Source organism: Eublepharis macularius, chromosome 15 (assembly GCF_028583425.1).
Source record: "Eublepharis macularius isolate TG4126 chromosome 15, MPM_Emac_v1.0, whole genome shotgun sequence".
Taxonomy (NCBI): domain Eukaryota; kingdom Metazoa; phylum Chordata; class Lepidosauria; order Squamata; family Eublepharidae; genus Eublepharis; species Eublepharis macularius.
Window position 1 is genome coordinate 23,606,195 of NC_072804.1, and position 58,307 is coordinate 23,664,501.

The 58,307-nt window shown below is 46.7% G+C and overlaps 1 protein-coding gene across 1 annotated transcript; it reads right to left on the reverse strand.

Annotated features, from left to right (window-relative positions):
• Window positions 1–15,743: 15,743 nt before the first annotated feature.
• Window positions 15,744–54,925, reverse strand: HTRA3 (HtrA serine peptidase 3). Its single transcript, XM_054999263.1, has 9 exons — window positions 54,495–54,925; window positions 38,952–39,051; window positions 36,331–36,553; window positions 35,107–35,301; window positions 33,127–33,159; window positions 29,139–29,253; window positions 25,908–25,956; window positions 22,179–22,274; window positions 15,744–17,946 (listed from the first exon to the last, which is right to left on the reverse strand). The coding sequence occupies exons 1-9, from the start codon at window positions 54,892–54,894 to the stop codon at window positions 17,781–17,783; spliced, it is 1,377 nt and encodes a 458-aa protein (XP_054855238.1). The 5' UTR covers window positions 54,895–54,925; the 3' UTR covers window positions 15,744–17,780.
• Between the last annotated feature and the right edge of the window lie 3,382 nt (window positions 54,926–58,307).

The window sequence follows — 58,307 nt, forward strand, 5'->3', positions numbered from 1 at the left end:
TGTACATCTAACAGAGTATCGGGTCACACACATGCGGTCCATCCAGCATGTATCGTGTAGTTAAGCCCTGAGTTCTCATCTCGAAGCAGTCTGACCAGGGCTTTTTTTCAGGGGGAACACGGGGGAACGGAGTTCCGGAACCTCTAGAAAATGGTCACATGGCTGGTGGCCCCGCCCCCTGATCTCCAGACAGAGGGGAGTTGAGATTGCCCTCCGTGCCGCTCGGCAGCATGGAGGGCAATCTAAACTCCCCTCTGTCTGGAGATCGGGGCAGGGCCACCAGCCATGTGACCATTTTCTCTGAGGGCAACCCACTGAGTTCCACCACCTCTTTCCCCAGAAAAAAAGCCCCGAGTCTGACAAGCAAGAGGGGGAGCACAAGGTCTCCTCTTCACAAGCAAGCAGTTTGCTTGTTTTCCTTCAGCCTGTCAATGACAGACAATGCCCCCAAACCTCCAATTTTCCCTGCCTACCCCTCTAAGGGGCCTCTTTCCTCCACCTTTTATGCTGATCAGAGTCCTGTGATACATCTTGAGGAAAGAGCGGCTTGGCCAAGGTTTTCTTGATATTGCCGGAGCCCCAGGAAATCAGTGGGCATGCACTGCTCTCAAACTTCCCTCAAGTCTTGCCCCACTTCTCAGTTCCCCTTTAAAAGCCAGTCTTTTTCTGGATATGCAGGAGGCGTATCAGTCCTTATATTTGGGCTGCCTGGTTTTCCTGCCTCCTCGTGGCATGAGGCCAGCCTCTGTACTATTCGAATGAATTATTGTGTGTTCTGACAGCTTCTCACATATAGAAGCCAAGTTGTATCTTCCTTCTCCCCTGTTCATTTAAAGGCTCTGCATTTGATTTTCTCTACTGTCGTAGGGTATGAAACTTTTCCATGAATTTATTCAGTGGTACAAATTTTCCTTGGGATGTTTGCTTATAATTCAGGCCCCAAATAGCAGTCGAATGCCTCATCATTCTTTATAAAGAACAAAGCAAAAATAATTTTCCATTCTGTCCTGTGCACAAGTAACCAAAAAACCACTGTACCCTCACCCTCCTACTAAGTTCAAAATATTCTGATGCAAACTGATGTCAGGTTTAAAATGGCAAAGAGAGGAAGAGAGAAAGAGGAAAGATGAGGGGAGAAGGTTTCCCTTGGGCAGAAATGATCCTGGAATTTTCCACCACTTTGGCCCCTCCTCCCTCTTATAAAAATCTCAGGTTAGGACTGCGGTCGAAAGGACGCCCAGAGCTACGCGCTGTTCTTGCATATGAGGTTCATAAGTAACCTTATTGTTAGCCTATTGTACCACCTCTATCAAAAAAACAAAACAAAAAGGAGCGTAATTCAGCAGGAAAAGGATGGCAGAAACAAATGTAATTTAAAAGACCAATATGGAGTTCATTGAGGCCTTTAGAGCAATATTAGAAGGGGGAGAAGGAACTTATTCTGAGTAAATACTAGCACAAATATCACATTTCCTAACACCCATCAGAACTATTCCAATTTGGAGCAGGAGCTACGTTACATTAGGAGTGTAAATATGAGTAAATGGGGAAGAAGACAGGAGAGGTATCCTAACTAGCAGAGAGAAGCAAAATGCCAGCTCTCTGGGTGGTACAATGTGGGTTGGAAAATAGGGGGAGAGGGATAAGTTAGGGAGCAAAAAGATTCTGGGGAGAAACCAGGAGGAGGAGGAAGAGATCGAGTACATTGGGAGCCTGTTGCATGTAGAGATTGTGAGGATTTTTTAAAAAACAAATGTCTGTGTTATGATGGCACCTTAATGTTCTGGAAACCAATTGTTTCGGTCAAATCTGTGGACACAGATGGGGTCTGTGAACTAAGTAAGGCTGACGATCTGTGCTGGCTTCAGATGCCTCCCTCTATGGAATGCTTGAGGCGAGTCACAATGTCCTGGAAGGTTCTAGAAGTTGCCATGGGGAAGGCAGTTGGAGCGCTATCTCTGGAAGTCTTCAGCAATGGCGCAGGTAGTAAGAGGTCTGGAGAGTAAAGGGAGACAAAAATGTGAGCTTGGGGTGTGACTGGAAAGAAAGACTTTAAAGCAGGGAAATGTGTGGAACGTGTGGAAGTGTGGATTTCTCTGAGTCTCTCTACATGTTACTAAGGACCTAGGGACACTCAAGTGGAGGATTGTATGTTTAGTCCATAATACACGTACAGGCTGTTGTTGCTCAATGCACGTGAATGCCAATTTAACGGAAGCTCTCTTTCTGTGACTGCATCTGCAAGTGATTCCGGAGGGCAAAGCGCCAATTCAACTGTTTTTGCTGTGAGAACAACTACTGTAGGCACCTCTGAATTGCCAATTTGCATTTCAAGATGTCAGAAAGTGTCAAGATCTGCATTTCAATGAATGGATGTGGGGAAACTGGGATACTTTTAGCAGTTCAGGAGGAAATGATAGCAAACTCATGATGTGCAGTAAATTGTGTGATTGGGTGCAAGGAAAGTTGGAAGGGGGAGAGGTGAGATGAGGTTCACTTAAGCGTCTCTAGGTACTTAGTAATGTGTAGAGACTCTTAGTATCCCTTCCAATAGAGGTGGCTGTGCAATTCCAAGCCTTGTTTAAGAAACCTTTTAAGTAGGCTCATTTGCCCTTCATATATGGAGGGAAGGGTTGCGAGCTTACTCTGTGAAGGATAAACTGCAAAGCAATGCCTAACTGTTTGCTATTTTTCTATGAAAAGAAGCCTTAGAAATTTGCTTTACTGAACAGAGAGGTAATGTGCACAGCTCACAAAACCCTTTGCCTCTGGCCATTTTTTCCTCTCCAAGGGTCCCATCAATCCACACAGGACATATATGTGATGTTGCAACATAGCATGACTCAGTTCTATGTTCTCCTGTTCAATGGGTGCAGACCAACAATTCCCCACCTTCTACATGTAAATGGGAGGACAGGTGAATGGATTCTCCCTTTTCATTAGGTTTTGCCAGTATCCACAACTAACTTTACTTAATTCATTGACAGCTTGCATTGCTCTCCAATGGGGACCCAAGGCAGCTTTCGTCATTCTCCTCTCCTCTCCTCCATTTTACCCCTCACAACAACTCTGTCAGGAAACTCAAGCTGAGGGAGTGTGACTGGCCCAAGATTACACAGCGGGCTTCCATGGCAGAGTGGGGGTGTGAAACTGGATCTGCTAGAAGGTAGAACAAACAAGAGTCGGCTAACTAAGACTAGACCCTTTAGAAGTTTACATGATAAAGAAAATCTATTGACAAAAAATTTGCAATTATAACTCCATTCATAATTACCAAAAAAAATCACTTTTTGGCAACACCATTGAGTATCTGGATGAATGAGAGAGAGAATATTGATTTGGAGGATTAATTTGGTGGTCTCCAGCTAGTGGGTGTGATAGGACCGTGACAATCTGTGTCTTGCATGTTTTTGTACCATGGTGGCCCCAGGAACTGCCAGATGCGACTCTTTTCAGTGGAAACTCTGGACATGGATGTGGTTTCACTTGCAGTCTGGAAATTCTATGTACAGACTGTGAAGGTTTTTTTAAAAAAACAAGCTTCTGTATTATAATGACACCTTAATGTTCTAGAAGCCAATTGTTTTGGTCAAATCTGTGGACACAGATGGGGGTCTGTGAACTGAGTCAGGCCGATGATCTGTGCTGGCTTCAGATGCCTCCCTCTATGGAATGCTTGAGGCGAGTCACAATGTCCAGGAAGGTTCTAGAAGTTGCCTTGGGGATGGCAGTTGGAGCGCTATCTCCGGTAGTCTTCAGCGATAGCACAGGTAGTAAGAGATCTACAGAGTAAAGGGAGACAAAAAATGTGGGCTTAGGTTGTGAGTGGAAAGAAAGAAAGACTTTAAAGCAGGGAGATCAGAAGTGTGGCATGGGGACCACTGTGGGCACCAAAGATCTTTCCAGTTGGACCCATTTCCCCTCCTTTCTGGGCTTTCCCCTCAACCTGAGGGTCAGCACCTGACTTACCTCCACAAGGCGCCCCCCATTTCCCCACTGCCTGATGACTTTGGGGCAGCTGTGGAGAAAACATGAGGCAGAGCCAGTCCCCACCCTGACTGAACCCACCACATCAGTCCCTCAGTAGAGAATGTTTGGATGATGGTGAAAGGAAAGAGAAGGAGGAGGCATCAGGATGAAGGGAAAGATGAGGAGCCAAAGCCAGAGAGGAGAAGAAGGGAACAGAAAGGGCGGAAGTGGAGTCATGATGGGGGAAACAAAGTCTCCAGTGCTGATGGAGAAGGGTAATGGGATTTCACTTCTCGCTCAAGTCCTTGGAGGTCACCTCTTACATCTCCTAAAGAGCAAGAAGTAACTCATGAACATCTCAACATCCTGGGCCTCCAGACCCAGCACAACCCAGACCTACGGTTACAAAATATGGGTTGGGAAATTCCTGGAGACTTAGAGATGGAGCGTCAGGAAGGCAGAGTTTGGGGACGAGAGGGACCTCAGCAGACATATGATGCCATAGTGCGCACCCTCCTGTGCATTTGTTCTCTCTGGGGAAACTGCAGATCACTTGTAATTCCAGGAGATGTCCAGGCCTAACCTGGAGGTTGTCAATTGGGAGCAGAAACAAGCTAGCAACCCATGAAAATGTTATAGGAGGAACAGAAGATGATCCTCATATCCTGCCCCTATTGAAAGAGAACCATGCTCTGGACCGGATGTCATTCCTGGACACTCTAAAATCCAGTCTCCTCCAGAGATGGTTACAATATCCCAAAGTGGGTATCTCTAAGGAAAGGTTTGGTCATTCACTGGAACCATCAGGTTTGACTCTGTAGAGAGATGGATTTCAGATGCCTCCCTCAATGGAATGCTTGAGGTGAGTCACAATGTCCAGGAAGGTTCTAGAAGTTGCCATAGGGATGGCAGTTGGAGAGCTATCTGCGGCAGTCTTCAGCGATGGCCCAGGTAGTAACAGGTCTGGCGAGTAAAGGAAGACAAAAATTGTGGGGTTGGGTTGCGAGTGGAAAGAAAGACTTTAAAGCAGGGAGATCAGAAGTGTGACATGGGGGGGTCACCATGGGCACCAAATCTTTCCAGTTGGACCCATTCCTCCTCCTTCCTGGGCTTGCACCTCAGGCTGAGAGTCAGCATCTGATTTAGCTTCAAAAGGTGCCTCCATTTCCCCACTGCCTGATGAGTTTGGGGCAGCTGTGGAGAAAACATGCGGCAGAGCTTGTCCCCACCCTTGCTGAACTCACCACATCTGTCCCTCATTAGAAAATGTTTGGATGATGGTGAAATGAAATAGGAGCAGAAGCAATCAAGAGGAAGGGAAAGATGGAGCCAAAGCAGAGAGAGGAAGAAAGGAGCAGAAAGGGGGAAAGTGGAGCCATGATGGGGGAAACCGAGATGGACCAGAAGAGCAACGCTGATGGAGAAGGGTGATGGGATTTCACTTCTCTCTCAAGTCTTTGAGGCCCCCTCTTGTATCTCCTAAAGAGCAAGAGGTAACTCTTGAACATGCCAAAACACGGGGCTCCAGATCCAGCACAACCCAGACTTAATGGTACCAAATACAGGTTGGGAAATTCCTGGAGACTTGGGGATGGGGCCTGAAGAAGGCAGGGTTTGGGGAGGAGAAGGACCTCAGCAGGCATGTGATGGCATAGTGTGCACCCTCTTGTGCAGCCATTTTCTTCAGGGAATCTGAGGCTCTGTACTTGGCAGATCAGTTGTAATTCCCGGAGATCTCCAGACCTTACCTGGAGGTTGGCAATTGGGAACAGAAACAGGCTAGCAGCCCATGAACATGTTATAGGGGAAGTAGAAGGTGATGCTCACATCCTGCCCCTAAAACAAGACAGAGCCATGCTTCAGTGTGGCACAGCAGAGTTCGGCGATGGCGCAGGTAGTAAGAGTTGTAGACAAAAAATAGAGGCAAAAAATCTGGGCTTGGGTTCTGAGTGGAAAGAAAGAAAGACTTTAAAGCATGGAGGTCAAAAATGTGGCAATGGAGCCACCGTGGGCCTCAAAACCCTTTCCGGTTGGACCCATTCCCCCTTCTTCTTGGCTTTCATCTCAGCCTGAGAGATAGCACCTGACTTATCTTCACAGGAAGCCTCCATTTCTAAAGGCCATTTCCCAGGGGCTCATGACTGGCAAAAGCCCACCAAACCATCACCATTTACGTTTGGTATGGAAGAAGCCATCCTTCAATAGAACAGGGAACTGAACTTCTCTGTCTAGCCACCTTACACGCACACAGAAACAAAAGAACTGACCTTCTCCTTTATTGCATTCTAGATTGCCCCGATCGTTTTCTGGGGTCCAGATCTGGGAATTATGTCCCTGTGTTCCTGCAACTGACGGGCATCCAAATGTGTGTTTGGAGGAACACACTAAGAAATGATTTGGTGCTTTCAGCCAGGGTGGGGACCAGCTCTTCCCAGCGTTCCTCCACAGCTGCCCCAAAGTCATCTGGCTTGGATCAGGACAGCAGTGGAGAATATTCCCCAACTACTCCAAATGACTATTCTGAATATGATATTGACTCCTGGTCTGAAATTTTGCAGGGGGGAGAAGATGATGCTATGTCTATGGTGGAGAGTTCGGAGAAGATTTTCTAGGAAGAGGATCGTGGCAGAAGGTTTGTGTGGAGGATGCTCTCTGGGGACAGTCTCCTGCCTGCTCTCAGAGCCCTAAAGACCTGCTCTTTTGGGGGGTTTATCCTGGACTACTGGGCCCCAGTTAGGTCTGATGCAGCATGACTCTTCTTCTGAGGCCTGGATCATGGACTCCAAATAAGGGTTTCATAGAAGCAGTGTGGTCTTCTTTCCAGCCCAGAGTGCTGCAGCCTTGGCTTGTATACCCCTCCCATTCCGCTGCCTGTGCAACCACAGGCTGCTGGCTGAAGGAGGGAATCTGGCCTCCCATCACCCATGAAATGGCCTCACTGCCACTCCTCCAACTTTTGCAAAAGGGTCCTGATCCTCTGCAACATGGAAGGTGGCTGAAGCTCTTCCACCCCTTTTCCCACTGAGCCTTCGATCCAAAGGTTGTGCCTGAGATGAGTCCGTAGTGAGTGATGGACCCTTTCTATGAGCTCTGTAGTTTCCTCTCACATATCCTCTCATACTCCCTTCCTCTTCTTTGCTAACAACAACAGCAACAACAACATTTGATTTATATACTGCCCTTCAGGACAACTTAATGCCACACTCAGAGTGGTTTACAAAGTGTGTTATTACAGTCCTCACAACAATCACGCTGTGAGGTCGATGAGGCTGAGAAAGCTCTGAGAGAGCTGCGATTGACCCAAGGTCACCCAGCTGGCTTCATGTGGAGGAGTGGGGAATCAAACCCGGTTCTCCAGATTAGAGTCCTGCCGCTCTCAACCACTGTCCCAAACTGGCTGTACTCACAGAGAGTACACACAGCCCTTTAAAATAATCTTCCACTTGTGCTACCATTTCAGATTGATAGTGCTTTTCTTCTACAGAACTAAAATGCTGGTTGATTTAAGCACTGTACTGTTAAAAGCAATGCCAAACCACCTTTTGCCCAAACTGAATATAAAAGCAGAAGAGACAATTTACATTCTTTCCTATGACAATCTTTCATTATGATAAAAGAAGAGAGAATTTTATATTGCTAGTTGTTTAGGCAGAAAAGGAAATTCAAATCTCCTTTTGCTTGGCATTCCTTTGAGATTCTCCCTCATGCAGCTCAACTCTGGTAGCGCTTCAGTTGCCAGTTTGACCCAACTAGTTGAGGCTCTAACCTCTTGTTAAACTAGTTAGGAGATCTCAGAGAAGAAAGGTATGCTTCATAAAAAAGGAAATGAAAAGTGATCCAGAGGAAATGAAAATGCCAGGAGGCTGATGAAAGGAAAACATCAAGGGGAGAAGGAGCTAACGGATTTTAGTATCTGATAGAAAAGGGCTGCCCCTGATCCAAAGGTCTTATGGAACAGGTCCAGCCCTGCCCGGACAACACTTGGAGGGCTTAATTCAGTTTCAATATAGGCAACAAGAGAAGCAAGAGCAGCCAGTGGGGTGGGGGGATTGGCACCCAAGTGAAGAGATTCTGATCTCTGTCCCCTTGGCCGCTCCCTCCGACACTCACCATGGCTGTCCAGGTTCTTGGCCCCACAAGGCCTGTACTTTGCCCTGGTGCTCACTCTTTGTTTTGCTATTTGTCACCCACAGCAAACCAAGACCAGCAGAAGGACAAGATGAGGGGGAAGAGAAGAAGCCAAAGGTGGACGCTGGCCATAATGCGGGTAACTGAGGGCATTTTCCAGCCATGGTTTGCCATTTCTGCAAACTTGGGGGAAGAATTAAATTGGGGGGAAATCTGAATTAGCTAACAAAAAATAGGTATCCTCCCCGCCTCTAGAAGAAAATTTTATGCACGCACACAGCTCAGGAGCTATATTAGGTTACTGTAGGAACCCAAAATGGTGACAGAACGGGCTAGAGCGGAAGGGGATAATAGAACAGTTACTGGAGTCATGTGGGAAAGATCCAGCAGAAGGAAGGGAAAGAAGGGAACCAGAGCCAGAGGGAGGAAGAAGAGGACAGGAAGGGCAAACTTGGAGCCAGTTGTGGGGAAGCAAGAGACAGAGAAGAGGGCCAGGAGAGATTGGGGGCATGGGATTTCCCCTGTCTCCCATGTCCTCACAGATTCCTCATGGAATCTCCTAAAGAGTCAGAGGTAATCCTGGAAACTCCAAAAAACTTGGGGCTCCAGACCTTGCACAACCCAGGCCTGTGCCTCCATGAAGGAATGCCTGGGAGGAGTGGATTCAGTTTCAAAACAGGCAATGATAGAAGCAAGAGTCCACGTGAGTAGCCAGTGGGGAGAAGGTTAGCCCCCAGTCAAGGGTTGCTGATCTCTCTCCCCTTTGCAGCTTCCTCCAATGCCCACTAGGACTGTCCATGCTCCTGGCCCCACTATGCCTGCATTTTGCCCTCGCAGACACTATATTGTTATTTCTTACCTGCAGCCAACCAGGAGTCAGCAGTGGTGGCAGGAGTGGAAGACGAGGAGGAGAACAACTAAATGGACATGAAGAATATGGTTGCGGTGGCCAAGGACTCCATCTCACAAACAACTGCCTTTTTCCTGCAGAACGTTTTCAGAAAGATCTTAAACGACATGGATTTCCCAGCTAGCTCTGTCTCCATGACCATACAAGACCTCCTGGAATCCATCTTGGAGAGCCCTTTAGACAGGCTCCCGGCAGGTTGAGTTGAAAGCTGTGCTTTCTCGATGCTCTGTCGTTTTCTGGACAATACTTTGATCGAAAAAGTGCTACATATTGTGCATTCTGAAGCTTGGAAGACCTACGAAGCCCAGTGCAAGAAAGCCTTCCCTGGAGGATACTCAGACCTGCGCACAGTAGTGTTGGGATGAACATGCCACTATGGATCCAGACTCCTGGAGACCTGTCAGCCCCCGGATGTTTGATTTGTTGAAGAATCAACCTGCCAAAGAGATTTTTCAGCTGCTTTGTGCCAAACGTACCTGTCCCACTTCGAATTGTGTGCCTGGACGAAATCTGCTGTTGCACAGCTGAAGAGGAACCATGGGGAAACTTCACCTCACAAAAGACATCCCAGATCAATGTGATCTCTTATTCAGAGATGAAGGTCCTTCAATATGTTAAAGAGATCGTCAGGAATGTCCTGAGCTATACTGAGACACACATGAGGCAAGAAGAATTCCTGACAAGTACAGAACGCTCCAGCAGCCTTCTTCTCCAACAGGATCTCTTGAACCGATTCAGTACAGGAAGAAAAAAGGGGGTTTCTCCCTCCACAGCATGAGCTGGAACTTCCTCCTCTGTCACAGGAGCAAGCAGTCTCAGAGGAGGCTCAAGGCCAAGCCAGATCTTTTGCTGTGCAATCCCAGGAGACAAGCAGGGCCTCTTCCACAGAAGCCCTGGAGTCATGCCTGGAGAAAGGAGAAATGGATCTAAACCCTCCCTTGAGAAAGACCTGGATCATTATGGAAGACTATTTAAAGGGGGAGGAATACTCTCAGGTCACCAAACTCGTACGGAGTCTCTTGCATACCATGTTGGAATGTATTTCTGCCATCTGATTCGAACAGTCTTGCACGGGGCGTGGTCAACAGGACAGCCAGACTACCGTCTCTGAGTGGGAAGTCAATAATTTCACACATGACCTAGTGAAAGACATGTTCCGGAACATTGCCTGTGCTGCTCAAGCTGATGTGGAGAGCCCCAGAAGAAGGGAGTTGACAGTGCATTTGTTAGAACCAGAGATCTTCTCGGCACCAGGAACCTCCCATGGGGGACGTCATCTAAGCCCAAGCACTCAGACCGAAAATCTTAGCCTCCAGTCCAGCTTGCCTCACCATCTGGTACAAACATCCTTAACAAAGCTGGAAGGTTTTGTTATATCCAGAAAAGAAGATCAGTTCCATTTAGAAGTGAAGAACCTCAAACCTTCAATGGTTTCAGACTGTTCCTCTCCCGTTCCAACTTCATCCTGTCATTCCAACAACTTTCTGGACAGGCTGCCATTGGGTGTAGAGCATCTATATGTGGAAGACGTGGCCCTGTCCATTCTGGATGGAATCTAACAGCTCTTCAGTGAGGTAATGGAGGAGAGTGCCATTCCCCCCATTCCCCCCATTCTCTTTTTTGAAAACGAGATTGTCAATAGGCTTTATGCTTCTTTCAGTTCCTTCGAGGACCAGCCTGGAAGGCAGCATCGCCGCACACAAGAGTGCTGTCACAAACCCACATCTCGATCCTGGGCTGACCTTCCCCTACCCTGAGGTAAAACTTCTCCTTTCTAAGCCTATGAAGCTGTTTGCTGGGCTAGGAAGCCTTTAGTAGCGTGGTTGATGTTAAGCTTCAACTTTATTTCTTGTCCCACCCTTCAGTAATATATAAGTAGTATCATTACCCAGCCAAGTCCAAGTAGGGGAAAGATCAGGGGCTTGCCCTTCCCATAAACAGAAACTGGCACACAAGGCTTGGGGAGATTTAAAGTGTAACTGAAAGTTAATTTACAAGTAGATAATGTAAAGGCAGGTAGGCAGGTGTTTGAACTGAAGTAATGGAAAGGTTTTTGTACAGAAACTGGTGTGAGGCACAAAACGCTTGGTATGATTCTAAACTGCTTGCTTCTTTGAGAGATGTTGATGTTATTAGACGTAAAGATGTTAAAGTGAGTTCTTTCAGAGGTTGGCACTGCTTCACAAATGATCCACTTTTAACACACAGACACGCACGACTTCCCCTCCTCTCCAGACCTTAGGGTACTCCACTGAATCAAACCCTCACAAGATACTGGGCCAGCATTATAGTTATGAGCTATAACCCTTTTCCTGGTGCCAAAGGGGGGACTCCTTTCTACTCACGTCTTTGGCCCACTATAATTCCCAGATCTCTTGAGTATACACAGGCGTTAGTGCTGTTTTTCCCACTTTAGTCCAAGGACTAAAAGTGCTTCAGGAATGTACTGATTTCGCTTTTAAGGAAACTCCTTTCCTTCCTCACACAGAGGACTCTCTGGCTGACCCTCTCTGGTCAGAAGCCAGACTCCAACTCCCGTCACTCGTCAGTTTACTCCATCAACCCCCAGCATTCTATCACCAACTGCCATTTCAGGCTAGCCAAAAGGGGGCGGGGAACCATGTCAATCATCCTCTTTACTGTCTGGCAATCTCAGCATTTGAAGCTGAGTCCGTCACAAGTGCCTATTAGAAAAAACTTCTCAGGAGAAAGGACCCTGGAAAGCCTTTTCTTTCTTCAGGAACGAGGTCAAAGTAAGCACCTATTTTCCCCAAAGGAACTACTGGTATCCTGCCATCATGGCTTGAAGAGAACTCTCAATGTTATGGAAATGAAGGCTGTGTGTTGATAATGTCACAGACCCAAAGGCTGTCCATTCATGTTGAGAATGTCACAGAGCTGAAGGCTGTCTTTCTATGGGCCAAGCTACAAGTGATGAATGACACTCGAACGGCAAGTGAACAGACTCACATGTATTCCTCCCTGTTCACTTGCCCTCCACTCGAACTTGCCGTTCAAGTGTCATTCGTCACTTGTAGCTTGACCCTATGTTGAGAAGCTGTGCATGCAGAGAACTCATGACGATCTTTGGTCCTTAGAGTTGGAATATGGCTGTGAAAGGCTGGGGTTTAGCTCTCCCTCTGCATTCCACATCTCTGTGACCTTTCCCATCTTCTCTCTGGTGAGGGCTGGAGCCACAAGTTGCAGCCTACGGCCATTTTGCAGAGAGGAAATAGCTGACAGGAAAAAAAGGCATGGATAGGATAGCAAATGTGGCAGAGTCTGCAAAGGGCCTGCCAAGCACAAGAAATCATCAGACAAAGGCAGCCAATCGGAGCCGCCAATGCAGAGACAGCCTCCTGATGCCAAAGAGTTCCTGCTGACATGTGGAGCAGCAGAATGCCGGCAGGGCTGATGGAAGAAGTCTCCATCCATTGCAGAAGGACTAATGGGGTGAGCAGCAGGACTGGGGAGGGAGGAACCCCCACGGAGTGCTCTGCCATATGCATTTGCCTGGAGCTGAATTGTTGCTAGGCAAGGGGAATGCAGAGCCTGGGACAGCCAGAAGGGAACATCCAACTGCACCTTTACCCAAGAGCTCACTGGAGAAAGGCAGCCCTCTGGCAAACGGGAAGCACAATTTCAATTTCCAGTGGGGGCTTGTTGGCCAAAAGGTAACACTTTGCTTCTCTCTCAAAGCAAGAGCATCAGGCTTCAAAGAACAGAAGACAGAGAAGAAGCAATAAATATAGACAAACATGGCCCAGGGAAGAAACTCAAGAGTGACTGGAGGTCAAGCAGGACTGTCTTCCTTTTCTCCCTATGTGGAGATTGACCTTGGGAGACTTGGATACTCTGACCTGATGGCTTTCCACAGTGCCACCCTTTTCCCTACAGGCACCCCTTGCCAGCTCCAGATAGCAGGTGATGGTGGCAGGAACCCTGCGGGTGCCCATAGTACAAATATTTTGTGGTTCAGGGATCAAAGGGAAGCCTGGGCAGGAAGTACTTCTTGTGGAAAAAAAAGGGAATGCAGAGTTTTCACTTTGAACTGTCAACCTCCAGGTGGTGGCTGGAGATCTCCTGGAATTACAGCTGATCTCCAGGCCCCAGAGATCACTTCTATAGAGAAAATGGCGGCTTTGGAGGATGGATTGTATGGCATAGTAACCTGCTGAGCTCCAGCCTCTCCTCTAACCCCAGCCTCTTCACACTTCTCCCCAAATCCCCAGGAATTTTACAAAGTGAAACTGACCACCCTATTGCCAGCTCTCAGTAAGGAATTACTTTTGATTCCACGACATTCTCAACATAGAGGGATGGCCTTCAGCTCCATGACGTTGTCAATATAGATGGAGAGCCTTCAGCTCCATGATGTTCTCAACATAGACAGACAGCCGTCAGCTCCATGGCATTCTTAATATAAACGGACAGCCTTTGGCTCCATGACATTCTCAACATGGACTGACAGACTTCGGCTCCATGACATTTTCAACATAGATGGACAGCCTTACTTTTCATAACACTGAGAGCTCTCTTCAAGCCATAATGGCAAGATACCAGTTCCAGTTCCAGTAACCTTTACTGGCATAATAAAAGCATAGAGAAAGCAATGGCAAAGGCAATACAGTACAATTTGCCAATTTGTCAAAATGAAGGCAAAATAAATTACAGGTGGTTGTAACTCTACTAATAAAAATGAAGAACAACAATAAACCCTTCCACCAGGAACCTGACAATAATCACAGGTATCACAATAAACCTTCTCCCTCCTGCTTCCCCCTTCCTTCTCCCTTCCTATCCTCTTTACCATCCCCCCCTTTTCTCTCACCCTCAGCACATTTGCCAGAAACTCTGCCACGTGTTCAGTAATTTCAGGAGATCTGTCTGCTAACAAGAATTCCACACCTCTAGCGATCGCCATCTTAAAGGTTTGAAAGAGAGGGCTAATCAGTTGTAAGCGCAGCTGGGTAAACAACGGGCAGTATAAAAGTATATTAAAGTTCACGGTGGTGACACCTGCAGAATCTTGCCTCATGAGGAACACCCTTATATCTGCCAGTGACCACAGCTGAGGGAAATATATTAAGTCTGACCAGCATGAAAGCTCTGTGTTGAGAGGGAATTGCTAGAGTCGAGAAATACTGGGCCACAGCATTATGTGGAAAGACCTAAAGACTGGGGGTGCGGGGAGCAAGTCCCCTGTGCTCTAGCATTTATCACCTGGGAATCGATGTCCCAAATTCTCATGCGACTTATTCGGAATATACGAGTTTCACTAGAATTAGCCAGAGCATCTAGATCGATACCCAGAGTATTAGTTTTTTTAGATATTGATTGGGACCACTGAGAAACAAACGGATTGGCCCTAATAGAAGCAATAAGGCTATTTGAGGGAGGCTGAAAATTAAGATGTAACCAATATTTAATGGCAGCAATCCAAGCGCTGGATTCTATGGTATGTAGGCCCAACTCAGCACATAGAACAGAGTAGCCTACCAAATTGGGGATACCAAGCATGCAGTGCAAAAAGATTGTGTTAACTCATTCGATCTTTTGGTTAAAGTCCTGGATCCAAATGGGTACCCCATATAACAATTGAGAGATCACTGTGGTTCGAAAGATCCGAAGAGCAGCTGGGACATATTGGCTGAAGATTCCAGTTGTTCCTTTGGGGAAAATGTGCTTACCTTGACCTTGTTCCTGAAGAAAGGCTTTCCAGGGTCATCTAAAGGGAAGCCCTGTGACTGTGCAAACTGCAACGGATACAGCAAGGCGTATTGCTGATTGCACTACCAGAGCAATTGTTATCAGTCGCCTTTCTTGTTGCTTAGGACCACAGTCCACAGCCCTAGCCCCACATCACAAAGGGAGATTAGAAGACCTTCCATGTGAAGACTCAGACCTGTTTACTTCAAACATTGATGAGTCCCTAAAAAAGATCACGGATGAGAGAGTCACTGCCAGGTCCTTGGGTATAAATCCTCTTTATTCTCATCCAATGAGAAGCAGACCTCCTTCTCGGCCTTATGCTCCATAGAACAGGTGCCCTCGGTACAGTTCTCACCCACCTCACCACTCCTTGAGAAATGCTCAGCCCTTCTTCTCCTCCGCCACCTCCTGCTCTCAATCTCATAGGAGGTATTTCAAGAGCCAGCCAAAGGACAGCTCTTGCTCCACTAAGAACAAACCAGGACCCTCCAAACAGGATTTTTAACAATCCTTCTTCCCCCCCTGCTCTGATAGCCTGTTGTCCAGTCTCTGGGCTTGGGAGCTAATCTCTCCAGAGCTATTGACCCTCTCGATTAGGAGGCATGTATACTGTATGGAGTTCAAGACAGTTCCCCCAAATATTCCACTCTTCACCAATCCGGCTTCTCCACCTTCCTTTGCTGGTTGCAGAATCTCCGTCTTTGCTAGCAAAAACTCTTTAAAAACCTGCACTTTGAGCTTGACCCTCAGACTTCGGAGTCAGCAAGTGGCAAGCCACTTTAAACGGCTGGACTGGGAAAAAAATACTCATAATGTATAATGTCTAATATTTTCAAGATTTTTTTGTTTAAAATAATTTTGGCAACAATTAATATGCTATATTTTTATTATAATAATGCATTATTAAAAAGTTCAGTATTTTCAATACTGTAAAATTTAGCTTAATATCCAGACATGTCAATAGTCCTACCTACTGTGACTCTGTTCAAATAATACACTTTCATTTACTGCACAATTTGTTTTCTATCTCCAACTTTTCCTGCCTCCGATGGCAAAATTAAAGATACATGGTGTTATAATAGCACAGGAACAGCAGTTGGCAATCTGTCTTAATTATTGGGTATACAGTTCTAAATGCTATGTTATAAATTATGCATTGTATATTGTTAAATCAGTAAAAGAAGTTTATGTTTGATAGGAAAGTAAGTATTGCATATCTTTCAATTTGAATCTCCCTGTGGCTTCAAAAGTTCTGGAAATGTTAAACTCTCCTACTACGTACCAATACTTGGAAGAAAATAATTAGCAAAACATGATTTTACAAAATTTATTTGTGTAAAGTTTATTCTTTGTACAGTAGGAACTTACAGTACATGTCATATGTATACAATTTGTACAATAATGCTTTCCAATACAATGAAAAAAATTAAACCCCTGAAAAACTGTGCACTTTTTCAAAGTTTCAGCTTTGCTTTGCACATTGCTTTGTGATTATATGAGGCAATAATTCTATAAGAATCATTTACGACATCCCACTTTTGTATAACCTCCATATGACACAAACCTGTGGTCAGGGCCAGATTAACCAAACAGCATAATGGAGCAATAGCTCAGACCACTCCTGGTTTCATAAACACCTTTGAAATATTTATTTCACAAATTAAACAACTTTGGGTGGTCACAGGGTGGCCTGCCCAGCCGCTTGCCATCAACATGGCAAGATTTCTGGCCCAACTAGCTCCAGGGCTGCCCCTAACAGCCATCCCAGCGCCCTCCTTTCTTTTCATCTGTGCCTGAAGAAGCTCCTGAAGGCTTCCAATGTGCATGTCCAGAGTGCTGACTGAACTGGGGAAGAGTGTGGGGAGGGCCTTCTATTTGTCCCAAGCAGGATGACAGATAGGAACTCACAATTGTTTTTTTCTAATCATTTACACACCATGCAATCACTCTCCCTTTACGGCAAACAATGATGCCACCGCAATTACAAAGACAAATACTGCATTTTTAAACAGACACAACCACACACCCCTGATCTGTCATACACCCATCCAAATTTCCCAAAAAGAAAACCTGCATCACCTTTGCCTGCACCGTTGAATAGAGTGAACAGGTTGGGGGAGGGGGACTCTTCTCTCTTGAAGAAATAACGCTGCTTCTTCGCCATCTTTCTTCTTTGAGTCTTCTGGCCCTGCCCATCGGCTGGTTATCCTTACTGGAAGTTGTAGGGCATGTTCATTAGTTCTGGGAAGCTGAATGGGATTTTATAAAGCAGGTGTCTTGGGATGGAAAGTTTTATGTGAAGACCAATTCTCTCTCTCTCTCTCTCTCTCTCTCTCACACACACACACACTTTACTGCAAACTTCTGAGGTTTAAGGTTTGTTTCTTCCCCTGAACTAAGAATTATTTCACACACTCATCCCCATAGACAACGTATGTTTATTGACAATACAAAGGGAAGGCTCTTGAACTGTAGCCACTATAATCTACCCTTATGTCTGATCATTTCTCTTCCTGTGCGTATTTGTAATTTCTCACATCAATTCATATGTAACATTTGCCCAAACAGTTAACAAACCATTTTACATGTATGGAAATTTCCAAATGTTTTCAGCCAGTTTGACTTAAGCTACTACCTACAAACCACAAGACAGCCAGCAGAGTGGGTGAAATCCCCACAGAAGCTGAAGCAGCAGGGACTGATGGACTTACCCACAAAAGTATTTTGGAAGTAATAGTTTGCCGTTTAGAATCTGATCCTAAATAAACAAAAACAGTTTCACAATTGCTGAACCACAAGGGAAAAATTTTGGCCTTTCAAATGTTCACTGTGAGCTGCTTCCCCATGCAAAACTACAAGAGTGATCTCCTTCCAAGTACATCTGCAATGACACCAATTAAGAAGTTGAGCTGTTGAAAGACTGCTGTTGACTGTCTGGCACAGTGATGGCTCAGGAAATAAATTACCCCACCTTGTCACCAGCCAACACAAGGTACCAAGGAGGTATTTGATGTTTCAGAATAAATGAGTCTATCTGTATAATGATCTTCCTCAGTTTGGTTTACATCACTACTTCAGGTTCTATGTTAAACAATAAGTCATCATTTCCCCTTCTAACTTCAAGTAGGAGAGGCGATTCCTTCATCACCGCCTCTTGCAGGTCAGCAGATGTCATTAATGGACGTCCGTTCACTTTAACAATTATGTCTCCATCCTTAATTCCACCTCTGTATGGGGACGGGGGAGAGAAAGAGAGAGAGAGAGAGAAAGATTCTCAGTTGAAGTTTATATTGCCAGGTATAGGTCCAGAAGAGTTAGCTGTGTTAGTCTGTAATTGCAAAATAGTAAAGAGTCCAGTAGCTCCTTTAAGACTAACCAACTTTATTGTAGCATAAGCTTTTGAGAATCACAGTTCTCTTCGTCAGATGCTACTACAGACTAACACGGCTAACTCCTCTGCATCAGTAGTACCTTTAAGTCTTTAAGCTCTCTTCATCAGATGCGTGAATGATGCATCTGACAAAGAGAGTTGTGGTTCTCGAAAACTTATGCTAAAATAAAGTTGGTTAGTCTTAAAGATGCTACTAGACTCTTGTCAGGTATGTAAGTGGATGGAAGTTCTTACTACAGTGGCAGAGTGTAGTGGATAGAGAGGTGGACTAGGATCTGGGGAGACCCGGGTTTGAATCCTCACTTTTACAATGGAAGCTTACTAGGTGACCTTGGGCCGGTCACAGTCTCCCAGCCTGGCCTAACTCACAGGGTGGTGGTTGAGGGGGAATGTTGTTCTAAGCTGCTCCAAGTTTCCAGCTGAGGAAAAAAGAAGAATATAAATAACTGAATCCATCTTACATAGAAGGGTCAGCTTCACATACTTCTGGAGAGCTATTGTACATTGCTGAAATCTGGGCAATATGGGCTAAAATGTTCATACACATTTTTTCTCTACATATTATCATTTCTTTAACTGAAAGTCAACTTCAGCTAGCAGGTGTCCCAATTCACTTAAGAGCTGCTTGCTGGATTCTTTCACAATAAACAGTTCCAAGGTGCCTAATGCCTCACATTAGAAGGGAAAAGTTATCTGTTAAATGCACCTTCAAGCACACATGCCAGCTCTCCAAGGGAGCCACTGCTTCTGAAACAAATAGAACCGATTCTTCAATATAAAAGAAAATAAGTTTTCATAGTCAGTGTTCTACTCAGTTCACACTGGCTGTCATGCAGCACCCTTAATTATACATTAAAAGATCAAAACCGTTCTCAAAATATGGAAATGGCAAGTTACAGATCTGGCCAATTACAGAAGCAGTCTACGCCTTCTACCATTTTCCATGTTGTGCTTACTTTGGTCAAGAGGTGTGCATGGCTTATTGTGGAGGTCATTGTTGTTTTCTCCTCAGTTCCCAAGCGGGGAGGGTATGCTACTCACTGAATGACTACTGGCAGCACTGGAATCTAATTCACCGTTGATATATCACAGACTGCAAATCGAGTGAATCCACAGCCGAGATCACAAGATAAACACACAGTCTGTAGCCAAGCTAGAGACCACAAGCGCAATAAGCCGGGGCAGAGATCTTGAGCCGCATACAGAGCAGCAGCTCTCATCAAAGCATACACAAAGACGGCCTTCCTGAATAAGCTGCCAGCTGCTGCAAGCCAGTTTGGTTCAGAAATGGCCACTTTCCCGCTTCGAAAGCCCCCCATGGACACAGCCCCCCATCTCTTCCACTCCTTCCCAGGCAATGCAAAGGTTTAGTACTGAAGTCTCTACCTCCATCCAATTCTACAAAACTCAGAAGATTTTTCTATTATTTTCTGACCCTGTTCTCTGGACGTCTTACATGTGCTCCCCCCCTCCCCTTGCCAGGCAATCCTTCCTGAGATTCCTAACCTCCAAACGGAGGTAGGCCTGACATTCACTTGGCACCTCAGGTGCCCACAGGCTCTTAAGCGTGGTGTGATGGCCAGAGAGTTGGACTAGGAGAAACCCAGGCTGGAATCCTCACTGTGCTATGGAAGCTCACCCTGGGCCAATCACAGACTCTTGCCCTAACCTACCTCAGAGGATTGTTGTGAGGATAAAATGGAGAGGAGAACAGGGTAAGCCTCTTTGGGTCCTCATTGTGGTGAAAGGCAGACTATAACGAAGACAGTAAGTCACCCGACATAGCACCTCCCCCTTGCAGAAAAGAACTGGTAATATTTCTCCCTTCACGTTCCTTGCTGCCCTTCCCCTTTCTTCCTTCTTAATTTGCTGTTCTCCAGTGGCCAAACGACACAATACATTGTTTAATGAGTCAGGTCCACTCCACGCACATGCAGCTCCTAAGTGCAGTAACGCCCCCCAGGCCTCCAGTCAGAACAGCATGGGGTGGGGAGAGGTGGGGGCCCCTCCTCACTTCTTCACTGCAGTCCTGAGCCTAATTGGGCTCAAACTTTTAAAATGATGTCCCCACTGCCCAGGGGCGGTGCCAGGGTTTCTGGTGCCTGCGGCTGCCCCCACAAGCACACGCACATAGTGCGCACGTGCACCCCCCGGACTGCATGATGATGTCAGCACTATGTGATGATGTCATCATGCAGCAAGCTGGCCCCATTGGCCCATGCTCCCAGTTGGGCATGGCTGGTGGCTGGGGATGTTCCGCATGCTGCCCCGGACGCCTGCTGTGCCTGGCCCGTGGCTGCTGTGCCTGGCTGGGTGTGTGTGTTGGTGTTGGTGGTGGCAGTGGCGGTGGCACAGGGCTGGCTGGCTGCAGCAGCTGTGGGCCAGGCACGCCAGCTCCGTGGCACACGCCTCCACCCCTGGCACCCCCTCCAGTGCCCCCTTCAGCGCCTCAGTGCCTGTGGCGCCCACCTCACCGCCCCAAAGGTGGTGCTGGCCCTGCCACTGCCACTGGTAGTTGTGGGCTTATTTATGTTACAATGCTGTAATATGGTATTTTGAAGACTTTGATTTGTCTCAATGAACTCTCTTTGATTCTTCTGTCAAATCCCTGCCTCTGTCTTCAATCCCCCCTTATATCAGAGCCCCATCTCTTGGTCAAAAAGATCTCTAAAATAAAAGCAATGATGGTCTGAGTGCACGGTATAGTGGCTAGAGTGATGGTCTAGAATCGAAGAGACTGCAGGTTCAATTCCCTGCTCTGCCACTGAAAGTTGCTGGGTGACCTTGGGCCAGTTACAGATGCTCAGCCTAACCTACCTCACAGGGTAGTTGTGAAGGAGGAAATGGTGAAGGGGAGGAGGATGTGAACCCCTTTGGGTCCCCAATGAAAAGCAAGGTGTAGTATAAAAGCAGTAAAATTCAAAAAATATAAATAAAGTCCAGGTCTGCATATTTCTCTCCCTAGCCAGGCGTTAAAACCGAAGCAAGCAGCTCCTTGTGGGCCAAAATGGAAGAGACAGCAGGGAGAGTTTTCTTTTATACGCTTGGCTATTTTGTGAGAGGCTGAGCCCAGTTTAGGAAATGGCTCACCAACACAAGGCATGTGCCTAAGTGTAGCACACACACAGGAACAAGGAGCAGTCCTATGTAGTTGGATGTTTCAGCCAAAGAATCAGAGAAGCTGCACACGATATACCCTAGCTCTGAGCTGAGTTAAAATCAAGAATCCTGATATGCCAAGTCCCATCCAAAGACACGTTCAACTTGCCAAGTGAACTTGCAGGAACTCTCGTGCAACCATTTCCAGTTGGGGAGCTGGTCCCAACTTATTCTAAACTTAAATGGTTGCAGGGCTGTTAGAGGAGTGACTTTGGCACTGGCACTCTGCCAATTAGTTATTGTAATTGCCAGGCGGTAGAAACCACTGACGTCACAATTTTGCAGAGAGGTGGGATATAAATCATGTTAAAAATAAATAATACTTGAGTCATAGATCCAGAGGAGTTAGCCGTGTTAGTCTGTAGTAGCAAAATCAAAAAGAGTCCAGTAGCACCTTTAAGACTAACCAATTTTATTGTAGCATAAGCTTTCGAGAATCAAGTTCTCTTCTTCAGATACATGATCCAGTTCGGATCATGCATCTGAAGAAGAGAACTTGATTCTCGAAAGCTTATGCTACAATAAAATTGGTTAGTCTTTAAGGTGCTACTGGACTCTTTTTGATTTTAATACTTGAGTGTAGCAGGCTCTCCCCTTAGGCGCCCTCCTCCCCAACAAGAACCTGCTCACAAAATATTATTTAGAAATAGACACCACGTGGGGACTCTGTTTTCTATTGCAATTGCATTCCTAGGCATGTGCTCCAGAAGCAAAATGTCCAATATTTCATTCTGACATTTCTAAAGCAGGCTTTTTTTCATCCCTTATCACCCCCCCCTCCAGATCTATATGCAACTCCTGCAGAACGCCTGGCATCGCCTCTCCCCTCCCTTTGCTGCTTCTAAAGTTGCCTACCTCTGGGGCAGCACGCCGGAGACCAGCAACTGCTTCTGTTTGGGAACTACATACCTGTGAGATGGGGAATTTGGAATAACTTCATGTACATAAATTCCACTACTGACATCAGGAAAATCTGGATTATTAAACTTCAGTTCTTCGACTAGTCTGAAAAATGTACAGAAATATTAAGTCGTCTCAGTATTAGTAATGCTACTATTGCTGCTGCTAGTTCTATTTTTTAAAGCCTTAAATGTATTTTTTCTTCTAAATAACAGTTTAAAGAAGAAAAAATTCTATCTCAAAAATTTTTTTTTAAAAAAACATTAATACATTGAGTTAAATTGGCTGTACGAGCAATATTAAGTAACCCTGACTTAGAATGGAAATACGTGTTACAAATTTCCTGGAGGTGCTCAAGTGCAGGATTGTACGTGTGGTCCTCAATTCACATGCAGGCTGGTCTTGTTCAGTGCACAGGCATGCTGCTTTCATGGGAGCTCCCTTTGTGTGACTGCATCTGCAAGGGAGTCCTTTGCTGGGAGAACAAGTACCTTAGGCTCCTTTTACTTGCCAATTTGCATTTCTTTAAGGGGTGAGAAAGTGTCAAGATCTGTATTTCAATGAATGAATGGGGGGGAAACTGTAATAGTTTTAGCAGATGAGGAGAAACTGGGGTTGCCAGGTCCCTATTCCCTCCTAGTGGGGGTGGGGGACCTGGCACTTATCTCGAGTACACACGCTCCAGAGCTTGTGCGATGAGGTCACTTCTAGAAGTGGCATAATTGTGCCGGCTGCAGGAGTGCTCCCATGCTACACATGGGGCCAATTCAGCTTGTTTGGGGCCAAAATCGACCCCAAACAAAGCGCAGGAGCACTTCTGCAGCCAGCATGACGTCACTTCCAAAAGTGACACCATTGCACCTCCTGGGAGCACAAGCACTATGTATGTTTCCTGGGTGCCTGCCGGTGACCTCTGCGGGGCTTGCTTCCTCCTGCCAATTGCTGGTGGATTGGCAGACAATGGGGTAAGCCCCTGGGAGTCTGCCTGCCACTAATGGGCACCTCAGAACTCTCTATACTGAAGGTCAGAATGTATTCACATGGAGAAAATTGAAGTATGACTTTGCGAGCAAATGCATGGAAAGTTGGAGGGGGGACACGTGAAATGAGGTTCACTAGAGTGTCCCTGGGTACTTCGTAATGTGTATTTCCACCCGTATTCACACTGATGAAAGGCAAGATGGGTAGGCTAATCAATATCACAGTTTCTGTGTGTGTGTGTGGGGGGGGGGGTGATGCCAAGGCTTGGAAGGCCTCAGTAATCCTGCAAGGGGCCTTCTGCTCTGCAGGCGAAAGGAGGACCACAGGGCTTCCCAGGCCTGGAAGAAGAGGAACAGGAGGAGGGGAGCAGGAAAACATGGGCAGGAGGCTGAATTATGATTTTATGGGGATTACGATTATTCAGGGGAGGGGAGTGACGGATTAGCAGGCAATGAGTCTCTCTCTCTCTCTCTGCACTGCAAACTTAGAGCCAAGCTACAAGTGATGAATGATGTAGTGGTCAAGTAGAGCGCAAGTGAGCAGGGAGAAATACACACGAGTCTGTTCACTTGCCGTTCAAGTGTCATTCGTCACTTGTAGCTTGGCTCTTAGTGGAAATAAAAGATCAGCTACCCATGATTTAAATCAGGATGAGGCCACTGATCTTCTATCTACCACAGCAATTTGTCTGTGGCGTCTGGTCTGGTCCAAATGACTCCAGATGTAGAGCATCAAGCAAGGGCTGGTCTGGGGGGCAAAGAATTAGTGATGAAGAGACCCCCCCCTGCCATGTCTAGGAGAGACTGCTGCCTAATTCACCTTGAAAGGTAATGTGAGCACTGCAGAATGGTGCCTGTCATCACAAAACTTTGCTTTATCCTGACAAGGCAAGGGGCTCTCTGCAATTTCCTTCAGAACAGCTAAGTTTATTCTACCATCCTTAAGGAGAAATCCCAGGATTGCTGATAGGAAAAGAAACAGGAAAACTGAATTAGGATCCCGTGTGGTGGGGGAGGGGTGGGGCTTGCAGACTTCTCGACAAACCCGCACGCAGGCACGGGATCTATTCAGGGCCAGGACCTGGGGCAAGTGAAGCACCCCAAATGTATCACAGAATAAAAATGCTTCCTGATCTCGATCAGGGGTGGGTGCGAGGGAAGGAGGGGGAGTGGTCCTCCTTAAGCCACACCTTCACAGAGTTTCCTGGAGTTTTGGCAGCCCTTGAGCCTTGAGGGTATTGCAAACAATGGGGCATGGCTATGAACTTGGCACCTGAACTGGATGTCTTGGGGGCTCACAGATGTCTGGATTGCAAAAGGCTCTGCTGGTGCCTATACAGTAGCTACTCACCAAGGGTGGTTTTTTTAGCTTCAAATGTTTCTAGGTTGCTTCTCTTGGCAACCCAAGATTGTTCTCCAAGTGGTCAGCAGGAGATCATCTGGGCCTATCATACTCCAAGGGGGCAGCAAATCACTAGGAAATCTCTGCTCCTTCTGACCTGCCTACTCCCACACTACAGGACTCACGCAAGCAACCCTCTTGCACGAGCCATTATTTGTCCAGGACTGTCGGCTGTTGGAGAATTTGAGTAAATTCTTTCTTCCGTTATGATGCCTACAGTCAGCCAACAGCAGCCTCCTCTATGGGCAAGTAGAGAGATTATCATCTTTCCCCCTTGGAATCTTTCCCTCCTGGGATCCATAAAACCCCAAGTCACTGTATCTTCCAATGGAAGAGCTTTTCAGCAGTCAAGCATTTGGTCTTTTGAGATTTTCTTTTTTTTCAAAAGAAGACTGGCGTCTCAGAAATCCAGGTGAACACTGGAGGGAAAACTGATTAGAGGCAAAAGGACATTCCCTTGCATGCCCCAATGTTTCCTTCTTTTACAGCATGCCGCTCAGGAAGCTGCGGCTTGGCCTAGGCAGGAAAGGGGGGGGGAAGGAGGGTTTTTTCCCCCCATTCTTTCTCCGCTGCTTTTTTGTTACGTAAAATTACTCTCACCTCCCCTTGTTTTTCAGCCCCCAGGAAAATTGCAGTTTGCAGAGCAAAAATTAGTTGAGGACAGGTACAATTTTTATGCAGGACAAAAATGGAAGGGAAATGGTTAAGAACACCCCTGCCCCCTGCACGAGTCTTCCACTTTCCACTGCAAGTCCCTATGTTTGCATTTTGAACAAGAAAAAAAATCTACATGTCACAGGCACTAAGATAGTCAAGATATACCTGGGACCTTCAGACAGATCCACAGTGGGATGAGAACGGTCACCTGCAGCCAGGTCCACTCCTGCTGAAAACAGGAATGTGTGACTGCACCTGCCAAACGACAAGTGAGGCAGACATGGGTCCATCCTGTGGCTGCCTGTGCCATTTGAGAAGCCTTTGTGGTTGTCTGAAAACTGCTGCAAGGACCCAATCTGGAGCACTTGCACAGCGGCCCCAGTAGCCCTTCTCCCCTCCCCTGGGCCTTTTCAGGTGCCCAAACAGCCCTCCGCTGCTGTCTTAGCTCCTGAAAATGTCAGGGGTGAGGGAAACAAGAGCTCTTCACTGCACACTCCTCAAGTGGCAATTTTATAAAAAACCACCAATGCTTCTAAAATGGTGTCAGTAGCCATGCGATGGACCTGTGGCTGCTGTCACTTGCAGTTTGGCTCACAAGCCTAAACACGGAAGAGCCATTTCTTGGAGGCAGAAAGAACAGCTCAGCAGAGGTGTGCAACTCAGGATATTTTGCATTCTAGTACATTAAGACAGACTTACACAGGTGTTATCGTCAGCATCCTTAAGCCAATAAACCTTTTCTTCCCGTCTAGAATAAGAATAAAAATAAAAACCCGGGATAAGAAACGTTTAAGTTAGTGTGAAAGAGAATCAGCGAAAACACTACAAAGCATATTGCGTGGTGGAGTTCTTGTCTAACATGGGGCATCTCTCAGAGCTGGGGGCCAGGACTCCTCAGCTGTCCACTGTAAAAGGTCATCTTGGGCAGGGCTTTTTTTCAGCAGGAACGCAGTGGAATGGAGTTCTGGAACCTCTTGAAAATTGTCACATGGCTGGTGACCCCGCCCCCTGATCTCCAGACAGAGGGGAGTTGAGATTACCCTCCGCGCCGCTCAGTGGTGCGGAGGGCAATCTAAACTCCCCTCTGTCTGGAGATCAGGGGGCGGGGCCACCGGCCATGTGACCATTTTCTCCTAGGGCAACCCACCGAGTTCCACCACTTCTTTTCCCAGAAAAAAAGCCCTGATCTTGGGTAACATTGGCCCTAAGCCACAACCTGCCCTCCTGACCCCAACGGGGGAGCCAGCAGCTGCCCCACATGAGGGGCTCTGTTCAGGTGGGAGAAAAGACTGGAACTGGCCTCTGGGCTTGGCATACTCTTTGTTGGAGGGATGTAAGGCAAGAAGGGTTGAGTAGAAAGCCTCAGATGAAGGTTTAACATTTGCAGCACCAAGAAGGGCTCCAAAAACTAAACCTAAATCGGAAGACTAGGCTCTTAGAAGAAAGGCTGGGTTCCAATATGGAGGGGGAGGCTGTTTCTGGAAAGGGCCAAAAATCTGCTCTGTGTGTGTGTGTATACACAATATCTATTGGTATTGATATCTACATCTACATCTACATCTATATCTAGACAATATAATGGATGAAATTCTCTGTACATTTATGTAGTCCCTTCAAGAAGATAAACGTAAAAGTAATTCCAAGTTTTAAATTTTTATCTTAGAACAGCAGCACACCTATTCATGAACTCTTCTTTCTTTCTGGACGCAGCTCTGGCACCTGGCCCACCCCTAAAGAAAGCTTGGCATTACCCCCCCGCCCCCTACCGCCCAATGTAAACATGTCTTCAACATCTTTCTGGAAAGCAGGGTTTCCACTCAGCAGAGGAAAACAAACTTTTTTGAACGACTGCACGGGTGGATCTGTTAACATGAACTACAAACACAAAGCAAATTGTTCATATATCTCATACTCATATATACTTCCAAGTGGAATTATTGCCTGGCACGCCACAAGCAATGACTGAGCAATAATTTAAAGCAATGCCCAAGGAGCATGCCCCACTGACAAGCTCTCAGTGGGACCCTTTTCCAACCCCTTCTCCTCCCTAAGAAACGGCACATCAAATGGCCACGTCTGGAGGATCTGTGGCTGGTCCCCATCTCCTCTAATAATCTCCTTAAAAGTCTCTCCCATTAATTCCAAAAACACTATAAGGACTGGATTGGCCTTCCAAGTTCAGAAGCTAAGATTATGCTTTTATTTTTATCATTTTAAGAGTTACATTTTTAAACAACTTCATTTTTTAAATTAATAGACTATAAATTCAGTGAGGCAGCCATGTTAGTTTGTTGCTGTAAAAACTAATAAGAGCTTAGCACAGCTAGCTCCATCCACAAACACTTCTGATTCAATCGATCTGTCTGTCTTGAAGGTGTTACTGACTCCTTTGTAAACAGATACTAGGAAGTCAGGAGAAAACACTGGAGGAGCCAAAGATGGCATTGTGGCCGACAAGATGGGCATCAACGGTTCTGGACCATGGCGTTACGCCAGTCAGCAAAACTGAGAAACAGAGAAATCAGATTCACTGATAAACTCCATAAAATATATAAAAGAAGATTTTATACTGCTATTTGTGTTTTTCTTGGTACATTTTTAAAATAAAAAAGGATTGGGTAGGCTCCAGAGGGGAATGAAACCTGATGGGATGTGATATGTGAGGTGGGGCGGAGGGGGGGGACATGGTGCCATGCCCTTTGCAGGGTACAAAAGAACAAAAGGTGGAAATACCAGCCCCAATTGTTTACACACAGTGTTGGAGCTACCAGGGGGTTGTTCTAGGCAGACCTATTCCACACTGCTAGCAACAGGGCTACACACTGAGTCTCTCTGCATGAGATGCCTTGGTACATGTTCCTCAAGTGTAGGGAGACACAATGTTAGTCAGGAAGTGTAGTTTAAAAAGACAGAGCTGGCGGAGATCACTTCTCGGAGAATTTGTTAATTTCATCATCTCCCCGAAGGCTCTGTCAATTTCATCTCTCTGTCTTTTAAAACTATCCTTCCTGGCTAACATTGCATCTCCCAACATGTTCGTGTAGAGAAACTCACTAGCTCTCTCAGGATGGGAGTGGTGACTGGGAAAATATATTTGTATCAGAAAGCACCTGGAATGGCTTCGGAAAGGTTTGTCAGAAAAGCTGGGATTCAGGTAGAAGAGTAAAACAATATATGATTCTGTTTCAGGGCCAACTCTGCTTAGCTTCTGAAATCTGATGAGATTGGGCTATATCATGCAACCTTCCCACCTCATTCTGTTAGTACACAATGGCCTTTTTTGCATGGATGATTTTTGCCGTTCTTGGCTTCATACCTCTTTGGGTTTTCTTCCAAACTCCTTCAAATTTCAATGCAGTGTTTCAAAAGTTCTCTTCCGAGTTTTCTCTCCATGCAGAAAAAACGCAGCCAGAAAACTCAGAAGAGAACCCTTGAAATGCTACATTGAAATCTGAAGGGGGAGTTAATTGTCCAGAATTTGGAAGAAACCCTGAAGAGGCATGGAGCCAAAGGCGGCAAAAATTGCCTGTGCAAATAAGACCAACCGCAATTTGGTTTCTGATATATTAATAGCATTTGTGTCCAGTTCTCAAATTAGAAACAATGATAACATTTTCTCCCATAACATATTAACTAATGTTAACATTTCACCTATCACAGTCAGTATGAAGCATTTCCCAAAAAGGCAGGAGGAGACTGAAGCACGCCAAGCAGTGCTTTATACCAGGGCAAAATACAGGTGACTCTAGTAAAGCTAAATTACCTTTTAAAAGGGCAAACCCGGCAAGCTATTATAGCGTTGCTTTGTGCGGATACTTCTGGGAATTTGCTAGGCTGACCGAGAGCATCTTGCTTGGACAACATAATTATCTGCACAGAGTGCAGAAACAATCAAATCCCCCTCCCCTCCCTGTTGCTGACCAATTTTACCTTTACTTTGTTTGCTGTTATTCTCCGACAGGAATTGGGAGATCCGATCAGATGGAATGGCAAAGGAAATTCCTGCAGTAACCTTTAAAGTATTGATGCCAATCACTTCCCCATCCTGTTGAAACAAGACACAACTTTCATTTATTTTGAATGCTTTCGGCATTATTTCGCTTTTAGCATCGACCACAGGCAGCTTGTCCTTTCCTTACTGTTATTCTGCTGTGCTGTGAATATGGTAGGGGCAATGTCTTGGTGCAAATGTGGGGCTCATTTCAGAATGCAGGAAAGAGCAATTCCACTGGGAGAGAGGGCTGAAGCCGATGGGAAGCCCCTGCATGCGCCAAGCTCCAGGGAATCTAAAATCCACTGACGCACAACAATGCAAAATCTGCCGTCCTAGACTTGCATCCTAGACCCACAATGACCCATCTAGCCCCACATTCTGTGTCCCACAGTGGCCAGCAGAGATGTGGGGCAGAACATTTTCCAGCACTTTATATTTCCATAGAAAATTTTCCATTTCTAAAGATTCACTGTTTCATCTAAGTAATAACAATGAACAGGCGCCTTGGCAGTTTCAAAGTTCTTGTTAATATTTTTCAGATGATTAGACCTAAGAATCATGTGATAGGTTACACATATGTTTTTTATTGACCTGTAAATGGCAGGGAGGGGGGCGTAAAACCACAAAAATCCCATCATATCAAAAATCAAGTCATGGATTTACCCTGTTTATCTATGCAGGTCAAGCCTCCTCTCACAGAGGGAAAGGAATCCTGCAATCGCCAGTCTGTTGTGGAACAAGTCGTGCAAGGTATGGGGGGTCCTAGAGATCTCTGTGAATATATTTACTTAATTATCACCCATTGAGTCTCAGGGAGAACACACAGGGCCAAGCTACAAGTGACGGATGACACTCGAACGGCAAGTGAACAGACTCACGTGTATTCCTCCCTGTTCGCTTGCGCTCCACTTGATCAAGTGGAGAGCAACTGAATGGCAAGTGAACAGGGAGGAATACATGTGAGTCTGTTCACTTGCCGTTCAAGTGTCATCCGTCACTTGTAGCTTGGCCCACAGGGAGGAATATCAGAACTTAGAATACCACTTAATCTGCTGAGCACAGCCAGCTGAATCATGCAGGCAGCCGCTCTGGGGCCACAGGTGTTTTGAGCAACCTACTTGCCTGGCAGCTCTGCCTGCTGCCACACTCAAGGTCAGAAGACCAAAAGATACTTCAGGGCCTTTTTCAGATGGACTAGTAGTGCGTGTCCACAAGAAGCTGCTTGGTCATGGTACATCTCCTTTTTTTTTTGCCCCTTTCCTGATATGATTCACATTCTCTTTGTTGTTTTCATTGCTGCAAGCAGCGCACAGCGGCCTTTATCCAGGGAGCTGCTCTGCTGCTGGTCCCCAATCCACCCCCCCAACACACACACTGTGGTCCACACTGGCAGTGGGCAGCCGGGGAGGACGGGGGCCTTGGCTGGGAGCAGTAATGCAAGCATGGTACAAAGCGTGGGGGTCTGCACACCAGGGGTTGGCAACCTCTCTGCATTGTCCTGAGTTCACAGCAGAAGAGATCCATGAGTAAAACTGGGTTTCCACTCACAAGATCTCTTTCACAAGACAGGGGGGAAAGTCTGAGAGTCCCTTTTTTCTGAGCAGTCGGTCAGAGAATACATTGGAGCATCGATATATTGTCGAAGGCTTTCACAGCCGGAGAACGATGGTTGTTGTGGGTTTTCCGGGCTGTATTGCCGTGGTCTTGGCATTGTAGTTCCTGACGTTTCGCCAGCAGCTGTGACAGGCATCTTCAGAGGTGTAGCACCGAAAGACAGGGATCTCTCAGTGTCAAACCAGGGAAAGACAGGGATCTCTCAGTGTTTGACACTGAGAGATCCCTGTCTTTCGGTGCTACACCTCTGAAGATGCCAGCCACAGCTGCTGGCGAAACGTCAGGAACTACAATGCCAAGACCACGGCAATACAGCCCGGAAAACCCACAACAACCATCACTGGACCATTGACCTCCCATTTCTCTGAAGTGTAGCTCTCTCTTGCTCTGTATGTGTCACTAGCTGCCATTGCCACGCGGTTAACCAGACTTTGATGTGTTCATGCCATGTGCCAACAATCTGCATTTGCACAAAATCTGTTACATTCTGCATGACCTCTTGAGCATGCGAAGAGTACAAACGGGCTCTTTCCTTCCTTGCCTATGCCCGCATTAATCCGACCTCGCCCACCACACAGACTGCATGCACACCGGTTGCTAGCAGTCACATAGCAAGATTTCTCCCCTCGTTTAGAAAAAGATTATTCCCGTACATCCCTTCTGCCTTATCTTATGGATGATTTGCTTCCTTGCCTGCAGATCTATTGAGATTTTTGACTGAGTGTTCCACTGTTGGGCAAGCACAAAACAGGTACTTCTGTACACTTAAGAGCCCTGTTTCTACTGAGGAGAGAGGCGTGTCTCACAGGACGCTTTGTTCCGAGTGATCCCCTCTCACAAGCCTCACTCCGTCCCTGCCCCTTTTCAAGCTGCAGACAGGTGAGTGAGGGTGGTGCAGGCCAATGGCAATGCCTGATTGGCTCTGCATGTTGCCACCTGCACGTGCCTTCTGTCTGCTGAGGCTCCCCTTTCAGACTTCATATACCCCAAGAAGAAAGCATCTGTCTCTCTTATCTTTGCCTCCACTACGGAGACAGCTGACACAAACAGTGTTGTTTAACCTGCACATTCAATAGGGTTCCCAAGTTCCCCTCAGTGGCAGGCAAACTCCAGGCCATTTGCCCGGTACCTGCCAATCACTGGCAATCAGCAGGAAGTGGAAAGCTGCCCAGCGATTAATAATGATGACATTTGATTTAAAGACCGCCCTTCAGGACAACTTAACGACCACTCAGAGTGATTTACAAAGTATGTTATTATTATCCCCACGACAGTCACCCTGTGAGGTAGGTGGGGCTGAGAGCTCTGGAAGAGCGGGGACTGACACAAGGTCACCCAGCTGGCTTCGAGCAGAGGAGTGGGGAAACATGGCCGTTTCCACATGACTTACCTTCCTCTGGAATGTCGCGGAACGTTGCAAAAAACACGTGGAAGATAGTGTCTTCTCGCACAAAATCACACCAGGAAGACGTGATCATCCGGGAGTTTTGTGCGACATCGCATCTTCCTGTCGTGATTTCACGTGAAAAGACGCTACCTTCCGTGTGTTTTTCATGATGTTCCACAATGTTCCAGAGGAAGATAAGTTGTGTGGAAATGGCCCATATCTGGCTCTCCAGATAAGAAACCCACCACTCTTAACCACTGCACCAAACTGGCTCTCCACTGGCTTTGCCTACCACTGGCAGGCAACCCAGGCAAATGCACTCCCAGGTGGTGCAACGACGTCACTTCCAGAAGTGACATCAACATGCTGACTACAGGAGTGCTCCTGCGGCTCTCGTGGGGTCAATTTTGGTCCCAAACAGGCTCCACGAAGCACTCCTGCAGCCAACACCATGACTTCTGGTGAGCACCATGTCCCGTTACCGATAAGATCTCCAGTTGCCAATCGGAAGCTGAGCTGGGCAAGAGCTCCACATGGCCCCGCTCACTTTCTAAAAACACTTGATGATGAGTACCAGGAAAGTTGTCAGTGGGTGCCATAGTGCCCATGGGCACCACACTGGTTTCAGGAGCATTGACAAGTATCAGAAAATTGACCAAAGGAGACAGGCACAGCCCTTTGCATGTGTATACCGCACTCTTCAGATTCTAGAATTTAGCAGGGAGAGGAAAGACTGCTCGAGACCTTGGAAAGCCACACAAAGTAGACATAAAATCCAAGCCTCAAGGAACTGGACTGGACTGAAAAGCCAAATGGAAGCTATCAAGACTGCAGGTTTGAAATTATTTCTGAAATTCTGTGTTTTTTTTTAAAGCAACTATTTCATCCTATTATGGAAACACAAAAATGCAGTAGGTTCTTACCAAGTTGACTAGAGGTCCTCCTGAATTTCCATACTGCAAAAACAAACATTAGAAAATGTTAAGCCATAGTTTCAGAAAACGCAAGCCATCTTTCAAAAAAGATGTTTTTAATTCTAACAGCTCACCCCTATGTTGGAAAAAATGCGGAGAACTTGGCACGTTCACACACTGCTGGTGGAAGTGCAAATATACAGCAGAATACTGGGAAATTTTTTTACACCAAATTACTCTTATCACATCTTACTCTATACTCCTAAAGTCAGAATTAGTTTTTCTAGACCTTTGGAAAGACCAAACAATACCAAAAATCAGACAAGACTTAATATCTACCTTGTTAGTAGTGGCTAAAACCACTATAGCTTTAAGACAGAAATCACACTTACCTGCAAATCTGGATACCTGGTTAAAAAAATATGGGAACAACTAATAATGGAAAAAATAACCGATAGAATACACCTTCTGGCAAACCCCTCAGGAACAACAGATTTCTATGCAAAATGGCAACCCTTTTTAGATTTTCTTTCTAAGAACAATCTACTGTTAACAAAACTCCCTCATCAAGCAATTATTAAACTGGAAATTTAGGATTTACAATAATTTTTAAGGAACTTAATTATGAAAGTTTATCACTATAAGCGTATGTTATTGTCTTTTTAAAAATCTTTCATGTATAAAGGTTGTATAAATGTAGTTTGGATATGATTCTTGTATGTTTAATTGTTTGGAAGAAATAATAAAATATTTTTTAAAAATGTTTTTGTATTTCATTATTCTATTATTTGGGGGTGGATAGTGCTGAGTAAGAAAGATAAGCAAACTGCACTTTCCTCTACAGCCTCAGATCAAACAGCAGTCCAAAGTTGTGAAGCTGTTCCTTAGCAAGAGGACAACCCTGTCCTGCTGTACCTCCACTTTATCTGGATAAAGCTTTGGTTTGTTGGCCCTCATCCAACCTATCACTGGCCGTTTCCACATGTCTTACCTGCCTGCAGAACATCACACAAAAGACCCGGAAGACAGCGTCTTCTTGTGCAAAATCATGCCAAGAAGATGCTGTTTTCTGGGAGTTTTGCACAAAATCGCATTTTCCTGGCGCAATTTCGTGCAAGAAGATGCTGTCTTCCGGGTCTTTTGCGCAATGTTCCGCAGGCAGGTAAGATGTGTGGAAACAGCCACTGTCTTCGTGCAATGTTTCAGTACTGCCATCATCTCAACTAAGAGCCAAGCTACAAGTGACGCCTGACACAGGTTGGACACTTGTCAGCTTCCCTCAAAGTTTGATGGGAAATGTAGGCGTCCAGGTCTTGCAGCTTGGCTCTCCATTTAATTGAAGTTTACAAAACAGCAGTCTATGGGAGGGAGAACATGAGGTCAGGAGGGGAGTGCAGGCGTTGGGCTCTCGCCGCCCCCCCCTTCCCCTCCGCTGGGTGTGTGGGGGGGGGGTTCTGTAAACTTCAATTAAATGAAGAGCCAAGCTGTAAGACCAGGATGCCTACATTTCCCATCAAAACTTGAGGGAAGCTGACAAGTGTCCAACCTTAAATGATGAGCCAAGCTGTTAGACCAGGATGCCTACATTTCCCATCAAAACTTGAGGTAAGCTGACAAGTGTCCAACCTGTGTCAGGCGTCACTTCTAGCTTGGCTCTGAGTCAGCTGAAAAAGAGAGGAAAGGCTGGGTGTCACTGGCACATAGGTGAGGCTTCACTCCAGATCCTCATATTACCTCACACAGCAGCTTCACGTAGACATTAGAAAGCATAGGAGGTAAGAGGAGACTTGGCTGCTTCCTGTCATACAAGCATCATCAGAACCCTGAGCAGATTTCTCTCAAGCATCATCTTCCGGTCCTTACTTGACAGATAAGAGCAGAGCCAGTTCTCCCCCACCCCCTGCCCACACACACCTGACAACTCAAGAGGTCACCCCAGAAGATGGGCCTGCAGGTAGCTGTGAGATCCACAAGGGAGCCTCGACTTACGTTGATAATGGCATCTGTCTGAATGTAGCCCATATCCGAATCACGCAGGCCCAGCTCTTTGCCATCCCGCTGGGCTGTGCTGACGATGCCTGTCGTCACCGTGTTCTGCAAAGCAAAGGGACTCCCAATGGCCACAACAAACTCCCCCGGCCTCAGATCCCCAGATTGGCCCAATTGGAGGACAGGCAATTTTTTCTGCAGGAAAAAAATATATACGGCTTACATCGGGGCAGATCAAAACCTGAACACTGGCAGGACAATTTTAATGACTGATCAGAAATAGGGATCCTGGGGAAAGGTTCCTTTGATCAGAAGTGGGGATGACACAGATTATGCTGGCTCCATTGTGTCTGCATGTCAGAAATTGAGGCTCATTGCTATGCCGGAGCATAAAAGTCATAGGTGGTCTTGGACGAGTCCCTGCTACTTAGCTTAGCCAATGGCACAGGGTAGTTGTAAAAAGAAAAGAGTCTTGAAATTGCCCTAGTATGGGAAGAGGCAAAGAGGCCTCTAGAAAAGAGAAGGCATCAGGACTTCAACATCCTTCAATGTTTGGTTCTTTCCATCCAAATGCTCCTTCCTTGTGCCTTCACCACACAGCACCATATAATTTCAGTGTTAAAGAAAGAAAAGCAGTATCAACAACAACATTTTAGAAATCAGACAATACATTTTCATGTGGCATAGTAAGTGGTGTTGCATGTCATCGATATTATTTTAAAATACAAGAACATCATTCTTTAACTTTGACCCATTTTTAAAGGATCGCTGTGAACACTAATTTCAAAGATGGAAAGGGTTGCTACATGACAAGAAGTCCGGGCATTGTGCACTGCCAGGTGCCACCTGCATGATCAACTGTTAGTCGCAGGGTTGTGGCAACACAGTGTGAGGATAGCAATTACACATTGCAAGAAAACACCTCTGCTCGGACAGAATTTGTCTTTAATTGTTTCACCGTGCTGTTTGGAGTACTTATATCAGAAATTACTTTTGCAAACAGGTTCATTTCAAGTATAAGTTTAATTTGATTTAGGAAGACTGCTCACATTTAAAAATGAAGTGATACCTCAAAAGAAAAGAAAAGAAAAGAAAAGAAAAAAGAAAAGGAAGGAAGGAAAGAAGGAAGGAAAAGAAAACCAGTGATGTAAAAGCCCAGCCTGACTGATTTCAATGGAGCAAGCATTTGGCCAGTACTGATCAGGTTCTCTTTTGGCTTCTTACCCGTGGATTTATCTTTATGGTTGCTATGTCTGATTTCTTGTCAATGTCTTGGATGGTCGCTTCATACGTATCCCCGTTCTGGAGCTGCACTTTCAACTGCTGCCGCCCAGTGGCTGTGCTGCTGCTGGACACCACATGGGCATTGGTAAGAATCAGTCCCGTGTCAGACATAATAAAGCCAGAGCCACTGGAGAGAGGGACGTTACGGCCAAACAGAGGGTGCCTGTACAAGAAACCGGCATGGACAGCTCTTAAGTCACACAGTGGGCAGAGAAACTGGAGCAGGCCACAGTAATCATCTACACTCTACATACACGGAGTCACACACATGCCACAAGTGATAAAATAAAAGCCTTTTTCTCTTAAGTAGGGGAAGGCAACGCTTTTGGCCTGAGTGTCAAAAAACTACAACATGATCTGTGAAGGGGCTCATGTGCCAACAAATAAACACGTGTGTGTGCATGTATGTGTGAGGGTCATACTGGGTCAGATACATCAAGAACAAACAGTACCACCAGCATTTCAGAGGCTTCCCCTGTCCCTTGGGTGCAGAAGTGGCCCTGCATGTGGAGTAAAATGGCCTGGGGTGTCACCCTCAATGGACCCTCTGGAGCCAGTTTGGTGTAGTGGTTAAGAGCGGCAGGACTCTAATCTGGAGAATTGGGTTTGATTCCCCATTCCTCCACTTGAAGCCAGCTGGGTGACCTTGGGTCAGTCACAGCTCTTCTAGAGCTCTCTAGAACACCTCACAGGGTGTTTTGTTGTGGGGATAATAATAACATACTTTGTGAACCTCTCTGAGTGGGCGTTGTTGTCCTGAAGGACAGTATATAAATTGAATGTGGCTGTTGTTGTCATTCCGCACCCTGGCTGTAAAGATCACACAGCTGCTAAAATTGGTTGACAGATGAGGAAAATCATGAAATGTTGTGGAAGTTCACAAGCATTTGAGAGCCATATTGGTGATTCACTTGAACACCTGGAGCTGTCTCCTCTGGGGTCAGAACCTAAGTCTATCGATGTCTCCTCTGTCTGCCAGAAGTTCTCCATGGTTTTGGGCTGAGGTCTTTTACATCACCTATTTTTACTTATATATTTACTTACTTACTTCATTTATAACCTGCCTTTCTCATTGAATTACTGAATTAGAAAATTCAAAAGAGGTCAATATAATATATATACAACAATCAATGCAGCAAAACTAGATTACGAAACTAGAGAACAATGAAATAAAAAACATATATTGTTGAAGGCTTTCATGGCTGGAGAACGTTCGTTGTTCTGAAGATGCCAGTCACAGCTGCTGGCGAAACGTCAGGAACTACATTGCCAAGACCATGGCCATGCAGCCCAGAAAATCTACAACAACTAAATAAAAAATAGTCTAATACATCTTTACTGCTCCATGCTGGCTGGATTAACTGGATTGAAAATTGTTTTAAAAGATTGTCCGTGTACTTTTGCTTGAGTACAAAGAATTGTTGTCAACAGGACTGCTCCAGAATTGCATTCCTCTACTCTTTCATCTTTCAGGGCATGAGTGTTCCACAGGCTCACACAGAATACTTGGATGAAGCAGTGGTTTAGAACCCTGGATTGGGGAAGGCAACGCAATCCAATTTGCTCAGCTGCCTGCACTGGAGCATCACAGTAACTCAGAACTTGAGCGAAAGCTGCCAAAACTAGGAAGGCTTCAGCTGTACTCCGCTTGCAAGGATGCACACAAGCACCACAACAGGCCATGCCCATGACTGTTACAAACATGCTCAGGTTCGTTGTGACATCTGATAGCAGACAGGGAATACAGAGGCCTGAATGTCCTTGATTCTGGAGTATTTTGTTGGACCTGTACTGGATGTGCGTCTAGATGATTCTTGGACAGGGACCACCACCCCATGCTCTCTTTGACCTGTGTTGGTGCTCCAGGACAAGCAAGACCTGCTGTGGCACAGCAGGGAAGGAGCATTCAGTGTCTGTGCCAGACACATTTAGGAGTCCAGAGAACTGCCCCTCCCTCCAGACCTTTCACGGAAGGATCTGCCACTGACCTCAGGGTGACTTCTGACTTTGTCAATGTGCCTAACGGAGGAGAAGAATGGATAGGTGGGTTGAGAACAGGAATAGGTGGTACTTTTAATGTCTATCGAAAATCATAGGCAGTTCAAATCCCCACTGCGTCAGGGAAGCTCACTTGTTGTCCCTGGCCCAGTCACACTCTCAGCTTAACCTACCTCAAAAGATTGTTGTGAGGGGAAAAAATGGAGGAGAGGATGTTTTAAGAAGCGTTGGATCCCATTAGGGAGAAAAGTGGGGTATAAAATACATAACGCTCAACAGGGCTTTTTTTCTGGGAAAAGAGGTGGTGGAACTCAGTGGGTTGCCCTCGGAGAAAATGGTCACATGGGTGGTGGCTCCGCCCCCTGATCTCTAGACAGAGGGGAGTTCAGATTGCCCTCTGCACTGTGGCATAGAAGGCAATCTAAACTCCCCTCTGTCTGGAGGTCAGGGGGCGGGGCCACCACCCATGTGACCATTTTCAAGAGGTTCCGGAACTCCGTCCCCCCGCATTCCAGCTGAATAAAAGCCCTGACGCTCAATAAAATAAAAGGCAAGAAATTTACCTGAGAAAAAGTTCTATGTGCACAACGGCTGGCGCAATCTTTTCCACCACATCTGCGATGAAGTTAAACTTATACCTTGGGCTGTTGGGCTGTGGATGATCTATACTGGCAGAGAGAAATGGAAATGTCATTCAGAACTGAGAAACAAGCTGTGGTGTTTATCTAAACGACTCATAAGGCTAGCCTCAAAGACCATCTTACACATGCTGACTCCTTTCCTCCCCAGATGTCTGTCAGCATTAGTACCCAGAAAGAGAAAAAAACAGAAGTACAGAAGGAAAATCTCAGCTTGATTTTTTACAATGCTGCGCTGGCTGGACTGAGTGGAAAGAGACCATCTGCTATCTTGAGGGCACATGGCTGAGAATTCAGTGGGCCAAGAAGAGTCAAGATAAGCAGAGTGGGACTTACTCAGACTTCACAGCTGTAAATTCATCACCTGGTAACCGATTGCATGTGTGAACCCCATCATTGTCAGCCAACCCACCGGCCAAACTTTTGTGTCACTTCATATCACTAAGTTCTCATCTGGGAGTGTTCGTGAAGCTACACCCCTTGCTAGAAGGCCAAGCAGAGGCAACAGTTGATTAATTGTGCAGATATGCCAATTATGATCCTCTCTAGAACAAAATAATCTGGCCTCATATAACCTCTTGTTTGGACTGCAGTAGGTTAAAAGTACAGCCACCATTCACAAGTTCAGTACAATGGAACGGAATAGAGGCTGAACCGGGGTTGAATAAAGACTTAGGATTCTTATCTCACTATAGATGCTAACCTCTGCTCTAATCAAGCTGCATTGTACCTTTTCATCTTGACTCCCTGTTTTGCTTCACCTCTCCTGCCTCTTGTCTGGGATATAAAGTCTCAGAGATCTACACTCCACTCCACTGAAGAAGGGAGCTTTGACTCTCAAAAGCTTATACCCTGAAAAATCTTGTCAGTCTCTGCCAATGAACTCAATGCCTGATATTGAGGGAATCAGTCAAAGAAAACATATTATATTGGTTCCACACAAGTTGCATTGATCTCTCATTTGTTTCCAGAATTAATTAAAAGTGCTGCCCAAGCGCTTTCTGGCACTGGCCTAAAGAACTTCTGGGCATGATGCCCCCAATATGAAATATCCTGCCTCTCAATATCTGGACAGTACTGCAGTTTTTATGCAAGACGAGCATCACTTCCAAGCATGCTTTTTTGGCCACAGGCCCCCCAGCTTTGGGGCCAGTTGTTCAGTGAGTCCTGGAGGTTCCAAGCTCTCCTTGTGCCTGACAACAATAACAGCAGCAGCAGCAGCATTTATATGCCGTTCTTCTAGACAGATGAGTGCCTCACCCGGAGTGGAGAACAAATTAGTGTCATTATTATCCCCACAGTGCAGCTGGGGAGCTGGGGCTGAGAGGAGTGGCTTACCCAAGGCCACCTACTGAGCTCATGGCAGTGGTGGGATTCGAACCAGTAGAGTGCCCTGGAGACATTTCTGTTTATTCATGACCCTTATGCAATTCACAGCAGGTGAAGGAAAAATACAAGGTTCTTTTATCTCTGACAGAGAATTATAAGTAGCTGAAGAGCAGATAAATGTTTTTTTTAATTGCCAGTAAAAGCTAAATATGACTTGTTTAATCTACCTTTAAGCAACTACAAAGCTTTGTTAAGATGTAATTAAAAGTGACCTAGAATAACTTTCACAGCATCCATCTCCTATTTGAAGTATAAGAGGTTTTTTAAAATTTAAAAACCTTTCTGTGTTGAACAGCTAACCATGTGGCCTCTCTAAAGCAGTAAGCTGTGATTTTCAAACTTTATCCGGATTGTTTCAAAAACCGAGGTGTGCAAGTATACTGCATCACAAATGGAATGCTAGATCTTACTGTATTGCATATGTGTTGTCTTCGGTAGAAGAAATAAAAAGTTATAATCACAAAACCAAAAATAATAAATTACTAAAATGTTTTTAAAAAAAGATGTGAATGATGTCACAGTTAGCTTCAGCGAGCCCTTATTAATTACAAAATCGAGAACCAGTTATATTGTTTACGGTAATAGTCACATTAAGATCACAAGATTTATCTGGAGATAGAGATTCTCACTGACTATACAAAGGTGTCACACAGGTAGCTAATCAGAATTTCGATGTAGTATTCTCAAGAAGAGGATTTAGGTGAATAATTTGTCTGTCCTAGATTTTTAAAAAAGTATTTCATACCAAGTTAAAATGTGATTCTTTAAAGTCACATGTATTCATTTACGTTTGAGAAATGTTACATGTAAAATTTTATCATCAATAAGTGTAAGTTACATATGTATCGGTATTTTAACAATTTGCCTGAATAAAAGAGTTAAAGCTTATCTTAATAAAGATAAAAAATAAACTCTAAAAGAAGCTTCTGTCTTGAATTACTGGGAAAGAGTTAAATATTTTGTACTGAAGATATGTTTTTCTACTAAAGAGTCTTAAGTTATCAGACCCATTTTGAGTACACTGAAGCCTCTCAGTTTAAGGAATAAATCTTGTAAACTGAGTGGTTTAAACTTTCTAGTTGGACGCGGATTCATTAATTTGTTACACAGTGTACATTTGATAGTTCTTTATACATGCAGTGGGTGAGTAATTCTCAGGTTACATTAAATGCATGTACAGCTGAATGTATGATGTAAATCTCCCACTTATAATAATAATAACATTCTATTTATATACCACCCTTCAGGACAACTTAACACTCAGAGCAGTTTACAAAGTATGTTATTATTGTCCCTACAACAATCACCCTGTGAGGTGGGTGGGGCTGAGAGAGCTCTGAGAGAGCTGTGACTGACCCAAGGTCACCCAGCTGGCTTCAAGCAGAAGAGCGGGGAATCAAACCCGTTTCTCCAGATTAGAGTCCTGCTCTCTTAACCACTATGCCAAACTGGCTCTTCAGGTACTGGTCCCCAGTTTTATTTGTAAAGTGAAAGCGTGTTGGCTCTTTCTCTCAAACAGGTATATGCTTGTTGTATAGCGTTCACTGCAAAACAGTCAAACATATACACAAGGGTCTCAACAGTCACTCCCCACGGAGTATCACTCACCATGCAACCTTTATCCACCCCAAAAGACTCTCTCTCTCTCTCTCTCTCTCTCTCTCTCTCTCTCCCTCTCCTGCTTGCCACTGATGCAACAGCTACTCTAGGTGACCCCCCACCCCACCCTGCACCCCCGGCCAGGAAAAAACAGTATTCCTCATACTCTGTGACAGGTGTTTTCTTCCCACAAACGCCACCCTCCAACTTCATGTGTTCACTCACACAGAGTCCCAACTCAACACCCTCAGATGAAGGAGCATGCCACATACCCCATTCACTCATCAAACATACAGGCAAATGGCAATTTATGAGCTTTACTAAGCACAGCAAGCAAAAACTTGGATATAAACTTGAAAGCTTGGATATGAAAGAGAATGGAGACTTCATTGTGGGAGACAGACCTGACTGGCTGGTAGGATGGGCAGTCTTGAGGCAGGAACGGCTTCTGAAAATGAGGAGCAAGGACGGGCCCCAGATGTCCTGGGTGAGGGCTGGGAGAACAGCCTTCATCCTTGTGACATGTCTGCTGGAGCAGATGACCCAGAAGCCCCTGTGGTTGGATCAATTGCTCACTGACATTACAGCTAAACTACACAAGACGAATTACATGAGGATGCTCAAGTGAAGGGAGACGCAATGTTAGCCGGAAAGTGTGGTTTGAATTTCACCTCTCTCTACAGAATCAGGAAAGATAGTTCCTCAGAGGGTTTGTTAATAATTGATCAGCCTCCGAGGAGTGATCTTTGCCGGCTCTGTAGAGAGAGGTGAAATTCAAACTATGCTTCCTGGCTAACCTTGCATCTCCCCACACTTGAGCGTCCTTGTGTAATTCGTCTCATGTAGTTTAGCTCTCAGGTTCACAGGGCACTAGAAGAGCCAGGCGCTTCTCCAAAGCATATCACCCCTGGATTTGCAGATGTTGTGGAGGATGCAACACAGCATGGACACAGCTGCCACTAGGTTTTTCTTGAGGCACAACAGCATGTTTATTATCCTTATTGTCTTTCCCACAATTCACATGACTTGGCAGGCATAATACTCCTCCAGTGAGGTTCATGTTTTCAATGTGCATATCCAAAATCGATCCCCTTAATACTATGACTGTTGCTCAGTTCAAAACATAAACTTTCTTTTGTGTATTACAAAATGTATGCCACACTTGATTTTTTAACTTTATTTTTTCCCTACTTCTCAGAATAGGAAAACAAAGGTACGTAAGTTATGCCTCTTTCTCTGGCTACTGTTGGGTATCGTTGCAATTTTGTGTGAACACAACAACAAAGTTTATACGCTTTAATGTCTTAAAGAGGCCAACATTTGAGCCCGGCAGCACCTTAAAAACCAACATTTTCCAGGTATAAGCTTTCAAAGCTCACCTTGTCAGATAAATAAAGTTAAATGTAGAGAAAGTTAAATATGCCAAACAGTACAATCTTATAAACTAACGAAATTGCTTTTTATGTTCTGAAAGCAGTAAAGTATGTTTAGGTTTGATAAGTACTAGCATATATTTCAATTTCTCCCCAGATTTCTAACAAGGCTTCAAAGTTTCCAAACCACAAAGCAGCCAAAATCCAAGCAAAGGCCTCTTTTATGCTGCTCTTCACACCGCACAGAGAATGTTTTGCCTGTGGGCTAGTTTGTGAGGAAGGCCAGAAGCAAACCTGTGGCCAAAATCCTTTAAGTCAAAATTGCCAGCCAGGGCTTGGAGGGGAAGCCAAAGCATTGAGGGTTCCTGTCCCTTCCTATTGCTACTGGAGAAGAAGACTGGTACACAAGGTGTGCATTAAAAACCACCTCCACTCCAGGGAAGCCGAACCCTCACCTCACAAGTAGAAATGCGAGAAATGTACCCTCTTGTGAGTCATTCTAACCATTCTATTTGTCCCATATTTAATGAACTGAGGGCTAGCTTAATCATCCCTCTACTTAAAAATAGGGAACTACCTAATATGAGGGCGCAGGTGACATGGTTATTATCGGATACAAATGATTCCGTTACTTTTTCTGCAGCAAAATATATAGGGGCAATCATTAAACAACAGAGAAATGACATTTAAAGCTCTTCCCATTTTAATCTCTGCTTAAAGGCAATAGCTGTATGAGCAGTACTAGACAGATGGGTAGATTCCAACCATTCTAGTGATTCCAACCATTCTGAGAGCCAGTTTGGTGTAGTGGTTAAGAGCGGTGGGACTCCAACTCAGACAACCGGATTTGATTCCCCACTCCTCCATTTGAAGCCAGCTGGGTGCCCTTGGGTTAGTCACAGCTCTCTCAGAGCTCTCAGCCCCTCCCACCTCACAGGGTGATTGTTGTGGGTATAATAATAACACACTTTGTAAACTGCTCTGAGTGAGTGTTAAGTTGTCCTGAAGGATGGTATATAAATTGAATGTTGTTGTTATTGTTGTTGTTGATGAAATTATCCAGTTCTTTTTAAAATCATGACAGAAGTCTGATTTTAAAAGACATAGGTCATTAGGGGTTTAAATATTTTTTAATTAATTTAGTGCATAAATGGTAACAAAACAATTTGTTCTGAACACTTTGCCAAGATGTATGTGTTGGTATCCCCATTCAGCCCCCCAACCCAGAGCTGGATCTAGGGGTGCAGGTGCCCGGTGCAACCCTTGCCCGGGTTTCTGCGAGCGCACACAGTGCGCACATGCTCCCCGCACTGCGTGATGACATCACTTTCGTGATGTCATCACACAGGGCAGGAGGTGTGCCTGCCCGCGCGGCAAGCCAGCTGCCACAGCGCCTGGTGGGCCGTGGAGCTGGCAGCAGTGGCGCGGGCATGTGGTGGGGCGGCCAGCTGGCTTGCCGTGTGCGCAGGACCTCCCAGCCCTGCGCTCAGCCACCCGCACAGCAAGCCAGATGCCCCAGCACACACCCTCGCTGCCGCCGCCAGCTCCGCAGTGCATTGTGTGCTGGGGCGGCCAGCTGGCCGCGCGGCTGAGCACAGGGCTAGGAGGCCCTCCGCGTGGTTCGTGTGCCCCGCTGCCCTGTGCCATCCGCGTGGCAAGCCGGCCGCCCCAGCACACGGTGCGCCACGGAGCTGGCGGCAGCGGTGGCAGTGAGGGTGTGCACTGGGGCAGCTGGCTTGCCGCGCAGATGGCTGAGCGCAAGGCTGGGAGGTCCTGAGCGCACGGCAAGCCAGCCACCCCATTGGCGGGGCCGGTGAGGGCCTCCCAAACCTGCGCTCAGCCGCCCGGCGCCCCCTCTTTGGTGGCACCGGGGGCAAGCTACCCCCCTGCCCCCCTCGATCCAGCCCTGCCCCAACCTCCTCTCACCCCTTCCCTTCAACACAGCCCTTGCCATTTTAAATCCACTGTAAAAAAAAAAAGACTCTTGGCTTTAAAAAAAAAAAAGCAATGGGATTTGTTTAGGAGTCTCTTAAACATCCACCCACTAAGCACATCTCCATATGCACACCCAGGTCAGTAGTTAATGCCAAGGAATACAGGGATTTTTTTTCCCTCCAGCCCCCAAGGAGTGAATTGGAGACCCTCAGAAGCAAGCACTTCTTTCAAACAGATGTTAATTTTAAAAGTAGATATTTTCAAGACTTAGCCGTATAGCTGTCTTTTTTTCTTTGAAAAATCACAAATACCCCCAGAAATCCAAAATAAATGTTTTGAAACTGTCTGCAACTAAATGAAAACAACCCAACATCCTCCCCCTGTTTGTTTTTGCAGCTAATACTTCTCTGTGGGCTCATCCCCTCCGGCTAGAGGATGTTCTGACAGAAACACAAAGATGGTTTGAGCCCTGAAGGTGATCAAGCGGCGCTTTTGTCTCCCAAGATTTCTCACAGATGCATAACAGCACACTGGGCAGCCTGTTCCTATACACATTTCCTTGGCAGAAAGCCACACCGAGATCAGTAAGTGTAACAAGGTTTAGTCATACATCCTGATCCAACACATGTTTGTTGGGAAATAAGTCTCATTACATTTCAGTGGCCTTACCCCCCAAGCGATTCTGAATAGAATTATAGCCACATTCAAAGTGAGATGTCAGGCTTCTTGGGTGTAGTGGTTAGAGTAGCCATGAAGCCCATTTCGTGATCTGAGAGCCAAGCTACAAGTGACGCCTGACACAGGTTGGACACTTGTCAGCTTCCCTCAAGTTTTGATGGGAAATGTAGGCATCCTGGTCTTGCAGCTGTAATGGAGAGCCAAGCTGTAAAACCAGGACGCCTACATTTCCCATCAAAACTTGAGGTAAACTGACAAGTGTCCAACCTGTGTAAGGCGTCACTTGTAGCTTGGCTCTTAGACTAATCACTCCCTCAGCCTCCCCTACCTCACCATATCGTTGTGAGAATAAAATGGAGAAGGGGAAAGTGATGTAAGCCACCATCTTGAATCCTGTAGCCCTAGACATGCTCAAAAAATAAGATCTCTCAAGAGGACTCAAGGAAATTGGAATACTTTTTTTTTTTACCTTCAATTTATATACCACCCTTCAGGACAACTTAACACTGATGCAGAACAGTTTACAAAGTATGGTCAAATCCACATTCACCCATTACCCGCATGTTTATCGGATATCTTCCGTTTGCCTCCAATTCGCGATTTTTTCCTCTTCGTTCACATTCCTGCTTCCAATCCGACTTTCTCGTGCGTCCCTCCGGTCACGTGGCTGCTCAAAAACCGCTTTTGGGGGCGGGACCTTTTTTTCCCGCCCATTTTTAAAATTTTTTTGAGTGCACTTTTCCGTTATTTCGATCTTGCCTTATAAAGAAACATCATTGAAGATAATGATGCCTCTCTTTCCCCCACTGACAGGACTGATGGCTCTTGCCCGTTTCTTTTTTGGAAATTTGGAAGCATGTGGGAAGCTTTCGTGGACATTTCCTATGCAGGACAGTTCAGTGCCTGAATTTTACTGAAGTTTCACTTCCTTGGAGTGTCATTATTTCGATATTTCGTAATTTCGATATTACAGTAATATAAAATAAAAAAAATAAAAAACAGTTAAAAAGGAAGTTTCGCGAGTCCGTTCTGAGGATGGATTCACCCCAAAATGATTTTTCAAACTACCAGATTTGATTCAGAAACAGCATAATCAATAAATCCAATGCTATGAAGTCAAAAACAGTCTTTTGCAGACTACGGAGCACTTGCAAGTTGAATCAGCCAATAGGAACTCTCGGAACGGCCAGAGAGACAGGAAGGGGGGTGGTTTTTAAAAAACCGCGTAAATTGCGCATTGGCCCGTTCACGGCCACCGTGAAACTCCCGTTGAAAACCTGTGACCACATATTCGGGAGAAATGCGAATGAAATACGTCTGTTTAATGAGGTAATGTGACCGGCACTCAGGATTGCGTGGGGAATGCGGGGAACATGCGACTTAGAATGAGTAATGTGGATTTGACCTATGTTATTATTATCCCCACAACAATCACCTTGTGAGGTGGGTGGTGCTGAGAGAGCTCCTAGAAACTGTGACTGACCCAAGGTCACCCAGCTGGCTACAAATGGAGGAGTGGGGAATCAAACCCGGTTCTCCAGATTAGAGTCCTGCTGCTTTTAACCACTACATTAAACTGGCCCTCCTTGGAATCTTGGACCAATTCAGAGACTTCAAGCCAATGGTACTCACTCTGTGGCTCATGGAGAGCCACCTTTGCGATTAGCATTAACTGAAAGAGCCCCCTTTACTTCCATCTGTGGCATGAGGCCTGAACCTCAAGAAGGCTTACAGCGTACCTGTTTCTCTGGCAGAGGCTGTTTCAAGGTGAAAACCACTTGTCAAACACAAGCCTCACCAGACCACAGCCTTGTCCACTTTCCTGAAACGTGGGTCAGGTCCCAAACTGCGAGGCTGTGCTCAGAAGAGCCACACGGGGCACCTGAGCCACTGAGTATCCCTGCTCCAGGCTTTTCAACAGCTAATCACTTCTTACAGCAAAATGGCACGAGAACAAATTCTGGAGTCCAGCAACAGAGCAAGTGCCATCATTGGCATTCTTCTTACCCATCAAGCAAAGCTTCATGGTCTCTACACAGTCAGCTAGAATGGTGTTTGCCAGCCTGTGGATCAGGACCCACAAATGGGTTGAGAAGCCTCTGAAAGTGGGTCGGACACCAGCCACCCCTAATGGCGGCTCCTGCCTTTTCTTTCTCTCCTCTTCTTTTTCCAGCTTCTCACATCCTTGCCTCCCTTTGTGACAATGATGAGGGCAAGAAAGCTGTCTGGCAAATAGTAACTTTAAAATGGTAGGTGGGAAAAAGGGGAGAATGCTGGAAAGTAGGTGGGTGATGTTCAGTACATTGAAAATTCAGTGCATTGCAAAGTGAGAGAAAGAGGTGTGTGCGGGCATAGAGTTTGTTTTAGCACAGCTTCCTTAGCAGCCCAACCTCTTGTCCATCCCCCAGCAGGGCTTTACTGCCCTCTACCTGCTATGGGAGATGTATTGCACTGAGCCACTTGCCACCCACCTGTTTGCTGACATCTGCCATCTTCCCCCATCTCCTCAACCTGCCCAGGGCCGGCGCGTCAATGGAGGCAGGTCTGGCAATCGCCTCCAGTGCAGAGGCGCTGGAGGGGGTGCGGGGGCATGCACCGCGGAGAAACTGAGAGGGAGGGCTGGGAGGACACACGAACACCAAGCATCCCCCCCTATCTCCTGCCTGTCACCTCACAAACTGGAAAGGAGCGGAGGAAAAGTGATAAGTTTGTTTTGGGGGACTGGGGGGGGGATGGGACGGAATAATGACAGAAGAAAGCAAAGGGGAAGGGAAAGGAGAAAGCGGGAAGGACCTAGAGAAACAGCTGCGCCTCAGGGTGTGCGCTTTGAATGAGCAGCTGAAGACGCAAATCCTTCTTCCAGGCACAAGCCCCTCTCCCCGCTCCCAACATGAGGGCATCCTGGGAGAGAGCAGCAGCAGCAGCCCACCCCGGAACGGTCTTTGGGTGTCCTCGCGTCCAGCAGGCTTGTGCCTGGAAGAAGGATTTGCGTCTTCAGCCACTCATTCAAAGCACACACCCTGAGGTGCAGCTATTTCTCTAGGTCCTTCCCGCTTTCTCCCTCCCCTTCCCCTTTGCTTTCTTCTGTCATTATTCAGTCCCATCCCTCCAAGAAAACCTGCACAACCCTCGTCTCGTTTGGTCTGGCTCTAAGTTGCCCTGTGCTGCTGTCGCCACCGCTAGCACACAGCTGCGGGCTAGGCACGCCAGGTGGCCAGGGTGGTGCAGGGCAACTGAGCAGTCTGGGGGTGTGCGCATGTGTGCGGGCATTTGCGCATGCACAGAGTGGCACCGGCCCTGAACCTGCCCCTCCCTGCATCTTCTCAATCCCTTGGGCCAGCCCCAGATGGGTCACCATATGAAGTACATTTGGACTTGTGGTTACCGGAATTAAAAGGCTGGGAAGCACTGAGCTAGAATTTGTGTCATTGTGTGTTTGCTCCTTCAGCCTTCATCTAGTCAACACGGTAATTTCCTACCAAGCAGAAGTGTCAGGATTAACATGTATTTCTTGGAACAGCAAAGCAGGATTGGAGGAGGGGTCTAGCACAGAGAAGCAGCAGGTTGCTTAAACCCCACGGACTGCAAAATCCGATGCCCACTTGCCCCTCTCACAAACTTCTAACTGCATGCTGGATCTATGGGCCGATCAGCATGTTTCACCACAGCCTCTCAGCTGCACGGTGCTCTCAACCAGAGAAAGGATGAGCGACAAAGGGGAGGTGCTTAATCTCCTTCTACCAATTACTTTCCTTCAACAACTTTCCCCAGCTGGGGGTAAAACACCCCCATGGGTTCAAAGCCATTATTTACAAGGTCGTGGGTTCCAAAGAAGAAGCTGAATGACTTATTTAAATCTGTGTTAACTGTGAAAAGGGTGTTGCACATACCCAGGCCAAAGTCACTATTTTCAAGAAGGGAGGCTGAAGAACTGAGTTGTGCTGATAAGAGATGAAGTTCCACGTCTACTGGGCAAATTAAAAACCAGTAACTCTCTAGGTCTAGATGGCATACACCTGAAAGTTCATAGGGAACTCAAATGTGAGACTGTTGATCTAGTAATCCATATATGTACCTTATCAATAAAATCAGCCAGTGTATCAGAGGACTGAAGAGTAGCCATTGTTGTGTATGTGTTATGTGCCATCAATTCACCTCCGACCTATGGTGACCTTATGAAGGAAAGACCTTCAAAATGTCCTCTCACTATAACAAACCTGCTCAGATCCTGCAAACATGGCTTCTTTTATTGAGTCCAGCCATCTCTTTTTAGGTCTTCCTCTTTTCCTACTGCCTTCCACTTTTCCTAGCATGATTGACTTTTCCAGAGAATCTTATCTTCTCATGATGTGACCAAAGTACGATAGCCTCAGTTTCGTCAATGTTACACCAATTTTTAAAAAGGGGTCTTGAGTGGAATCAGAAAATTACAGAACAGTTCCTTCAAGTCTGTCCCAGAAAAACTAGTAGAAACTGTAAGTAATGATAGAATTATTAGGCACCTGCTGAGGGAAAATCAGTAGAATTCTGCAAAGTGAAGTCCTTCTCATCAACCTTTTGGAATTCTTTGAGAAAATAAATTAGCACATAGATAATGGTGATCTGCTAAATATTATACACTTGGACTTCCAAAAGACTTTTGAAAAGGTATCTCACCAAAGCTTAGCAGTCATGAGATAAGAAGATGGGTCCTTTTATGGATTAAAAATAGGCTAACTGACAGGAAACAAAGAAGAGGAATAAATTGACAGTCTTCTCCATGGAGGGAACAAAGCAGTGGGTCCCACAAGGATTGGTATTGGGGCCAGTGCTTTTCAATTTGTTGATAAATGGTCTGGAATTGGGGATGAGTAATGTAGTGGCCAAATTTGTGTATGACATAAAATCATTCAGGATGGTGAAAACCATAATCCACTTTCAATACTCTTTAGTGAACATTTGAAACTGATTTTCCATGTGTGGAACAAAAAATCCACTTCTAAAGGATTGCGAAAGTGCATTGAAAGTGCATTATTCAATGTGTGTAGAAATGGCTGGGGTCTGCACTTGCTGAAACTGAGAAGGAAAGGGGACCTTGAGGTAGTGGTGAATAACTCAAAGAAAATATCAGACTGCAGCTGCAGTGAAAACTCCATAGGAAAGGGACCGAATGTAAAACTGCCAGTATTCTAATGTCCCTGTACAGATCTATGGTGCAGCCTCATTCGGAATATTGTGTGTGGTTTTGGTCATCGTATCTCAAAAGGGACACTAAGAGCCAGTTTGGTGTAGTGGTTAAGAGCGCAGAACTCTAATCTGGAGAACCGGGTTTGATTCCCCACTCCTCCACTTGAAGCCAGCTGGGTGACCTTGGGTCAGTCACGGTTCTCTGGAGCTCTCTCAGCCCCACCCCCCTCACAGGGTGTTTGTTGTGGGGATAATAATAACATACTTTGTAAACCGCTCTGAGTGGGTATTAAGTTGTCCTGAAGGGCAGTATATAAATCGAAGGTTATTATTATTATTATTATTACTGCAGAGCCAGAAAAAGTACAGAAGTGGGCAACCAAGATGATTAAGCAGTTGGAGCACCTTTCTGATGAAGAAAAGCTGAAGAGACTGGGATTTTTCAGTTTAGAAAAGAGACAACATGATAGATGATTTTAAAAGTCTGCACAGGTTAGAAAGAGTGGACAGAGATGACTTTTTCTCCCTCTCTCAAAATACTAGAATTTGAGAACAACGGTTGTAGCTATGGGCAGTAGCTTCAAGCTGGATAAAATGAAATATTTCTTCACACAATGACTGATAAAGATGTAGAGTTCACTTCCAGAGGATGTATTGATGGCCTCTGGCACAGACAGCTTTAAAAGGGGATTAGATTCATGGAGGAGAGGTCTATCAGCAGCTACTAGCCACAGTGACTATATTCAGAGGCAGTAAACCTCTGAGTACCAGTGCCAAGAGGCAGCTTAAGGGGAGGACCTTGGCCATGACAACTGGCTGCTAGCCCTCTGGAGTAACTGGTTGGCCATTATGTGAGACAGGATGTTGGAGAAGATGGACTGCTGGTCTGATCCAGCAGGGCTCTTTTATGAGCACAGACAGGTGAAAGCATCTGCGGGGAACATTTCAAGGGGGGGGGAACCAGTGGCAAAGGGGGGGGCACTCCCTTCCCTCCACCTCTGAAACTGCCTCCTCCCAAGGGCACTTTACAATGGGGAAGAGAGCACCGGGACCTTATCACATGCAGGTGCAAGGTGATGAATAGCTCTGAGGTAGCAACTGGACTTTCACTAGCCAGAGTGGCTTCCTCACTAAGACACTTTGGGTCTGACTTTGTACAAGCAGAATTAAAGCTAGGAAGCAACAGAGTTCCGTTCTCCATAAAAATCAAGGAATGTCATCTTCAAGGGAAAAGATCCAGAGGACTTAACCGTGTTCGTCTGTAGTAGCAAAATAGAAAAGAGTCCAGTAGCACCTTTAACACGAACCCACTTTACTGTAGCATAAGCTTTCAAGAATCACAGTTGACACATCTGACGAAGAGAACTGTGATTCTCGAAAGCTTATGCTACAGTAAAGTGGGTTAGTCTTAAAGGTGCTACTGGACTCTTTTCTATCTTCAAGGGCAAGACGCTACTAAACTTGGAAGCAAGTTTCATTCGGCAACAGTTCCACTTCTCATTCAAGTGCCTCTTTGAATCTTCCATCCTCATTTTGCACTTACTAAATTAGTTACTTCCTACTTACCCGGGGAGGCTGTTACCATTCCTGAATTGATCTTTGCCAGTTCTTTGGGGGGGGGGGTACTGCTTTCTCTTTGCAGCCAAAGCAATGGCTCATTTTTGCCTTTTGTTTCTTAAGATTGTAATTTAGATCATTTTTATCCGACCTTTCCTCCAAGGAGTTCGCAGCAGTATATTTCATTGCTCCCATCTCCATTTTATTCTCAGAGTAATCCTGTGAGGTGGGTTTGCCTGAGAGGGAGCTACTGGCCCCAGGTCATCCAGTAAATGGGATATGTCTCTTTATATAAGATTTCTTACACGAGGACGCTCAAGTGAAAGGAAACACAATGTTAGTAGGGAAGCGTAGTTTAAAAAAGCAGAGGCAAAGGCTCTGTCAATTTCCCCTCTCTACAGAGGCAGCAAAGATCCTTGCTCAGAGGGTTTGTTAATTTTCTCTTGCCTCCCCCAAAGGGAGGTGAAATTGTTTCTGGGAGGCGAAGAGGAAATTAACAAACCCTCTGAGCAAGGATCTTTGCTGCCTCTGTAGAGAGGGGAAATTGACAGAGCCTTTGCCTCTGCCTTTTTAAACTGCACTTCCCGGCTAACATTGCATCTCCCTTCACTTGAGCATCCTTGTGTAAGAGGTCTCCTGTAGAGAGACTCTGAGGTTTGAACCCGGGACTCTGGTCCAAGACCTGAACTCGTCTCCTACACCACTGCCCGTGCACCAATCATTAAAGAGCAACTGTTTTCACTGAAAGGAGTCAAAAAGTCCTTAAAGCCATTCCCTCACAAACACTGGAGAAGACAGCATTTCTGAACCGCTCCCATCACAGAAACTGAGGGGGGGGGGGGAATAACTAATGAAACAAAAAACTGGAGTAGAAGAGTAATGTATAAAATGCAAGCGGCCCTGTGATATTTCAAGAGCATTTTGACAGAGCCTTTTAATTTTTTTTAAAATGGCACAAATCTGGTCTGAAAAAAGATATCCTCCATAAAACCTGCCTGAACCAATGACATCAATTTCAAACTAAACTGCAAAGCTGGAGAAATTGATGGCCTTGCTCTTCTCCTCCTTGCCAAAGTATGAACTGATCTATGCAGAAATACAAAGACCTGCATTTAGTGGCTTTTCAGAGATCTGCGGCTTGGTTTTTGCTTAGCAGTACTTACAATGAAGAGGACTGGAGAAGAGTCCCCCATGAGAAACCTGCTGGCTTCTGAGTGGGCACATCATAGGGAGGGGGCTTTTGCCTTTCTGGATGTCCTGCCAGTATTACATCCCACCCACCCCCAGGGGGGAAAAAGCCGGTGCTGCCTCCATTCCATCTTTCTACTCGGGGGCTGTCATCAGACAGAGGGGACGGAAGGAAGGGACCGAAGCTGCCACGCTGGCTCCAGTCAACCAGCCGAGCCACAAGCGGGAGGCCAGGGAAGAATGCCACAATACTTAGGGCAAGTTTTGAAAAGAGAGGGGCAGGGTGGCACGGGGCCGTCGGGCCAGTCCAGAAGGGCGTGCGCGGACCCCCGTGGCCCCGACCCAGGCATGGCCCGCTTTCCTTTCTATTGTAGCCTCTGGCTGCTTTTGAAGCACCACTGCGCCAAAGCCCCCGTCCTTCCCCACGCTCGTAGCCCGCTCCAGCTCCGGTGGCTTTGCAACGGCTAACGGGGCGTCGAAACTGCCCTCGCCGGCTGGCAACAGCCTTTCGCCGGGCGCCGCCGCCGCTTGCCCCTCCAGCATGGCGCCCCGCCCGCCCCGTCGAGGCTCCGCAGGCTCTTACCGGCTCGGCAAGTCCCGGCGGGGGCCAGCAGGACGGAGGGCAGCCCCTGCTGCAGAGCGCGGCGGCCGGCGGCCTGCAGGCGACACACGTTGGCGTAGCTGCGGCCGTCGGTGCCGCAGACGGGAGCGCTGAGCTCGCACTGGCAGGCGCCGCGGGGCCGGCCGGCGGCCGGGAAGCGGCACTGGAGGCTGTCCCCGCACGGCGGGTCCTCGGGCCGGCCGCACGCCTCGCCCTCGCCGGCCGCGCACACCAGGCAGCAGTTGCAGCCGTCGGGCACGTAGCCGCTGGGGCAGCCGGGGCTCGGGCAGCGGGACACATCGCAGCGCGCCGGGCACTGCCCGCCCCAGCCCCGCGCCGCCAGCAGCAGCAGCAGCAGCAGCGCCGCCAGCAGCGCCCTCATGGCCCGCCCGCCGCCGCCACAGCCTCGCAGCTCAAGCCTCGGGCGGCCGCCGGCCAGCGCGGCACACTCGGCAGCGCCGCCAGCCGCGCCCACCCGGAGGAGGCGCTTCCCGGCCGCCCGCCCCGGCGGCGCTGGCTGCGGGGTTAGCTCAGTGCAGGCGGAATCGGCCGGCTCGGCGGGGGACGCGCTCGCCCGCCCCGTTGCCATAGCAACCGGGAGAAGAAACACAACAGAGGGCGAGGCCGCCGGACCCCAAAGCCGGGGGCAAGGCCGGGACCGGCCGGCGGGGAAGCCAAGCCGGACAGATCCACCGAAGCCGGAGCGCCCTGAGGCCGCCCATTCCCACGCGCCTCTTGCAAAGCACGTGTCCCGCCCGCAGGCCTGGGCCAGAAGGCCTGGGCAGGACTTGGACGCCGACCGCGGCGGTTCCAGAGCAGCTGGCGAGGGCCCCGAGTACTGGGGACCCCTTTTACGGGCAGGAAGGCGGCGAAGGAGAGGCAGCGCAGGGCCGGGCGCCGCGAGGCAGTGGCCCGAGCGTGGGGCGGAATCGCTGCTCTGCCGCTGGAGCCTGTAGGGCACAAGCAGGGCAGCTCAGCTGGGGCAGCGCTTGGCGCACCGCCGGGAGCCCAGAGGAGGCGGCGAGGGCACAGCTGCCCGCTGAAGCGGAGTGCTTAGGCCGCCAGCCGGCCACCCTGCCCGGTTCTGATGCAGAGCTTCTGCACTTCTGAGAGCCAAGCTACAAGTGGCGAATGACACTTGCCTGGCAAGTGAACAGACTCACGTGTATTCTTCCCTGTTCACTTGCCATTCACTTGCTTTCCACTTGATCAAGTGGAGCACAAGTGAATGACAAGTGAACAGGGAGGAATACACCTGAGGGCCACGCTACAAGTGACGAATGACACTTGAATGGCAAGTGTATTTCTCCCTGTTCACTTGCCCTCCACTCAATCCACTTGCTGTTCAAGTGTCGTTCATCACTTGTAGCTTGGCCCTGAGTCTGTTCACTTGCCAGTCAAGTGTAATTCGTCACTTGTAGCTTGGCTCTCACTGTATTTCTCCCTGTTCACTTGTACTCCTCTTGATCAAGTGGAGAGCAAGTGAATGACAAGTGAACAGGGAGGAATACATGTGAGTCTGTTCACTTGCCAGGCAAGTATAATTCATCACTTGTAGCTTGGCTCTGAGAAAGGTGGCCTGTTAGCTGGTTTGGCCAGTAGACATTGGAAAATAGGCACCAAAGTACTGTTGTGTCTGTGTCTACTGGAAAGTATTACATTCCCGTGAAATAGATCAAGTTGGGTAGCCTTGTTAGTCTGTCTGTAACAGTAGAAAAGAGCAAGAGTCCAGTAGCACGTATAAGACTCAGAGCCAAGCTCCAAGTGACAAATTATACTTGCCTGGCAAGTGAACAGACTCACATGTATTCCTCCCTGTTCACTAGCCATTCACTTGCTCTCCACTTGATCATGTGGAGCGCAAGTGAATGGCAAGTGAACAGGGAGGAATACACGTGAGTCTTCACTTGCCAGGCAAGTGTAATTCATCACTGGTAGCTTGGCTCTAACAAAACTTGTGGTAGGGTATGAGTTTTCAGGAGTCACAGCTCACTTCTTCAGAAGAAATGAGCTGTGACTCACGAAAGCTCACACCTTATCACACATTCCCATGAAAATCTAAGTCAGGTGTCTGTGAGCCAAGCTACAAGTGACGAATTACACTTGCCTGGCAAGTGAACAGACTCACGTGTATTCCTCCCTGTTCACTTGCCATTCACTTGGTCTCCACTTGATCAAGAGGAGTGCAAGTGAATGGCAAGTGAACAGGGAGGAATACACGTGAGTCTGTTCACTTGCCAAGCAAGTGTAATTTGTCACTTGTAGCTTGGCTCTGTATTATACTCCCCATTCCCACTGGACAAGGAATGCCCTGAGCACAGCTCCACTTGGAAAGGCCTGTGACCTGCTGCCACTGGTTGGCGGTTTCACGTTAAGAACTGGTGTAATTTTTTGTAGTCCTTTGTAGAAAGGTTTAAGGAGAAAGGAAAACAGCTAGTGCAAGAGCACCCTTGAATGACTGTAAGGACATTCTCTGAAAGAGGCTGCAGTCCAGTCCAATGGCAAGCAGCCGTTGTAGGATGGCAGCTGGGGCCTGACGGCATCAAGAACCAGCTTCTGCAGGTTGGCTCCACAGTCGTCCTCTGCAACTGGACAGGTTCCTCCACCGATGCAAGGAGAGAGTCATTTTTCACATTCCACCTTCCCAGCACAGAGGACCACATCTGCCCACAGTTCTCGGCCCCCAGAAGCCACTTTTCAGCTAATGTAGTGGCCTCAGTGGGAAGGGGGCAGGGGAAACAAAGATCCATGACTGGAAATCCACTGCAGATCTTTGGATCCAACTCAGTCTTTTTATCCCATAGGCCAGGAGTTCTTGGACTTCTTAAAAATAGGTCACGGGTGCCATAAGAAAATGGCTGCCGTGGGGCTGGCTCCAGCCACAAACATTGGAGGGATCCCAGCCCAATACCCTCCTGTGATGAAGGCAGCGTCTTTCCAAATGGGTGCTGACTGCAGGCCCAAAGGGGGTGGATAATGCTTCCTGGCCTCCTGTGGGCACCTCCTACTCCAGTTAAGTGGAAGAACCTGAAGGCTGAAGGCTTTGAGGAGGAAGCATGGGCCTTTGGCGGGTGCCCACAGGCACCACATTTGTTTGTTTGTTTAAGCATTTCTAGTCCACTTTTCTCCCTGAGGAACCCAAACTGATTTGGGGGGGGGGGAATGGAGGGGGATACAGATTTTTCTGGGCCTTCACCTCTCTTAACTGAGAGTTTGAGAATGAAGCCAAAACATTCCGAATTTTGAATACTCAAGCAAGTTACCTACAAGCCTGAAAGGATTTCTTTAAATTGGATGAATGAGCAGTGAAATATCAGCCGAGGCTCAAAGGTGTCAGAGGGCCAAGCTACAAGTGACGAATGACACTTGAACAGCAAGTGGATTGAGTGGAGGGCAAGTGAACAGGGAGGAATACACTTGCTGTTCAAGTGTCATTCGTCACGTGTAGCTTGGCCCAGAGGCTATTCCCAGTGCTTTTGCCCACACAGGGGCCCTTGTCCAGATTCTGGGGTAGAGCAAGCCCATCTTTTCTGTCTCTCAGGGGAGCAGATTAAACCACAAGTCCAGTGACTAACAAGGTTTGTGCCTTTAAGATGCCACAGCTATCCCAGGGAAGCCTTGTTAGGCCGCCATCGCTGCCCTTGTGAGGCCTTTCCCAGCTGTTTCTACTTGTGGCTTTTTGTCACTCTGGTCTCAGGCTGTTGCAGGGGATTTTTGAGTCTCTCTTCTCCTCCCAGTGGGCAGCCTGCCTGCCTCTCTCATTGCAGCTGCTGCTTACATAAGGACTGAGGTTGG

Coding starts and splice junctions, on each gene's coding strand:
- HTRA3 (XM_054999263.1), bottom strand. CDS start 54,894: ATGAGGGCGCTGCTGGCGGCGCTGCTGCTGCTGCTGCTGCTGGCGGCG. Junction 33,160..35,106: donor AGACAGATGCCATTATCAAC/GTAAGTCGAGGC, acceptor TTGTTTTTGCAG/TATGGAAATTCAGGAGGACC. Junction 17,947..22,178: donor CCAAATTCCCCATCTCACAG/GTATGTAGTTCC, acceptor GTCCCCATACAG/AGGTGGAATTAAGGATGGAG.